This window comes from Humulus lupulus, chromosome 2, assembly GCF_963169125.1.
Source record: "Humulus lupulus chromosome 2, drHumLupu1.1, whole genome shotgun sequence".
NCBI classification, from domain to species: Eukaryota; Viridiplantae; Streptophyta; class Magnoliopsida; order Rosales; family Cannabaceae; genus Humulus; species Humulus lupulus.
In genome coordinates, this window is record NC_084794.1 from 71761560 (window position 1) to 71833648 (window position 72089).

At 36.9% G+C, this 72089-nt stretch overlaps 4 protein-coding genes and 1 pseudogene across 6 annotated transcripts; 3 read left to right on the top strand and 2 right to left on the bottom strand.

Annotated features, from left to right (window-relative positions):
• Nucleotides 1–16577: 16577 nt before the first annotated feature.
• On the top strand, nucleotides 16578–19052 carry LOC133818013 (homeobox-leucine zipper protein ATHB-20-like). 2 transcript variants are annotated; one of them, XM_062250692.1, is made up of 4 exons: nucleotides 16578–16937; nucleotides 17048–17472; nucleotides 17964–17990; nucleotides 18310–19052. In XM_062250692.1, exons 1-4 carry the CDS (start codon nucleotides 16820–16822, stop codon nucleotides 18799–18801), a joined length of 1062 nt encoding a protein of 353 aa, XP_062106676.1. In that variant the 5' UTR covers nucleotides 16578–16819; the 3' UTR covers nucleotides 18802–19052. The 2 variants fall into 2 exon arrangements, with proteins under 2 accessions (XP_062106676.1, XP_062106677.1); XM_062250693.1 differs by lacking the exon at nucleotides 17964–17990 and having other exon boundaries at nucleotides 16582–16937.
• Nucleotides 19053–22386: 3334 nt separating this feature from the next.
• Nucleotides 22387–27914, top strand: LOC133818011 (serine/threonine-protein kinase PBL34-like). Its single transcript, XM_062250691.1, has 6 exons — nucleotides 22387–23308; nucleotides 24928–25268; nucleotides 25385–25520; nucleotides 26358–26494; nucleotides 26580–26703; nucleotides 27115–27914. Exons 1-6 carry the CDS (start codon nucleotides 23098–23100, stop codon nucleotides 27630–27632), a joined length of 1467 nt encoding a protein of 488 aa, XP_062106675.1. The 5' UTR covers nucleotides 22387–23097; the 3' UTR covers nucleotides 27633–27914.
• A 14764-nt stretch (nucleotides 27915–42678) lies between these two features.
• LOC133814393 (MDIS1-interacting receptor like kinase 2-like) lies at nucleotides 42679–45761 on the bottom strand (annotated as a pseudogene).
• On the top strand, nucleotides 45760–47955 carry LOC133814394 (uncharacterized). Its single transcript, XM_062247359.1, has one exon. The coding sequence runs from the start codon at nucleotides 45760–45762 to the stop codon at nucleotides 47953–47955; it is 2196 nt and encodes a 731-aa protein (XP_062103343.1).
• A 2270-nt stretch (nucleotides 47956–50225) lies between these two features.
• LOC133818014 (probable leucine-rich repeat receptor-like protein kinase At1g35710) lies at nucleotides 50226–52917 on the bottom strand. 2 transcript variants are annotated; one of them, XM_062250694.1, is made up of 2 exons: nucleotides 50802–52909; nucleotides 50226–50723 (listed from the first exon to the last, which is right to left on the bottom strand). In XM_062250694.1, exons 1-2 carry the CDS (start codon nucleotides 52771–52773, stop codon nucleotides 50332–50334), a joined length of 2364 nt encoding a protein of 787 aa, XP_062106678.1. In that variant the 5' UTR covers nucleotides 52774–52909; the 3' UTR covers nucleotides 50226–50331. The 2 variants fall into 2 exon arrangements, with proteins under 2 accessions (XP_062106678.1, XP_062106679.1); XM_062250695.1 differs by having other exon boundaries at nucleotides 50506–50723; nucleotides 50836–52917.
• Between the last annotated feature and the right edge of the window lie 19172 nt (nucleotides 52918–72089).

Here is a 72089-nt window from a genome sequence, read left to right on the forward strand (position 1 = left end):
AAGGAAGGACACCCCCCAGGAGACGAGGACAGCTGGTGAGGTCCCCCACGTCCAAGGGAGACTTCCTCCGGCACATCCTCAGCCTCACCTTCATCCGAGCAAGGCTCAGTCGATGCAGCCTTCGTCTTCTTTGACCTAGGAATCGTCCACAGCAACTTGGGGTCTGAAACCGGGGACAGCCTGTGAAGGTTAAGATTTTCCACAGTGAATAAGTACGCCACCTTTTTCATGGCGGGGTCAGCATTGATACGACCCTTCACGACGTTCGTCTCTGACCCAACAACTTCGGGTACGGAAAATTGCTCTCCATGATCCACACCATTGTCAACACAAACATAAGTTATAAAACAATAAGTTCCAACAAAAAGAAAAAAAGAGAAGAAAAGGTGGCTCGGGGTACTTACTGGGAGCGGCACGGAAGTGCTTGCGAACAGAGAGAGGGCCTTTCACGAAGAAAAAGTCCTGCTTCCAGGACCCCGAATTGGACACTGAGCCCTCTATCAAAGGGACCTCGTTATTGGCTTTTTGCAAGTAACAGAAGCCCTTGGACTTGGGAGAGGGCATGAGATTATACAAGAAGTACACCTCTAGCGCCGTAGGAGCACGTTGGACAAGTTCCACGAATGCGATAAAAAGGCAGCTCAAGGTCAGCAAACTGTTGGGTGCCAGCTGAAGTGGGGCAAGGTCGAAGTAGTTGAGGACTGCAACGAAGAACGAGTGTAATGGGATGGTACCACCCACCTTCAGGATGTGCTCACTAAGGGCCACGAAGCTGGGACTAAGGCAATCAGCCCGGCAGTTGTCTGAAGGGGTATATAAGGCGTACTCCGGAGGAACGCGGTAGTGCGTCACAATTTCCCTCAGTTTATTTTCTGACACGTGGGACACCAGGGAGGATGCCAATAAAGGGGCATCGTCCTGTTCATTGATGGATACCTGTCTTCGTCCCTTTGGCATATCTGCAAAAACAAAAGAAAAAGGTGAGGAAGAAACAGAACACTTGACCCTCCATTTTCTCTTCCTAGCAAGGGTCTTCCACCGGGGCACCGGCTGCGGAAGATCAAAAATAAGGGCTGAAGAGAAGCAGAAGCGGCCCCATGACAGTCATTAGGTGAGGATGGGCTAGGGGGCTCAGGCGGAAGATGTCCCTTAATAAACTCCAACTCCCCCTGCAAGTCTAAAAGGGTCACCCTAAGGCTCGCTACGTGGTCACTAAGGTCAGGGGGGAAAGGTGCTCCGTCTCCTCTCAACACCGAGTCAATCTCACTCTCCACCGTCCAAATTTTACGCCTAAGTTCAGCCATGTGCTCAAGATGATGAATACGGGCCTGCCTTAAGGAGTCATAGTCTTGGTAAGGGTTTTCCTCAGAGGACTCTGAATCTGAAGACAAGTCAACAAACTCAACCCCCGGAGGTATGCTGAACGGACCGTCACTTGCCATGAGACCTCGTCCCGAAAGCAAAAAGGGGTTCACGTATAAATGAGAGGATTGCTACAAAACACAAAGGAATGGGCTCAAAACCTCTAGGCATAAACACTCTAAATGACTCGCCATGGGGTGTGAATAAAGGGGAATGTCTTAAAACTAACTCACGATAGGCTCAGGCCAAAATACCCCATCCCGAGTGGTGCTAATATTGACCCAATGAAAATAAGGGAAAAAGAGAATATACTTCAAGCAGGAAAAATGAGACGATGTCGTGGTAAAAAGGAGGTTGTGGGCCAAAAGTACCGTCGCGGTCAAAAAGAGCCAAATGGTCGAAAGCACGCGTCTGCAAAAATAAACAAAAAAAAATATGTGTTAGCCTCGGAATATATGAAGGGACATAGACATATCAAAAATTAGCTCAAATATATAGGAAAAAAAGGAGAAAACAATAGCAAAAGTGAGGTTGTGGAGGATTGAACCCCTTACCTCTTGAAATGAACAAGGATCTAAATGCCACTAAGCTAAGGAAATGAAGTGTAAATAATAAGCCTAGCATGGGGGCCTATTTATAAGAATCAAAGAAAAGAGTCTACCAGAGCACCTAAAGGTCCTCTCCTAGACTGGGGGGCAAGTGTGAATGCTCAATATTCCATGCTTGTAAAAGATCTAAAGCAACAATGTCTGAAACCCTTTTTATCCCTCGAAAGGATGCCCGAACCAACCTTGCTCAAAATGACCACCTCGCCTTGGGCACCCTTGAGTGCCCCAGGCATCTTGCGAGATTTGTCGCCTCGCACCAGCCAAGGCGACGCGCACCTCACGGGTGCATACAACATCTCGCGGACCCATATGGTGCCTCGTGCCCACGCGGCCTCACAGGTGCATAAAGGTCTCGCATGCGCCCCTAATGTCGCACAAATGCCTTGCGCGCCCCAGGCGTCTCGTGGGCCAACTTGCCCCTTGCCTCGCCCGCGCATCAGCCGCGCCAGGGGACTCGCGAGACCATTGCCTCGCCCATGCACCAGCCCCACCAGGGGACTCGCGAGACCATCACCTTGCCCTTGCCTCGCCCGCGCACCAACTGCACCAGGGGACTCGCGAGACCATCGCCTCGCCCTTGCCTCGCTCGCGCACCAGCCGCACCAGGGGCCTCGCGAGACCATCTCCTCGCCCCTCGCCTTGCCCGTGCATCAGCAACACCAGGGGCCTCACGAGACCATCGCCTCGCCCGCGCATCAGCCGCGCCAGGGGCCTTGCAAGACCATCGTCTCGCCCTCGCCTCGCCCGCGCACCAGCCGTGCCAGGGGCCTCACGAGACCATCTCCTTGCCCCTCGCCTTGCCCGTGCATCCTCAACACCAGGGGCCTTGCGAGACCATCGCCTCGCCAGTATCTCACCCTCGCCTTGCGCCGCACATCAGCCGCGCCATGGGCCTCGCGAGAGATGCCCCCACCTCAGCTCGCCATATTCGTGCCACTAGGGGTCACCTACATAGTGGGCCTCATTAAAGGGGTTTAATCTCTCCCCTTGAGATAGGTGCTGGTGACGAGACACCACTCTTACTGTGGGTCTAACAAGAGGTAAGATCAAGGACCTCTTTAACGCACGCTTAAGAACGAAGTGGGGAAGCCTCATAGCGATTCATGCAAAGTGAGAAGGAGTCAGAGTATGGACATAATATTCATGCCAGACAAGTAGTGGTCGTACGAATGAGGTACTTGTTGTGATCCTCACCAGCCCATCTCTGACACCCGTACAAGGTGAGTAGTGGAGGCATAATCGAGTACAAAAGTTGAGGTGCTCCCACAAACTCTGACCATGTACTAGAGCCAACGCCACTACGTCTGATACCACTCTCCTGATAATGTACTTGTGTACAATCTAGTCCCCTGGACCACAATGTATCAGGGGCCATTAGAGCCCCCTATAAAGGGAACCCCTCTTCAACATTGAGGGGGGTTGGAAAAATTACTGTAGCATTGCACCATAATCAATACAAACTGAGTTCACCATTTTTCTTCTGCAATTATTCTTGGAGCTTCTACTTAGATTTCTAAAGCTTTTCTTTTGATAATCTCTACATTTCTGTTTTGCTAATTTAACTTGGTTGACGAGTTCTCACCATCAACACCAACTATTGCCAAGTAGTCACAAAAGCTTACGGTAAAATTTTCAACCAATCTCGTGCTCTATCTCTCAAGGAGTATGGAAATAAATTTAACCTCAAAGAATCCTTTGTAACCCTGGAAAATTTGAAAGAATCACTCACCTCCATGAATAGATGAAGATGAAGGTGAGGATCTTCGGTAGGCATCCCACTTAATTGTCCCATAGTATTAAGCATTTGGAACATGACTGGCTTTAATTCAAACTACGCTGCTTGTATTACTGGTCTCATAATACCCGGGTTAAGCTCATTAAAAAGGGGGACAACGTACTGTCTAATGGCTTGGTCCCTATCATCAGCCATAATCACTGCATTTTGACCATTGTTAGTTGTAGCTACCCCTTGAGCTTGTGGTTCACCATCTGGATCATCAACCAATATTACTCCCTCTTGAGCTAATCGTTGTGCTCTTCTTCTTTCTCTAAATGTACGCTCAATTTCAGGATCTATAGGAAGTAGTGCGGGATCAATGGGTTTTTTATTCTCATTCATAAAGAGATAGCATTCGTCAATGCACAAGAATCACCTAAGTTAGCAAAAAAAAAAAAAAAAAACAAATTGCAAGATAATTAATTTTCACAATAAATGACTTTAAACAGTCTTCAACAACGACGCCAAAAACTTATTGCGTAAAATAAGCTAAGTGCAAGTGTACATCGCCAACAACAAGTAATATAGTAGCAAGTACCAGATATCATCTCACAATGACTGTTTTTACGTTTTTTATTGTGAAAATAAATTCTAACAAAATGGTTCAAGAGCACGAAAAATTAATTAAACATATTGTAATCTAAGAAGCTATTAAGAACTGTTTAAATGCAGAAAAATAAGAGATACAATGTGGAAAAGTAGTGGAAGAGTTAACAATAATAAGAGGATGAGCTGGAATAATTATCCCCCTAATATACAAAGATCTAGAGGCAATGCTAGATTGATGCTACTGCAACAGGTTGTCTATTAGTCAAGAATTCCAATTAATTTCATAGGCTTCCGTTGAAGTTACTATGGTCTTAATCCTTTAATTAAATCACACATGTGTATACCAATTTAACTTCAAGGATACAATTCAAGCATTAATTCCATAAGACTATGCATGGTAATAATATATGTCAATATCAGCACAATATTGAAATCAAAGAATTCAAGCATACACCATTCAAATTGTGTGTCAATTAATTCCAACCTTTTTCAGAATTGAAAATTAACCCAATTACTTACTAAGGGTGATAAATCATTAGCAAGTATTAGTCATGAGAAATATTTGAATGAATAAACATCAATTGCATTTAGCATCAATATCAAAATACCATAAGTCACATATTAGGGTTCAAATTATCATAGCTCTTTAGAGTTTAGCTCATGGCTAATATCTCAAAAATACCCAAATAATCAAAAAAATTGACAAGAAAAATTAAAGAAAAACTAAGAGTAAAGTGAGAATGGCATGCAAATCAGATGTCTCCAAGTGGTTTTGGCTTCTAGCTTCACTCATTTTTCTTTCCTCTCCTTCTTCACATTTAAAACTTCTCCAAAATGGGTAATATTGAACGAAGCAAGCATCCCCTCTCTTTCTCTCTTACTCTGTACGTGAATATGCTTTCAAGGGAAAGATGATGATCATCTAATTAGGTCATTATCCTATATTGACCCACGCAGGCCTCTTTTCATTCCTTTTCTTTTGTTAGCAAATGGGCCCAGGAAATTAATGGTTGTAACACCCTGCTAATTAGGGTCCTTTACCTCGTGTGTTTAAAATTAGTGTTGGACTCGCTAAACAAGTCATTTGGACTAAAACACGTGATTAAGCCACTAAGGGTTCAGGCATTTGAAATTTTGGTCAAGACATAAACATTTTCATTAAACAAAACTTTAGTCTTTACATGGGATCCCAAAATACAAGTTTAAAAGTTGGTTACAACCCAAAGATTTCAAAATAAGCCGGCCTAAACGGCAAAACAGGGTCCAACTCTAGCTCCCATGTGATATCTCGGCCGTGGCAGTTGAGCGGACTGTATATGTATACATCACTGCTATCACTCTCCAACTCATGGCTGGCCAAGCTTCTCCTTACATTTACATGCACCACAAAGCACCCGCGAGCCAAAAGACTCAGCAAGACAACATATTCAGACAATTTGTAGAGTATAACAACATGCTAAGCAATAATAACTGAAACTAAGCATAAACACTGTACAAACAAGCACCCATAGGGTCACACAAGTGCATGTTGCACTCCCATTTATTCATATGGCATTCGAGCCAGTCAAGTGCTTAGTGCACTCCCAGGGTGGCCCAGCCATGGCGGCCTGTGCTCGACGCGCATAATACCGGTCACGGCTCATAAGCCGAGTCTTACAGATCCTCGACTTATAAGTCAAGCCTCACAGACCCTTGAATTATAAGTCGAGCCTTGGAGACCCTCGACTTATAAGTTGAGTCGTGGAGACCCACAACTTTAAATGTCAAGCCCCTTTAAAACAAGTATGCCCTCGACTAGTGGGTTGAGCATAACCAGATACAACAAGCAAATTCTCGACTTATAAACTGAGCTTCCTAGCCATAACAAACAATCACATAATAGATTCATCATACATATAGATCCAATGCATTACAAATACATTAAAATAGACATACACAGACATAATCATAATCATGCGCATTTACAGGGCCAATTCCCAATCAAGACTATATCCAGCATTCGAGCCAAGCCCTAATCATGTACATCACATACTAGGTGCAGTTTTCTTACATTTGGTCAAAGTACATGCTACCAATGAACGATCCTCGAGTATGATCCCTGTTTCGAGCCCCTAGCGATGACCTAGTCACAACCACAATATAGGATCTCATCAATAACGAGTGAATAAAGGCTTCTGAACCGAGTCCTAGCCTCCGAGATATCGAATTGCACTAAATCGGGTAGTAGGCTCGATCCCAAGCCCTTAGGGTTGAGTTCTCGCACTCAAAAACCCTCTCTGGGCTCAAAACCCCTTAAGCGTTGCGGCCCCAAGCCCCTGTGCCGTGGCCCACCCCAAGTCAGAGGCTCCAGCCTCCCCTTTTACTAAACACGTGCCGTGGCGCTGCCTAACAGTTGTCGCAGTGTGCCCTCACGTCAAAGCCCTTCCTTGGCCCCTAGGTTCAAGATGGTCGTGACACCCCAAGAACAGGGCCGCGGCCCGACTCCTTCGAACCCAGAATTCTTGGGTTTTCCTTCAGCCAAACCCAATCAAAATCACCCCAAATCAAACCTAAAACCTCAATTCAATTCCCATAACAGATTCAACATTTTCCCAGCAACAAAACCCAACTTAAAACTTGATGGAAAACTCATCAAAACTCAAAATAAATATTTGAACCCTCTCACATGCAAGCTCTAAACTTCCAATATAATTCAACAGAATTGATATATAAAGATTAATTTCAGGCCCTTACCTCTGAGATATGCTCATCCCTGAGCTAATTCCCAAGCTCAGCCAATATAATCTGTCAAGTCCTTAGTTTAGAATCCTCAAAATTTCTTCAAACCTCCAAGCACCACAAGAGGGAGAGAGAACCGAGAGATAGAGAGAGAGATAGTTGAAACCTTCTATTTCTTTCTAAGTATCTCTAGAGTCTCAGCTGCCTAAGACCAAGCTTATCCCTTTGCCAAAAAGTCCAAAATGCCCTCAGGACTATCTTAAATCCTCTAGTGTCATCAAGGCAATCTTGTCTATTTCCACTTCCCGTCAAGTCCTCGAATGTTCCTATAAATCCCCAACTATCTCCAAATAATAACCATTTAATCTCCCATTACCCGATAAACCCCGGTAATGTGCTAAATTACCAAAATATCCCTAGGCTCACCCCGAGCCGGGTATTTGACCTCGTTGTGATTTTTCCGCTAACTTGCTCACTAGGATCGCCTCATGCTGAATAACCCAAATATATCCACATAATAATGTAGTCTCAATCATACACACACATATTTATAATTATACCCTCAACAGGTCAAAATTACGAAAATGACATTCTTATAAGAAACATACCCATATGCATATTTAATACTTCTAAACATGCAAGCATAATTATATTATAATATAATCACATAATGACATGCTCATAACACATAAGCACACAATTAATACAGTTATTGCCTCCCAGCCCCCTAATCTAGACACTAAACCACATTAGGGAATTTGGAGCGTTACAATGACCCAATAGCCTTCTAATTAACATTCAGCCCATATTAAAGTGAGTCCAAGAATTAATGGATAAAACTAATGAATTAGCTTTCCATGTGGGCCTTCCAAATAGATATCTGGCATAATGTGATCCTGCTACGATGATGCGACATCTCAAAATCCGGATTCCACTTCAAGCTTCAAATCATTCTCAAAATGTATACAACTCTACCAACCATCTATCAAGACAAAATTCAACATTTTCAGATATATTTTTTAAGCATTAATATAATATTTAATATTATCTCATTATAATTAGTATTTGACAAAACAATAATAAAAGTACTACTAACCACCCTAAACCACTATTTTCTTTGTTGAAGCATAAGTTTAAAAGCATAAAAATAACTTTAATTCCTAGCGTTATCACAGCCTAATGCCAGCATGTGGAGCCTGACTTGGGGGGAAAATGTTATACCCAAAATTCGGTACTTCCACGTGGCAGCCCGCGAAGCACTGACGTGTCAAGACAAAGTGTCGGGACACAAGATTCACCATCAGCCACTGTGAGGAGTGGCCTTCGCTACTTCCCCCAGCACACAAGAAGAGGCAAGATTCGCTAGAACCAGCCTACTTCTCCCATCACATGAAGCCAAATGATTCCTAGATGGCCACGCTGACACCAATCGTAAGAAGAAAAGAGCCCTAGCCAATTGCCCTTGTCAGACGCACAAGTCAAGCCAACACATATCACAAGGATCATCTAAATTCGTCACTAGTCGTAGTTGGTCCCCAAGGCCCTCGCTAGTCGTCGATCACCGAGGGCCTCTCGCTGCTCGTCGGTGGCCCTCGCCACCCGAGCCTCATTCCGCACCAGAGTGCACCTTCAACCATTAAATGAACATGACACGTTGGATTACCATTTTTGGTGAGACATAAACTTGTTTCCAGCCGAGTGTACTAAAATTTAGCCTGATCGGGAAACAAGTTGTCACCGTCAGCCCTTCCCATCTTCGCGGCTATAAATAGTGCAAACTGAAATGTAACAAAGGGATAACAATCAAGAGAAAGACAAATCAGTAACTGTTCATTTTCGGAGGGTGCTCTCACTTTCCATTATTGTAACTTCCCCAAGAACAAGATCAAACTCAACTTGTTCTTGAGGGTTCAAAGTTCATAAATAATACTAACTAAAGTAGACGTAGGTCATCTTTTTTGGGCCGAATCACTATAAATCTTCGTCTCATTCATTTATTTCTTTTTTTTTAGCTCACTGTTCATCATTAAGATCTGCTATGAGGTATTACACGCAAAATAACTCTTCATTTATTACCCAGTGCAAGTTGTCGAAAAAACGAGTCAACAATTTTTTTTATGAAAAAGTTGAATAAAAGAATGAGAAAAACTAAGAAAATTGACAAATTTATTTAGAGCAATTTTAGAGTGTCACATTATTTCTTTGTAACTCTCTTTTATATAAATATATAAATATAAATTAGATGTAAAAATGCTACATTTTAAAAATATTTTTCACAAAATAAAGTATAAAAATACAATATTTTAAAAACACTAGGGATATTTACTACGGAAAACAATTGAGTATAAAAATATAACATTTTAGAAGCATTAATTATTTTCGAGGCTATTATATCTGTTAATGATAGAACATACATCATTTCTACTTCTACACACTGCGTCGACGAACTCTTCATATATATTATTAGTATGAAAACAATTTGAAAGTTTGTATATGTAAACAATTTATTTATTTTTTTATAATCATATTTTTCATTATCCAATTTAATACTGTCTTATCACAACCACCAAACTACGAGTCCTTAGTGAATTCAATCTTCCAAGAACATAACTTGAACCTGTTCCATCAAACTCACAACTAGCTAGCAACTTTTTATAAGTATCTTTTCCAGTCAATAAAATCCTGACCTATTTTATTTTTATTATTATTTTTAAATAAAGATAAATATCATAATGGCTTGTAGTACACACTTCCAATATCAATCATAAACATATCAAAAGTATTATATATACCGTAATCTTTGAAATTTTTAATAAATTATAGAGAGGCCATTTTAAGCATATGCTAATTTGGATCACCCCATTTTCGAAACCTTAAAAGTTGTATCGTTATCATGTAAAACGTTTTATTTAACTCATCATTGCTTTCACATTCAATTGGGTCCTAACTCTAGCTTGGTCCATATATTTCAACTACCATTCAGTACATCATGACTTGGTTTATTATTTGACTAGTAGTACTATATATATTTATATAGATATATAGTGAAATAATATCTTTGTGATCCACCAGTATTCTTTCTGTGTAGACCCTTTTGCAACCAACTTATCCTTTGAACTTCAAAGCCAAAAAAATCCCAATATGATTTTTCTTATATATCTCCACTTGTAGTACCAAATAAGCTTATATTTTAATGAAAATTAATTCAAGTGTAATTTTCATTACTATTTATGGCCTCCATATTACTAGTGGTTCAAATCAAGCACCTGATCTTGTCAGCTTTTAAAATTTTCTATTGTACGTCATGATTGATCATTCTTAACAGAACTTGACTCTTATGCCAATTATATGAATTTGATTGTCTAATCACCCCAATAACATAACTTTAGACTCATTGGTTTACTTGGTTCGACCTAATGAGCAACCTTGCTATATATTTTAATAATAATGAGCCAATTTTATGTCAAATCTACACGGAACTGTCTTCTACTAGAAAAATCCATTAATTTCTAGGGAAAAACAAGTTAGAAGTATGTGCAGCACTAAAATCCCTTTCTAAAAATTTTCATTCTCTTTTTATTGTACATGGCAATTGATATATACAACCATCATATATATCTAGCATTCTTATTATATAATGGTATTCAGAATAGCATAAAGATATATATATATATAAAATAAATAGAGGCCATATAAACTATCTAGTAATTAACTAATAAAACTGTCTCTCTGTCCACTTCTGAAACCTGATATCAACCATTATTAAAGTACTACTGGCGCATGTATAAACCAATTTCTAACAATATATTTATTATATATTATTTTCATTCGATTAAAAAAAGCTAAATAATTAATATATAATAAAAATAAATAAATCAATAGTAAGAGCATGAATGACGAAGAGATAGAGTGATTAATGAGAAGTCTGATCTCTTGTTTAAACGCCGTAGAAAATTAATGGTTCCTAGCTTTACCACTAAGAATTTCAATCCCTACTACCCACCTCTTGTTTGTCGTCTATGTAAGCTACATTTTCATATTCTCTTCTATGATGTCATCCTTTTTGTCAAGAAATTCTGAATCAGTACGGTAAAATCTCCTTAGAGCGGTAGTAATATTTTTTTATATTAGAATAGAATAATAACCTTGCCATACAAAATTCTACTACTATTTTGGACTAATTATAATAAATATGAATCAACTAATTATATTGTAATAATTTGTAATTTTTGTATAAGTTCGGTGATAAATAAATTTGCTTCGACCTAGTAATATTATTTATCTAATATTACAAATATATTTTACTTTATTTTATTTTAAACATCTCTTCTACTTAAAAAAATGTTTAGATAGAGTAAATTTTTGGTTTTAACAATTTTTTTTGTCAATTTTAACTGAATATTCTAAATGTTTAATTGAATATATTTTTAAAACCAACTAAAAATAAATATTTATTAACTATATTAATATAAATTCAAATATTATAAAATATTATTTGATAAATTTAAATGTTATAAAATATCATTATTATAATAATATTTAATACTAGACTAGATATATATTAATTATATCCATATAAATTTAAATGTTATAAATTATTATTATTACAATAATATAGAATACATAATAAATACAATATATATAAGTATGGTTTGTGTACAAAAAGTATGACTCTGTAACTAAATAAGAAATTAGAATAATATTTATCTTTTATCAAGAATAAAAAATTTTATTCTCCAATTATTGATGTGTGATTTGAATAGTATTATGAATGTTTTATACCAAATATGATAATTTATGATAAAAATATTATAGTATTATTTAAAAAAAAAACATAAATAATGTTTTGATTTAACTTTTCTTTTAATATGTTTATGTCATTCTTTTATATATAATATTGTTTATTTATTTAAAATTTATATCCTAATTATAAAAACTTAATAAAAATAATTAATAAATTTTCTAAATAAAACGTTAATTTGCATATAGTATTAATTTAAAATAAAATAAAAAAATATTTAACACAATGATTTATTTTTAGAACTATAATTAAATCATTGAACTATATGGGTATGTAATAACCTCGCTATATATATTATTACTTCTTTATTGAAATTCACATTATTACTATATGATTAGATAAGTTTTCTCTTTATTAATAAATAAATTTATATATGTATGACATATGCAACCAAGTGAAAATTTTATAAGGGAGAATAGTTGCCAAGATAGAAAGTCAAAAGCCCAAATAATTGTCTGTCAGATTAAATTTCCTAGCAGTATTTTTAAATGGCTGATCTTGATGTTTGAAAGTGTTTTCGAATCTAATCATCTCGCTAGGACTGTAATTATTTCATGATTATTATAGATATATATATAGTTACTATATAAATGGTTAATTTAGAGAGAGGATCTAGCTTGGTTGCTATTTCTTAATAACGTTATTCGTTGATGATCGATCAGGAGGGTGAGAATCAAAATGTAATTGTCACCAGTACAGTCGCTTTCTAAAATTTCCTGATCTCTTTCGTCTTATCCTTAGACTTGAAATATATAGTTAGGTGTTCTATCAATTAAATAATATTAACGATATATAGTTCCTCAAAACAGTCACGTCATTAGTATAGTACACGTATTGGTACATATTACTATTATTAGTTTATCAGTGCATATATAAATAAGTCTAATCCAAAAAAATAATTATACATATGTATTGTTAGAAAGAGATGAGGCTAATTGTTTGTGTGTGTGTGTGGAGAGAATGCATGGCTTGATCGACCATCTTTATTCACAGTGCATACTATTACATATCATCATGTATGTATGTCCCCAAATCAAATTGATGTGTTTCCTAACCTTAATTCAAAGGGAAAAAAAACAAAATATGTTAGCTAGTTACATTTGCTAAAACTTGAAACCCTTTTATGGGAGAGCGTCACAGACTCGGCCAAAAAAGAAAAAAGGTAAAGAAGGGCCAATCCAATGGAGTAAAAGGGAGACTAGTTGCTAGCTATAAATATATATATGTTATATAAATATATAAATCTCGCTTTTCTCTTCTATTTTTGAAAAGAGACCTTTCTAGCTATATAGTTTCTATTGATGATTAAAGTTGGAACAAATTTTGTCTCGTACACAAGCCCCTCCTGGCCTTGACTGTCCTTTTCCTGGCCTTATAAGCAAGTTGAATAATTAGAAGCCAAAAATCCAAGCATATACCTACGTACAAACACCCCATCTCTAACCCAACTAAGCGATACTAAACTGGCTCCTACTAGTAGCTAGTGGAACAAATTATATAATATAAATATATATATTTATGTGTACTGTTGGATTTTTAATTAGAGCCGCCGGATGCTGTGGTTAAAGGCTATAGCTATAGATTGACAATTAATAAAATGGAACATATATAGGTGGAGTTATGTATAATTAAACAAGTGTAGTAGTACTTTAGCACCATATACATAAAAAAGAGATTTTTAATTAAAGAGAAACTTTTGTGGTTGAAGAATCTCTATCAGAGAGAGAGAGAGAGGAATTAGTAGAAGCAAGGCACATGGGAGCAGGAGGCCATGTGGGAGAAGATTCAGACCACTTTCTTTTTTATTATTTTTTTTTTAAATTTTTGATCAGCAACAAGGAATATAACATGGATCCACCCCCTATTTTGTAGGGGTACCCTCTTTTACGAGCTCTAATCTTCTAATAAAGCATGTGAGGAGCTTTGTTGTAGGGCAGGCCAAAGGAGTCAGAACCAAACTTGTAGGACCCTCTTCCTTTGATCCCTCTCCTCATCTATTTCCACCACATATATATATATATAAACATATACATATTTATATAAATATATGTTAGTGGGTCTCTCAGTTCCCTTGGATACACTTGCTCTAGAAAAGTGAAAGCAACTAATGATTTCTCCATCAATGGATAAATGACAACACATATACCATCGATCCAAATACTTTTCCTTTTCAAGCCCCGGCCTCTCTCTGCTACTATTCTTAGAGAGAAGTACTCCTTAAAAAAGGAGAGAGAGAGAGAGAGAGAGAGAGAGATTGGTGAGAGGACTTTAGTTTAGGGTAAGGAGGGAACGATGCCCTAGTTCGAAGAAAAAATGTTCTTTTAGACTGTTGTCAGTACGTGATCCTAACCATAATGTTTTTTACCCACCAATGAGTAAAAAATTAATAATGTAGATATAATATATATACTCCAATTTTACAGCCTATATTGATCGAAATAAAGTGTGTTACTACATTTCTCAAGTAAAAATATGTTAAAATACATGTAACGACTTTTGTTTTTCGATTCTAATCAATAATTAGATTCCTTCATTTTCAATTTCTCAAATGCAATACATAAATATATATATATATATATATATACACACATATAACCCGGTGTTGAAAAACATTTTGAAGGAATTTGACTTTAGCTATTCTTTTCATCCACATATTCAACAGTATTATTTATGCTTATACACAATATAGATAGAGAGATGTTGCTTGTTCATATGTAAACCAATCATGAATGACTATATTAAAAAAATGTCAAGTAAATAAGAAGTTAGTAATTAATAAAGGCAGTTAAGCGAATAAACTATACATATATTTGTGTGTGTGTCAAGTCAATTAATGTATAATTGTATGTTATAAAGATTCGATTTTGTTGCAATGTTATTATTTATAAGATTCAAATAGTAATATAATTATTTAAGTTTCATTTTGGGAAACAGATAAACCATCTGTCAAGTAGAGAGATGGAGATTTGATCCACATAATTTGAATAATTGTGATGATTAAACAAAAAAGTTAGTGGCACAATCATATCTATCTCTGATAAATTCATTAAATAAGAAGAATATTCACTAGCTAGCTAGCTAGTCTTATAATTATGAAAAGTGAGATTAGATACAATTTCTTGGCCCTAATTAAGGATATATGCTCAATATTTACACCTAATGGTTAATATGGTTATAACTATTTCCCAGGCCCAACAAGGTGACATACACCCTTACACACATCTATATATAAAAAAAATTAAGTTTTGATACAAAAATAACCAAAATTCTCCAGCAAATGCCAGACAAACATTAATAAATTAATAGATTTATGGAAGGTCCACCCAATATAAATATAAATGAATATTTTGATTTAATTAATTAATAGTTGATTTAATTAATTAATAATGAGTGAGAGAGGGAGACATCTTGAGCTAATTGTGTATTGTTTTTATCTCCTTGGATTCTGGATTTTCCATGTTGCCAAGTTTCCTCGTCACACATGGATGTGTGCATTGGAATTTGGAAATGACACTTTGATGGCAAATTGAGGTCTGTTTGGAAATGAATGTATTGTTTTTGCTCCATTAATTGGGTCGACTCCATTGATGGGTCGAAACATCCTCTCAACATACATGGGTGTGTATACAATAAATTCATTTCCCTTGCACAAAAAACAATATCAGTCATGAATTAACCATTAATACCATACATATATACGTTCTTGAAAAATGTAATACGTAATGCGTACGTATTGCTAAATATAATAATAGTATTGTTTGTTATTTGAAAAGGTGTCCAACACTACATGAGGTGACAACTCATGATTAATTAACGATATTCTATAATATTTATTAAATTCAAATGTGTGGGACCCGATATTGGATTGCACTAATAACAATATGCTATCTCTTTGTGGTGTTGGGCACTAGTGGTGCCCTTTAGCAATTCTCATAATAATAGAGTGTTGCTATTTGATACCTTAAAGTGTCCAACACCACATAAGGTGTCACCTCATGATTGGTTAGCGATACCCCATAATCCTTATTAAATTAAAATAAGTAGGACCCGATATTGAATTGTACCAATAACGCTATACCACCAACTTATGTGTTGGACACCAGTGATGCCCCTTAGCAATTCTCATAATAATAAGTTAATTAATTTTATTATCTCAACAATCTCTTTCCAAAAAAGAAGTGCTAAGCCCAACACTACAAAGAAATGACGTATTACTATTGGTGGTGTTATTTAGTATGGGTCGAATCAAATAGCAACTCATTGGTAAAGGACATCACTTACCTTATAGCACTATTAATGCAATCTAATATGAAGACCCACGTATCATATAATATCACCTATGTATAGTGTTTTACAAATTAAGATGAGAAATAATAACAATTCAATTACTTACTCGACTTATATTGTAGCACTATTTAAAAACAGAAAACGCCAATATAAGTTAATAATATAAATGAACATGGTTTTCAGTGCTGGAAATTGGGTTTCTATTATTTAAAACCATAGTTAACCTGAGCTCAGCTGATTCGCAAATCCCATATTTAGTTATAGTTTATTATATGCATGTTAGAGTTAGAAAGAGAGAGGGAGGAGTATATGCATAATTTCTATATAAGCACGTATTATTATATATAATATATACTAATTATATTGTATATTTATATATAAATCAAAGAAAGAGGAGCTTTCGTGGACCCATCCTATGATATGGATCTTTCTCTCTCTCTCACCTAAAGTTCGCTGTCTTTCAGTAGACGTCTCTGCACCCATATTTACCCATCCTGATCTTTCTCTCTTTCTGAAAATCCTGTCACACACACCATGAAAGTGAGAGCCAGACCATCATCCACAGCTTCTTAAATTGGTATAAACAACACTCACAAAAAAGCTATAACTGTACTTATAATCATATATAAGCTCCCCATATATATATGTATATCATCTTATTAGCTATAAAAAGCTAATCTATATAGCTATATAGTACTAGTATGCGCCATTGACGACATGGCTTTCCCACCTCACAGTTTCATCTTCCAATCTCACCAAGAAGATCATCACCATCACCAAGACCATCATCACCACTTAGCTCCTTCCACCTCATCTCATCACCACCCCTTCCATGGTAATTTGTTAATTGATTGTTTGTCTTCTCTCTTCTTCTTTACATGTATTTGTTTACATGAGATTTATGAATATGTGAGTGGGTTTTCTTGGTTGAATATTAATTTGCAGGTGGTCACCACCACGCGCCATTCATGATGAAGAGATCACTGTCGTTTTCAGGTGCTGATGAGAACAACCACAATCATAGCAATATTATTAATAAATGCACGGAAGAAATGTTGCATGGAGAGGATGAGTTGTCTGATGATGGATCCCAGCTAGGGGAGAAGAAAAAGAGGCTGAATCTCGAACAGGTGAAGACTCTTGAGAAGAGCTTTGAGATGGGGAATAAGCTTGAGCCCGAGAGAAAAATGCAGCTGGCTAAGGCTTTGGGGCTGCAGCCCAGGCAGGTCGCTATTTGGTTTCAGAACAGGAGAGCCAGGTGGAAGACAAAGCAACTTGAGAGGGACTATGATGTTTTGAAGAAGCAGTTCGATGTTCTTAAGGCTGATAATGATTCTCTCCAGGATCAGAATAAGAAGCTTCACGCAGAGGTAATATATAGTCTCTTCAATCAAACTTATATCTATACATGGAGATTTTTCTGAAAGGGTACTTATGGCTAGGCTTATGATCTTATAGGATTACTACCATTTTGAAAGCCTGTTTGCAATATTTCAAGAAAAGAATTAATTCAAACTGGGTGGCTTTCCTCTTGATGTTCTAACTACTTATTGGCTATCTTTTTTCTTATTTTTATGATTTTAATTTTCAACCTATATCCTCACTGGTTGCTTTTACAGTATGTATTCTTCTTTAGACCTCTTTTTTCTACTCTCTTATTATTATTTTTGATTGATCCAGAGTTACACTGATCTTGGAATTTCGATACATATATATATATTTAGTATTGATTAGGCCCCAATATATACCCCAACCTTGTGAATTTAACTTCATTGCACATGTATATGAGATTCAATAAATATTTTTTATATGGGAAATTTCAGTGTAATTAAACATATCTAACATGTTAATTCTCTAATAGCTGCACCATGGAGTCCGTGAATCTAATGTATGTATTTTTTTCCCTTTCTCTTATATATTTAGAATTATTGTCAGTTATTTGCATCTGAGGAACAAATATGTTATTTAATCTATCTAGTTGCCCACAACTAGAGCTACTTAATTGGTGCTATATATAAAAATATATAATAAAATTTATTTATATTTTGCTATTATTATCAGTCCATTTGAAATTAAAAACTTACAACTACACACAAATATATTATAAATATATAGTATATATGATATAGTTACAAACTGGCTAGCTACTAGTACTATAAATATTTATAATTAATATATCATAATAATTTTGGATTGAAATGTCACAGTTATCGTCATTGAAAGGTAGAGACATCTCAAATGACTCCGGGCGTGATCATCATCACCATCATCATCATCATCATCATCAAAACTTTAAGAAAGAAGCAGCTGATCAAGGGTCATGGAGTAATGGAAGTGATGAAAACAGTTCAGATGTCAACTTAGATATTTCAAGGCCACCACTAATAAACACCACTACTACTACAACTACTACTTCATCAGCTTCTTCTCAACTAGTACAAAACCTCTTCCCTTCAACCCTTAGACCATCTTCCATAACCCAACTTCTCCAAGGCTCATCATCATCAAGGTCAGACTTCCAATGCCTCAAGCAGGCTGACCCTCATCACCATCATCAATTGGTGCAATCAGAAGAAAGCTTTTGCAACTTGTTCGTCAATGGCACTACTGCTGCCACTGCCACCGCCGCCACCGCCGGCGTTGAGGATCAACAACCTAGCTTCTGGCCGTGGCCCGAGCAGCATAATTATTTTCACTGACCGAACAAGAAAAGACCAAGAAGAAAGAAAATCCCAATATATTTTGATTAATATTTTTCTTGTAGTAAGTTAAGACACTGATCATCTTTCTTTCTTTTCCTTCTTTTGGGTATAATGCGGTAAAATATTTTCATTATAATGCATGATCAATTTGAATTTTTCATGTTTTTGGCTGTAGAGATATTTGATGTATAGAGCTTTCATCAGATCAAGTCATATTATTTCCTTTTAATTTATGTTTAATTTGATCAGTTGGGCTGTAAATGGTCATATCAGTATATGGGAATTGATATTGTCTCTCAGAAATAACACAATTATATTTTGGTGAAAAATAGCAATTCCCAGTTAAGATACCATGTGCCTCTGATCAGTGAAATCATTAGTGGTCTTCTAGCGCTGGCATATATATAGATGGCTAGCTAGCATGCATGCATATGGCCAGGAATATATATATATATATTTATAAGGATTAATAATTCTCTTTTTGTATTAAGTTTGATAAATTTAAGGTCTAGTATACTATAGATCAAGTGAGATGATGATGGTGATGATATATATAGGTGCAAAATTCTTGATTGGGGTTGTAGAAATATTGAAAGAATTACCATATATATGGTCTCTATATATTTGTATGTATATAAACATAAACTATAGTATATATGTAGTATGTGAAAATGATGGGTCTGAGAGTGAAAGAGAGAGATTCTGAGCACACATTCCAAGGAGAAAGAAGCCAAAGAGATGGGAGGAGTGTGGAGAAGAATACAAAAGCAGTGTTAGGAAATGGTCATAGTTTTGAGTTTTGAAGGTGACGTATCCTAATTATGTTCATCTTTATCTAACTGCCTACTCCTCTCTCTCTCTCTCTCTCTCTCTCTTCCACTTCCATGTGATTTACTGCCAAACTTATTCTACTATGCCATATTTTTACAAGAGAGAAAGTACCGACTTCATCATCATCATCATCAGCTATAATTTCATATTCACATATATAGAATATATAGATGCCTTTTTCTCTCACTTTCTTTTGGCTCAGGAAAGTAACAATGTCGTTTATTATGAAAAGACTATATAGCTACTAGTACGTACGTTGTTTGCACACTAACAATAATGGTAATCAATTTTGAGGACGTAACACGGAACTGAGAAAACATATACTTATGTATAGATAATGATATAAATATATCTGTATAGTGTATATGTCGGCTGTATAGTTAGGATTAATGTTGCCTATGTTGATTTTATACGAATGTTATATATGATGATGTTTGGTATTTAATTATTAAATCATGTTCATGAGTACATGTCATTATAATTAACTCATAACTATGTGTCACAAAATGACGAGTGTATAATAGACTTACGTTACCTCTGACGAAAAGCGAAAAAATCGTACACATAATTATTTAAAGAACTCTCTTGAAGCATAGATGCATGTTTCACATGTGGACAGCCAAAGTTTGAGTGCATTTCCAGGGGCCAAAAATCCTATCTTGGATGATAATAAATTATATATTCATAATCAAATGATATCCTGAACTTTATGATTTTACAGAGTCACCAAAAGAAGAAAATAAAGAATAAGAAATCCACTTTTTTGCTTAGTGCTCTCAAACACAATCTGAGCTAATTCATTGATTTGCTTTTAGAACAAAATGGTATCCATGTATTCATGACATTACCAAAACTGATACATTACATATCTAGGCATTTATTATTTTCTATGATTGAGGATACTAATAGTGGATTTTATTTTCCAAATAAATGAAAGTCAAAAAAAAAAAAAAAAAAATGTAGACTAATTTATTGAAACAGAATCTGATAAAATTTATTAATAGTTAATTTATGGGATATTAATGTATTGATAAATTTGATATTAAGATCTAAACAACCGTAGGGTCCCCACCTTGCTACGATAGTGAATAGGGTTACGCAACATTACTTATCCAGCAGGCAAGGGAAGCTACGTCTGGACTATCATGATTAATATACTAAATCTACATTATGAATTGTTAATCAGAGATTTAAGTGCATTGCACATGATTTATCAGATTTGGTCAACAATTAATCCTTTTTAAAATTAGTCTAACTTAATCAATTCATATTAGAAGGATAGATTCCCTTGCTTTTTCTTATTCAAATTTTACCTTTATATATTCACGCTTTCCAATGGTATAAATGTTTTTTTTACACTATCAATGACAATTACATTATTAAATAGCAGTTTCTAATATTTTTTAATAAAAAAATGGTGTTTTTTTTATTGGTATTACCAAACAACTAAAGTTTACGAGTGCTTGATTAAGAAACAAAACAAAACTTGAATTTAATTATTAAATATCTAAAAATGTTGATAGAGAAAGGTAAAATTTATATTTGATCGTTTAAAAAGTCATAGGATTGTGTATACATTTTATGTGTTTATATTTACAATTTAATATGATTTTTTTAAGAAAAGTGGGACACACTACGCCATGTATAGATGATTGAGTTAAAAAAAAAACAATCACAAAACATTACTTGTAAATTTACTTTAAAATCGATAAGTCATTCAAAATATTAGCAATATAAGTGTATAGTATTTTTTGATAAAATTCGGATTTTTCTATGAGATAATAATAATAATAATAATAATAATAATAATAATAATAGTAGCCAAGCACTTTGTAACATAGTCTAATTAATTTGTTGTGTCTAACAAAAAAGAAATCAACAGATGAATAAATAATCAATAAACAAAGCAATGATCATCATTATTTGATGCTATTAATTAAAAAAAATGAACCTTCAAGATCAGGACACGTATATAATAGGATTGTAATATGTGTACATTACTATGTTTACGTTGCATCCTTAATGAGGGAAAGGTTCCCTATTAATGAAACAAACTATAATAATAATATTTATTTATATGTTTAACTTTAGGCCTAAAGGCCTAGCCACGTGATAGAATAATCTGGCAATTAATGATTGGATTAGTATTTTTTTTATAGGACCATTACTACCATTATTATTATTATTTTGAAAACGACTATCATTATTAATTCAATAATTATGTAGTTATTTGAAAAACTTGTTATAATACCAATTGTTTATCAATATGTTTTTATTTAGCAAGAATCATGATTATAAAGCAATTGTGTAGAGATGTTTTTAGCAAAGAAAAAGAAAGTTACTTTGGGTTGTAATATAAAATAAAAAAGATAAGAAAAAAATAAACTGGAAAAATGAACAGAGTGAAGTTTGGGCCGAGTGGAAAGGCACAAGGGCTTTATAGGGTCTTTAAATGTAGCTATTCAGCTATTGGGCCTGATGAATCTGGTCCAAATCAAAAAAGTTAAAACAGCCCGACAAAAAAGCAGAAAAGTTCCTGACCGAAGACCGAAAAAAAAGCAACAATTTTTATAAAAAAAAAAATTATTTATTATTAATTTTTTTAATTTAAAAAAAAAATAACTTTTTTGACGAAGTTACTGTTGAACACCGGACAAGTAGGCAATCAGATATGGAAGCCAAGCTACTGCTTTGCCTCTCTACCTGCTATTTTTGTTCTCGCTTTCCTTTCTCTTCAAAAAATTCTTCTCTCTTCTTAACGCTCAAATTAATGCTCTTTTGATTCTCTCACTCTCTCTCCTCCTCTCTTTATCGTTCTCTCCGAACCACATTGCCCGTTTGGATTTTTTTGGTTTGTTTAACTCGCTCTGTCTTTCTCAAATGTGTGTTTTAGCGAGTGATGAGTGAGTGTCTTTTTTGGTACTATATAAGAGAACTGACAATTCATTATCAATGATACATTTTGTCTCTTCAAAATGCTCAGTCTCTGGTTTTCATGAATGGGGTCTTTTTTTGTTTGGGGATGAACATTAAACATCAAACCTTTGAGTGTTCTTTCTGTGATAGCTACAGATTACTTTAGTGGGGTTGTTGGTCTTGTTCTGTATTTTTTGTCTTGCATGTCTTCTTTGTCATCTAATCCAGTCGTTTTGAACGATTCAAACCTTTTAAAAGCCAGTTCTTTCATATGGGTTTGATGATTTTTTTGGGTTATTTTATCTCCTCTCATCATTTTGTTTTGAATTGAGCACTCTCAGTTTTTGAAAGGGTCTAGCGGGTTTGGTAGAATTTTGACTATTTTGACGATTCTTTTTGTGGGTTTGGTTTTGCATTGGGTAAATTTTGAATTTATAGTACTATTTGATGAGCTTTGATATTGGTAGATTTGAGAATTTTTTTGTAAGTGGGGATGGGAGTGTTTTGGTTTTTGTAGAATGGCATATTTATCAGTGATGGGTTGTTATGTTTGAGGATTTTGAGAAGATGGGATTAGGTCCTGATGCTATTCAAGTTGGTGCGTGGAGTGTGGGAAAATCAAATGGAAAGAAAAAGAAAGACGAGGATGATGAAGGGACAGGGTGTTGGATTAAATTTAGGTTCATGGGGGGCTGCTTGTCTTCGAAGGCCAAAGTGGATGGCTCCATAAGTGGCAGTGGTACTAGCACACAATATGGTAAAATTTTATTCAACGATTAAGAATTGTTATATTTTTCAATGTATCTTTATCTCCTTGCTCATTTTATGAATTTAATTGTTATGGGCATTTATTGATTCATCGCAATGTCATATGGTGTATATAGTATGTAGTTTGTTTTTGGCTCCCAAGTAATGCAGGATCATTCATGCTATATTTTTATTTCATTCTCATATCTTGACTGCCATTTCATATCATGGCATGCTCATAGCTGAAATTGATTCTATATTGTTCTTTATGTAATTCTTTTGCTGCAGAGGTTCTCTATGCTGTAATTATGCTTTATTACATTACTTTGTCCTTGGTAGTGAATTTTTATTTAGTGTTTAGGTGTTTTGACCAATATGGCATGATTTGTTAATGGTTGTTTGTTTTTTAATTCTTATCCTAACAAGTAATGCTAAGTAAGGTTTGGGAATCACAAATTATAATTTTTGATCATGTTGTGCCTTCTCATCTCTAACCCTCTAATGATTTTATAATGGAAAGGTAAATACTTGGATATTAGATAAGGACTTAGCAATTCTGGTCCATTACACTGGAGTATGTAGTGGTGATAAACTTAAAATTTATAAGCTGGATTCTAATCCAAAAGACTTAGTGCACAAGTTGCATAAAAAATGAGAAGTATGAAAGTACCTGTCCATAATAATTGGCTAGAAGCTGCATAAAGAATCAGTTGCAGGGGCTTGTAGTTGCTCTCCAATTATAAGTACTTACATAGATGTGTACTTGTTCCAGTTTGCTTGGAACAGTAGCGGTCACAAGCGTTTAAAGAATTGTTTTTCAGATTTGGTGTTTTAGTCAATTCCAAAAGTTTAACACCTTTGCTGTTTTAGTAATTTGGTAAATACTTTGTTGTACACTTGCCATAGTTAGATACGTGGCGACGTCGATCTTGATGGAAACACCAAGGTTTAATTCTTCTTCAAACGTGCAAACAACTTGTGGGATACACTTTTTCGATATTTCAAAGAAATAGAATTTATTGTTATTTCCAAATGTTTTTATGATTTGCTATTAAAAAACCTTTGATACAAACAAGTATATTCTGTTTTCATGAAAAATTGCTAATCATTGATCCATTATTTTAGAAAATTTGTATGCTACAGGTTGTTTTCCACATTTGCAAAGACAATAAAAGCTCTGACTTTTTTACTGGACTGATGCCTCCATGTATGTAATGTTGACGAGTGTATGACGAAGTTACCAAATGAGGAATGCTCTAATCACATGCATACTTAGGCTTTAGTGCATTGAAGTCTAACTCTTGTGTTCATTACTCGGAAATAAACCTACCAAAGGGATATTTTGCATGGCTTTCCATGCACTTACCTTAGATGACAACGACGTATTGTTGGCTTTTTTATTTGATCCTTTGATGATTAAATAGAACTGTTCTTAATACTGGATAACGGATCTACAAGTACAACTATTAATTATGGACATGTGTCCTGTCATGTTCATAGCAGTAAATAGTTTGATTCTTTATACGTTACATGCTATACGTTATGTGTAAATGTAGGAGCCATAATTCATTTAGGGCTTAGGTGTTTGTTTATGGTTGATGATGTTAATTGTTCTCATATCTATATCAGCGGAAAGTAAATCTACAAATGACACCAGCAAAGACCAACCAGTTGTTCCAGTAGTTTCATCGTCGACAACTACTAGCTTTGCTGAAAGTACTCCATCAACTCCCAATGTAGCTGAGGAATTGAAAATTTCTTCTCAGCTTCGAAAATTCAACTTTAATGAGCTGAAGTCTGCTACAAGAGGTTTTAGATCTGAGAGTCTTCTGGGTGAGGGTGGATTTGGCTGTGTATACAAAGGTTGGATCAGCGAAGGTGGAACTGCTCCAGTGAAAGCAGGCATGGGGATTCCAGTTGCAGTAAAGACTCTGAATCATGATGGACTCCAGGGTCACAGAGAATGGCTGGTCTGGCACCTTACTATAACTTAATTTTAGCTATCTTTACTATAGACTAGAACAGTTTATTTACTTTTTCTTTAATACAAGAATTTAAGCATACCTGTGTGTTTCCTTTGTTGCAGGCTGAAGTTAATTATCTTGGTGACCTTCTGCACCAGAATTTAGTTAAGTTGATTGGTTGCTGCATCGAGGATGATCAAAGGTTACTTGTTTATGAGTTTATGCCCCGTGGAAGCTTGGAGAATCACCTTTTTAGGAGTATGTGACAGTAAATAAACTTTAGGGAAGTTGGTTTATTTTCCATTGCATCACTTTCATGTTTGCTTATCAGCTCGTCATATTTGTTCTTCTCCCCTTTCTTTTAATACTGTGGTTTTGTTATGTCTGAATTTCTTTTCTTTCTTTCTGCTTTTGTTGGTTGGAGTTGTTCTGCTAATGGCATATCATGTTTGGAGAAGATTGAACTATTTTTTTTTACAATGCTTAATATAACTTATGACAAGCTTTTTAGTATGATAACATAGACTAAGACAGGTTTGTGATTATATATTATTGTGGCTTTCAAGAGGTGTTGTGCTTAGCTCGAAGTAAATTTGCCACATAAGTTTTTCTTAGTTTCAAGGTATCAAAACTTCAGAAGGTGAAAAAAATTATTTTGACAATGATTGGTATACAAAAGTGATAAAACGTGATTAGGATACACACACTTACTGGTTATATTTCTATCATTTTGTGTTTATTACTGTTCATGTAATGATTGCATAGGGATAACTGTCTTCTTTTCTTTTAAGTTGGGATAGTAATGAATGAGAGTGCATAGATTAACACTTGGATAGTTTCAAGGTAATGATTGACATTGTTGTTTTTGATTGAATGAACATTTAAAGTAATAATACTTGTAAAATTTCCAATTTAAGGAAGTTTGTGTACTATAATAGCAATTTTGAAGGCCTAGTTAATAATTTGATTTTCTATATGCAGGGAATTCATTAAAGGATTTGCTTCTCTTCTTTCTTCATTTTCTTTCTTTCCTTTTATTTTTGGTCAAAGAATGTGGCAGAATTTTAACCATAACTATTTTGGTATGTCTCACAGGGTCTCTGCCTCTTCCTTGGTCAATCAGAATGAAAATAGCACTTGGTGCTGCAAAAGGTCTTGCCTTTCTTCACGAGGAAGCTGAAAAGCCAGTGATATACCGAGATTTTAAAACATCTAATATCTTATTGGATGCGGTGCGTTGCTGATTTTGGTTTACAATATATTTAATTGTACTTTAAAACCTTTTTTTTTTTTTTAACTGGAGACTTAAAATTCCAGGACTACAATGCAAAGCTTTCTGATTTTGGGCTAGCTAAAGATGGTCCAGAGGGTGATAAAACTCATGTATCTACCCGGGTGATGGGCACTTATGGTTATGCAGCTCCTGAGTATGTGATGACAGGTTAGTGTGTATAGCCCATCTTTATAAATGAAGAAATAAAGTAGTAGCTAGGGGTTTCTCATTTTATGTTACTTCATCCATTGTTTGTTGTATATGTAATGATTATTCTATATTGATTTACATTGGGCGTTTTCATCTTTATTAAAATCCATCAAAGATCATTTTTCTGTTTTTGTTTTTTAACTAGGTTAAAAAAAGACATCTCAAAGAGATGATGCTATTATAATTTTTTTTTATTTTAACTTTGATGGTAAAAGTAATTGTTTCTTATTTCATTTTAAATTATTCCAGAATAATGTCTTAGGCTCAATTTATGGCTTTGGCTTAAACCATTAATTATGGAATATGTGTTTTTTTTTTAAAAAAAAAGCTGTAACCCAATTAACTATAATATTTTTTATCTTCGATTAGGACATCTTACTTCAAAGAGCGATGTCTATAGCTTTGGAGTGGTTCTGCTTGAAATGTTGACTGGCCGAAGATCTATGGACAAAAATCGACCGAATGGAGAGCAGAACTTGGTGGAGTGGGCGCGGCCACATCTTGGAGAAAGGCGAAGGTTCTATCGACTATTAGATCCTCGACTTGAAGGTCGTTTCTCAATCAAAGGTGCTCAGAAAGCACTTCAATTGGCTGCTCACTGCCTTACCCGTGACCAGAAAGCTAGGCCATTGATGAGTGAAGTTGTTGAAGTGCTAAAGCCTCTGCCTGAGATGAAGGATATGGCGTCTTCCTCATCATACTTTCAAGCTCTTCAGGTAGAGCGATCTGGGTCTGCTGCTAGAAATAACAGTAGAATGCAGACAGGGCTCGTTAGGAATGGACAACCAATAAGAAGCCTCTCTGCATCAAATGCTCAGCATGCTTCTCCGTATCACCTCAATCAGCGAAACTGGTCACCAAAACCTAGAGAACAATCTTCGAAGTGAGTGCAGTTTGAACTCTGACCCTTGTTTTGCTTGTTCTTATTTTTATGGGGTATGAAAATATGTTAGAGATCAACTGATGAACTAAGTTGTGGTGGGCTTGGAATGGTGCCAATTTAACTTTTTGAAATGTTGAGAGGCTGAGTAACTAAGGTACTCCAGTCTTGATGACCCTGCTCAAAGGCTAGGAAATTGTATTGAAAGGTTAAACTTAACAGGAAAGAATGATCCAGCCTTGTTTTTCATTTCATTTAAAAATGGTATAGAAAACATAATTTAACCTTTTTGGCTGCGTGTTTATGGTTATGGTTGAAGAAACTTCTGGTAAATATGATATATGCCAGTTATATTGCTTCACAAGATTGGTGAGTTCGGCCAGATAATTAGTCCTTTATCCGTGGTTCCTTCAGCGATTATTTTATGATGATAAGACAATGCATATAATGTGTTTTTCATCATATTTTACTCTCTTCATCTAATCCAATTGCTCAATCTCGTCATTGTTGCTTAGAATAGAAAACAAGCTTCCTGTTTTCATGTACTCAAACCAAGAACATGCTCCTCCATTGCAAGTTCATGTCAAATTTTGGAAAATATATTTTCAACTTTAATTTGCAAAAATCTTCCTCAAAGATTGTTCATTAGCCGCTTCTGCAGTGCAACGACTTTAGCATCAGGTGGTTGTAGCAATAGTGATAAGTCTGAATTTAGATATAGAAGAAGGCCAGAAAAAAAAATCCACGTTCATCACATATTAAATTATAAATACATATGTTAACTAGATAGCAAAAAGACTTTCTTTCTAATATTATGAAGTCAATTGGTCAAGGTCCATCGCATAATCCGTCAATTGTATGTTTAATTCAAGAGATGGTTTTTTTTTTTTTTTTCAGCCCAGTTTCTTATTTTTTATACTTTGTAATATTTAGGTCTCAAGAGTTGATTTTGTTTCAGTTATGTCCTTAACTTTTTCAAATCTTATCATTTAGGTTCCTAAATATTATTTTTCTTTATTTTTTCTTTGAAATATATATAAAAAATACAAAATAAATAGTGAATCATTCTTAAAATAATTGAATATTTAATTTATAAAAATAACAAACATGATATGAGAAAAAAAAATTCATGACATTTTTTAAAATATTTAATATATTTATAAATTAAAATAATGTTTTATTAAAAAAATATTCTTACGTGCATTGTTGTTTTATAATTAATATCAATAACTATATTATCTTGATTATCTTGATATTATCAATTTTTATTATGTTTATGCTTTTTAATTTCATATATTTTTTTAAAACTTAATAACAGTGTATATAAAGTTATTTATGTGCATATATATATATATATATGGAAGATTTTTTAATAGTTACTACCCATAGATGGGTACTAACAATTATGATGATGTGGTAACATAGTGACTTGATATAGCAAGTCACTAACAGGTAAATATTTTTTTTCTACATTAATTTTGAATTTAGTTATTTTTTTGCCATAATTAATGTTATTTCTATCTAATGAGAGACACTAGCTATATTTAGAAAGTGACATGCATTTGAAAAATAAAAAGTTTACAATATTATATTTTTCATAATAAATACATGTTTTTCATCAGGTAACACTTCCAAACATTTGAAAAAATTAAAATTTATTTTTAGAAATATTAATTAACAACTATAAATATAGACCATTAATCTTAATTCAATGGTTAATATTAAAGTAACCATCCATGGATAGTAACCATTATGAGTGCACACACACACACACATATATATATATGATTAGTTATAAGTTACATTATAGAAAAAATTTACAAAATAAAAAATAAATATGTAAATTATAAATATTTATAATTTCATGATAGTTCAGTTATTAATATTAAAAATTTATAGGTAAGATTTTTTTTAATGAAAAATTAATTTAATTTATAAAACCATTAAATATTTTTTAAAATGTCATGAAAATATTTGTTTCAATGTCATGTTTGGTATTGTCATAAATTAAGTGGTCCAATTTTGTAAAGATTGATTCACCATTTTTTATATTTTATTTATGTATTTTGAAAGAAAAAAGAAATAAAAATAACATTTAGGGACCTAAATGATACGATTTAAAAAAATTGAGGACTTAACTGATACAAAATCAATTTTCGAAACTTAAGTGTTACAAAGGGTAAAGAATGAAGACTACAGCTGAAAAAACCTTAAGAGATTGATAGACAAACAAGAGGACAAAAAGAGTTGAATTTATTGTTCCTTATAATAATAATAATAATAATAATAAGAAGAAGAAGAAGAAGAATGGTTTATAAGAGAAATTATAGTAAATGACCCAAAACAATAACATTAAGAAACTAATGTCATTATTTTAAAAATTGTAGAAATGATCATTTTACATTATTGATTACCGAAATTGTCATTTTTTTTTTTATCATTTATTTATTTAGGAGTGTATGACTTTAATATAGTAGTTTATTAGTTTTATTTAATTAGTTTTTATTTTAAAGTTATATTGATTTTTTAAGTTTTTTATGGATTGTTGGTATATTATTTTCCAACTAGTGTATATGTTTTTTGTGGTATGATATATCATTTCTTTTTATAATATTTAGTTTCTATCTTACTATATATAGTGGTAGTATATAATTTTGTATCATGCTTTAATAGTAGTATATAATTTTTTAAGCATTGTATATACATATTTTAGTAATAATTTTTTAAGTTTTGTTGGTATATTATTTTTCAACTCAGTATATGTATTTTGTGGTATGATATATCATTCAACAACTCATAAAAAAAATGAAAAAAAGTCAAAATAACTTTAAAATAAAAACTAATAAAATAGTTTTTTGCTAAATGACATATTTGGTAATATGTAATATTAAAAAGGTTGTTAGGCTATTTTACTACAAAATTAAAAACATGGACATTTTACTTACTTTCACACACTATTAATGGTCATTTTCACCAAACCCCTTATACCCTTTTAGATTTTGTGTTTTGGTCCCTTATTAGTTTGGACTCTACATTTTTATAAATTTTATTTTGGACATTGTGTTTTGTAAAATGCTACAATTAGGACCCTCCGGTCAAAATATGATCATAATAACCTTAGTTATAATAAGGATTATACCTTGCATTTTAGTCCATTACATGTTTGGACCTTATATTTTTAGAAATTTGATTGAGGACTCTTAAATTGATTTCGGTCAAAATATTTTTAAATATGATCAAAATAGTCGTGCATTTCTAAGTTAATTAATTAAAAACAAAAATAATTTCATACCCAAATAAAACATAAATAAATATTTCTAATTATTTTAAATATATTTTTAACATAAAAAATTAATCAAAACATATAATTAAATTAATAAAATTATAAAAAAATATTTTAAAATAAAATAAAATACAAATTAAATCTGATCTAAATAAATTTTAGTTTAAAATCTTCAAATTAAAAATTGTTGACGCCGTTTTTTGTCAACAGTGAAATAAGAGCACGAAAACAATAATTGGTTATGACCAAGAAAAATATGATAACACAAATGAGATTTTTTACATGGTTCAGCAGTTAACTCTGCCTAGTCTACGAGTCTTTATTATTAGAACTTAAGATGATTTCTGGAAATTCTTTAAGAATGAATTCTCCAGAGTTTCTCCCAAGATTACAAAAATTCGGTCCCTTTTCATGGTGCATGACCTCTCTATTTATAGAGGAAATTTCAGAATACTATCCCACATATTTCGGGAAGTTATTCTGCATATGTAAATAAATTTAATGGCATTAAAAGCCTGTAATCCTATATACAAGGAAACGTCCCCTGAAGATCAGGGGGCGTATAACTGAATAATAAATATCCCTTTTATTATAGGGGATTTACAACAATCAATGTAGACCGCGTCTCTCCAAAATGACTCACTAGGATATTCAGAGTTATCAATCTACATTGTTAGTGCTGTTCCCACCCAGGTTTCTTACTGACTTTCGAGCTATGACATTTCCCGGAGATCATGCGACTTCGAGCTCATACTTATGTCAGGCTCGGAGCCCCTGATCTGAGGCCATCTAAGAACAGACGTGTTTTGATGTCTGTCTTTCGAGCTTGTAATGGTTTCGAGGCTACCATCTTCGAGGCTGCCCGCTGCTTGTAGGTCCGGTGCCTAGGTTGCGGACACGTGTTCCAGACATTACGAGCCCATTCCTAACGAATCCACCTTTCGAGATCACAATTCTTAGTGCTCGAAATCTGGGTGTAACATTTTTCCCCCTCAAAAGTATTTGTTCGAATCCTATGAGAAGGAAACTTTTGAACTACTTTCTTCGGGGACCGCACCGTCACACACTTGAGAATGGACACGTGTCAATTGGGTATTGCCCATCCAAGGTACTCGAGTACCTTGGAAATCCATCCACCATCGTTCGCCTGCCACCTTTTCGGTGCCATCATGTCATTAGTCCCTGACCGTCAGATTTTATAAGGATTCTAGCCAATGGCTCAGATTAATCCCTTTTTTACCATCTATATATAAGGCCCTAGTCATCGTCTTCTTCTTATTTTACACTCATCAGAAAAAAGAAAAGAGGCAAAACCAGAAGCCATCTCAGAGAGCTTTTTGCTTGTGCATGTTCTCCTTGCCAAAGAAACAAAGGACCGCCAGTCTGTTCGAGACCGTAAGGTTAAACCTGCAGCCTCTTCTTCAATCAATGATTTCTCTGCAATCGCCATCATTGTGTAAGTATATGATGATCTTTTCATTTTCCTTTATGCCGGTTCCTGTCTGTATTGTTCTTTTATTTCTGGGAATGCACTAGTTTATTTTCTAAGTTTGACACGCTATGAAGTTTTGACCGATAGGCTTTCACGTTTAAGTCTCCATGCTAGGTTTAAGTCACTGGTTCCAAATCTGGTTTTGATGTAGAACAAGGCCTCTTTTCTCTGGGTTTTCAAAATTTAAGAGACATATCTTTCCCACCAAGATATCGGGTACAAAATCTTGGTTATAAAGAACGCACGATACCCAAGATTACCATTTCTGAATAACCGTCACCCTTTTTCCCTGATATTTCGGGATTTTCAAAAAATTTATCCACTCTCCTCCTTTTTCTCGTAGAATACACGCTCCGGCTCTTAATTGGGTTTTTAGTATCGAGCTCGTTTCGCTCCCAAGCACCCGAGTTTGTCTTGTCAAGCTTGCAATTCTTGAATCCTTGCATGCATGGCCCTCACCATTTTTTCTTTCTCGCTAGATGTCACAGAATCTGGAAAGACGGTGGGGGTCGTTTATGGAAATTCCTTACTTGCCAAAAACCCCGAGCCCAGAGTCATTGTTTGCTCGGAATCAACGTCTGATCCGTGAATATGATCTCGCGCACGAACAAGAGGAAACCCGAGCTCACTATCACCGCCAAATCGTCGAGGTCATAGAAAAGAAGAGGAGAACCCTTCGAGAGGCCCTTTATCCGGAATCTAATTCAAGACCCAGGCCAATCCCCCTCGACCCTAAGTTAAGAGTGACCATCGCGTACAGTCCGGGAGAGCTCCAATTTTCACTGATGGGGGAGCCTTCTACCTCGCAGCCGAGGAGGGATTTCTTCGAGGCCGAGCACTACTGGAGCTCGGTTACCTCACTAGGTCAGATAAATGATATCCTGGCCTTCCATGGTCTCAGACTGTTCGGTTCCTTGAGGTGTCGAGCTCCTACCTCACAAGAGCGAAGCTGTCGCGCCCTAGGAGATGGAAATCTTGATAACAAGCTGAGGTACGCAGCTTGGAGCCAGGAACTATGAAGGCAGGAGCGTTACTGCCTTTGAAGTCTTTCTTCAAGGACTTCACAAAATTTGTTGGGTTGGCTCCATTCCAGCTCAATACTAATTCTTACAGGGTTCTGTCTGCCCTGAAGTCGTTGTACCACGAGTTGAAGTGGGAAGGACCCACGCCAGAAGAGATCTTGTATCTCTTTTGTTTGAAAAGCAATCCCTCCCGAGCTCGGGGAGGGGACGACTTCTACTATCTTTCGAGCTACCCCAAGGAGAAAAAGGTGTTCGAGGATCTTCCCAACCATCCTCCTGACTTTAAGAAGGCCTTCTTCTGGACAGATGGCCTATCCCCGTCTCGAAACTATTCATTCAGACGGATTCGTAAGTACCCCAACCCTCTTTATCTCTGTGCTCGGACTTTTGTCTGTAGGCTCGTACTTAGTTGAAATGTGTTTTATTTTTCAGCCAACTATCATCGTCTTACTCCCACTGACGTGATGAAGGAGCATAGAGAGGCTCTGCTCCAACTCCCTTATGGCAGGAGGTCTCTCTCATATCTTTTGCATGAGAGTAAGCTCCGAGCTTGCGGGCTTTTGGGAGATGGCCAGTCCACCTCTGATTGGTCCAACAAAAAGTACGACCTCTGGGAGCTCGTGCCTTTGCCAACAGGCATCCTCCCTCCAAGGAGAGAGGTGAGGCCCCCGCCTCTGGTTTGCCGACGGAGCCCGCAGTCGGGGAACGAGGCCAACGACGAAGCCTCAAGCTCGGGCTCGGATGATCAAGGTATAGTCATCCTAAGCTCGAAAATGTGGTCCCCCACCCTATTAAAACACAAACCCGATAGGTTAGTATTATGCAAGGACGATAGGGACCATTTCTATATATGGACTTGGGTAGATGATCGGGTTCATAGGTTTGATAGTTGGCTCGGGAAGTATGACACTATGTACAGTCTGAACGAGGTGTGGGACGGAATAGCCGTCCAATATGGGACCAATGACTATAGGGACCTTTCGAGGTTGACGTCCACCTATAGGGAAGGTACTCCCCCCTCCTCTTCTGAAGATGGGGAAATTTCATGGTCTCCGAGTTCAAGCTCGGAGGAGAGTTCCAGTTAGGTTTCTCTCCACTCGCCCTTTCATTACTTTGTATATCTACGCGATGTTGAGTCACTTTATATACTTTTTCTCTTTTGTTATAACTCACATTGTGGCGTGACTGTGTAGGTGAGATGGATTCCGACCTTGACAATATCCTCAAGAGTGGCGGTGCCAAGAGGAGCAAGCGCCCCAGGGGGTCGCAAAAGGTTGATCGGCCTACCAAGGTCCTCAAGAGGACCAAAAAAACACCTCCTCCCCCGGCTCCGCCTGCCACGAGCTCCACTGTGGTGTCAACTTCACAGGTCTGTGCCTCCGTTATGGCCGAGCCTCAACCTCCTGTATTGGTTCGCCCGACACTCGGTCCACCTCCCAAAAAGCCTTCTGCTTCTCTAACTCACAAGCTGTCAGTTTCTACTCACGTTGAGGAGTATGTAATTGGCAATGCTGCTGGATCCCATGGGGCTACACTGGGCTCGGACGTCTTGTCCCGAATCGGCCAAAGCTTTAGCAGTTTTGACGCTCCCCAATGGCAATTTTTGAACAACGCCCGAGACTACACCGCCCTCTACGAGAAGAGTATCGAGCTTGCCGTCATGGTAACTTTTCTTCCCCCCTTTTCTTTTTCTTAGTTATATTTATAGACGGTCCGAGTGTTAATGATGATTTTTTTTTTTGTCAGACTCTTGTTGTTTCTGCCCAGCTCAACTATAAGTTGAACAACGAGATCCATTCGAGCAAGTCCTATGCTCAGGAGGCGAAGGATCTTCAACTCAAAGTGAGTGATGATCTGAAGGCAGCAAATGCAAAGCTTGAGGCAGGAGCCGAGGAGCTTAAGGCCAAGGCATCCGAGCTTGAGAAGCTGAATGCTAGGCTCGCGGAGCTTGAGAAGGAGAATGCCAGGCTCGCGGAGCTTGAGAAGGAGAACACTCGGCTCCAAGAGGCTAACAAAAAGCTCGAAGAAGACCAGGCCGCCACTTTTGATATAATTGAGGGTGAAAAGGCTCGCCTCCTTGCCGAGTATAAAGAGAAGAAGGACCAGGCGGTTGATTTGGCCATGTACAGAATGTGGGCCAATAATGAAGACCTCAATACCAGCTTCCTAGGTCCTCTTGAGGCAAAGCTCCTTGATAAGTGGAATGCTCGGCTTGAGGCGGAGGAGGCTGCTCGGGAGGCCGCCACCGAGGTTGCTCAAAAGGATAGTCATGCTATTCGTCCTGAGGGGTCCAATGGTACTGATGCTGAGAAGGCCAAGGAGACTGCTCCTTCTTGAATCTCATCTTGGGGCTGTGTCCCCTTATTTTTGTAATTGTTTTATTTTATGCCCGTAGGGCTGATACAATTTATTTTTCTTTTAATACTCATGCTTTTTATTTCTTGGTTTGAAATATTTTGCACATTTTATATTAAGGAATCGTATATGTTTATTTATTCGTACAAACATAGTTTGGATTTAGGCTCGAGACTCAATGCATTCATGCATCGTTTGCTCAAATTATCCGCTTCCGATCTCGTTATTTATCAAGGTCGGATATTACTTTAACCATGAACCCGAAAGTACTTGTATGGTGTGTAATGCAAACGGTTTAGTTATATCTTATTGCTTAGTTACTTTTTCTCATCCTCGGTTATTTCTCCAAGGTTATGAGTTCGAAACTAATTTTCCATAAGATATTCCAGCCTCGATCTCGACTTATCTCGAAGTAGGTTTAGGTTCCAACTTATCGTTGATTAGTTCTAGCTGGTTTGTTCCAAACCTTTTAAGGTCGTGTTTGGTTTGTAATCCATACACTCATATTTTTAACTTAGTTCGCATATTTGGTTACATCCAAACGTATTTATATTTTGATAATTTGGTTACATCCAAACTATGTAAGCTCGCGCGTCTGGTTACATCCAAACACTTGTACGTTTCTGATAATCGGTTATATCTGAATTACCTTAGCTCACGCATTTGTTTATATCCAAACACTTGCATGTATTTCGTATATGTTATTTTATTTTTCAAGCTGATGGTATATATACCAATGATACCCCCTTAATATCCTATGAGTGTGACCATAGGTTATTAAATTAAGAGAGATTGCAAAAATAAAGAGAAATATAACATATTGAACGAAATAGATCTTTATTTGATGGAATTCGAAAATAGTACAGATAAACAATCATTGTTACAGGCAACATCCTTCCTATACTATTGGTAGTAAGGTCTTAGGTGTTCGCCATTCCATGCTCGCGGTACCAGGCTCCCATCCAATCTCGCTAGCTTGTAAACACTGGGCCGGATGACTGATTCTATCTGGTATGGTCCTTCCCAATTTGGCCCGAGCACACCAGCTGCTGGATCTCGTGTTGCCAAAAATACGCGTCTTAACACCAGATCTCCCACACCGAACTTTTGATCTCGAACCCTCTTGTTGAAGTACCTGGTAGCTCGTTGCTGGTAGGCAGCGTTCCTCAACTGAGCTTCGTTTCTTCTTTCTTCAATCAAGTCTAAGGTTTCTTCGAGCTAAGTGTGGTTCGAGTTTTGGTCATAAATGTGAGTTCGGATTGTAGGAATTTCGACCTCGATAGGCAACATAGCTTCGCAACCGTATGCTAGAGAAAATGGGGTATGTCCCGTTGACGTTCTAGTTGTAGTCCTATATCCCCATAGGACTTGGGGCAATTCTTCGGGCCATCGTCCCTTTGCTTTCTCCAACTTTTTCTTTAGCGAACTCTTGAGAATTTTGTTTACAGCTTCGACTTGGCCATTCGCCTGAGGATGAGCTACTGACGAAAAACTCTTTATTATTCCATTCTTCTCGCAAAAGTTGGTAAACAAGTCGCTATCGAACTGGGTTCCGTTGTCGGATACAATTTTCCTCGGCATCCCATATCGACATACGATGTTTTTTACCACGAAGTCAATGACCTTTTTGGAAGTTATTGTTGCTAACGGTTCAGCCTCTGTCCACTTTGTGAAGTAATCTATGGCAACTACAACATACTTCACACCGCCCTTGCCAGTTGGGAGAGAGCCTATGAGGTCGATTCCCCATACCGCGAATGGCCATGGGGAAGTCAACATGGTCAGCTCGGATGGTGGGGCTCGAGGAATCGTGGCGAATCTCTGGCATTTATCGCATTTCTTTACGTACTCAAAAGAATCCGATTTAATGGTAGGCCAGAAATATCCTTGGCGTATGATTTTCTTGGACAGGCTATGCCCCTCAGTATGGTCTCCACAGAACCCTTCATGAATTTCTTCGATGATTTTCTTGGCTTCGGGTGGAGTTACGCATCGAAGTAATGGCATGGAATACCCCCTTCTATACAGCTTTCCGTCCAAAATGGTGTAACGAGGAAGCTGATACATTAACTTTCGAGCCTGGTTACGATCTTTTGGAAGGACTCCGGTCTCGAGATATTCGACTATCGGGGTCATCCAGGTAGGCTCAGACTCAATCATACACATGTCTTCCTCCTCCGGCTCGTTAATGCTAGGTGCCGAGAGGTGTTCTATGGGCACAACGTTTAGCTCATCATTCTCGGTAGAAGTAGCGAGCCGAGCTAAGGCATCTGCATTTGAGTTTTTCTCTCGGGGAACCTGTTCGATTGCATAAAACTCGAAATGTTCCAATGCGGATTTTTTCTTCTCCAAGTAAGCTGCCATTTTCGTGCCACGAGCCTGGTATTCTCCCAGGATTTGATTAACCACAAGCTGAGGGTCGCTGTAGCAATGTATTGCTTTATCTTTGAGCTCTTTGGCTATATGAAGTCCCGCCAGTAAAGCCTCGTATTCGGCCTCATTATTCGACGCCTTGAAGTCAAATCTTAAGGCAGAATGAAATCTGCTCCCTGCGGGGGTAATCAAAATGACCCCTGCCCCCGATCCATTTTCATTAGATGAACCATCGACGTAAAGTTTCCACAGCTCGTGGGCCGGGGTTATAACTTCATCGTTGGTCATGCCAGTACATTCCACTATAAAGTCTGCCAATGTCTGTGCCCTAATGGTCGTCCTTGGGTGGTAGGTGATCTCGAATTGTCCAAGTTCAACCGCCCATTTAAGAAGTTGACCTGAAGCCTCCGGTTTAGACAAGACTTGCCTGAAATAACCTCTCGAGATCAACCCTTCGATCTCGTCTTTCAGCTGTCGACATTCATCAGTAGTATGCCCGGTGTCTCTATGAAACCGGAAATATTTGCTGGAGTCCCTCTTGGACTTCTGATTTCTCATTGGGTCTGGACGCCTGAAGGGGACCTGGTTTTCATTAGCCAGGTATATGTTCTCCCGAGACTCGTTGAGCTCGGTGTACACTCTGTACACAGAGAAATATCTCTCCCCCTTCTTTTTCTTTCCTCCTTCGGCCTCGGGGTTACTCCCTTCGTTCTTTTTTCTCTTGGAAGGGTTTTCCGCAGCAGGCTTTGAAGCTGGTGGGTCTGCCGAGGTTGAGGCAGAGTTCACGTTTATTGTTGTAGTTACGGGCTGGGAAGCCACATTAAGTGTCGACCTCGCTTCCTCTACATTGACAAACCTCTATGCCCGTTTGTTAAAATCGGTTAGGGACCTCATCGGTTTCCTCTGCATGTCATCCCAGAGAGCACTTCCTGGCATAACTCCAACTTGGACAGCCATTAAGTGACCGCTGTCATCCACATTCCGAGCTCGGGCAACTTCCAAGTTAAACCTTGTAAGTTAACTTTTCAATGTCTCTCCTGGCTGCTGCCGAACGTTAGTCAGGGTTGACACCTCAGGTCTAACCCCCATCATGGCTCTGAACTACTTCTTGAAGTCTTTAGACAGCTAATCCCAAGAAGTTATTGAGTGTCTTTTATATTTTTCGAACCAGCTTTTGGATGGTCCTGTCAGTGATGCTGGAAATAACATGCATCTGAGCTCGTAACCCACGTTACTTGCTCTCATTATGGTATTGAATGTACTCAAATGGCTGTATGGGTTGGACTTTCCTTCAAGCGTTGGGACGTGAGGGATCTGAAATCCTTGGGGAAATGGAGTGTTGGAAATATGGGGAGCAAACGGTTCAAGCTCCTCATCAGAATCTTCATATCGATCCTGACCTTGCTCATTTTTCAAAAGCCTGAAGGCCTTTTCTAACTGATCAATTCTTTCCTGGAGTGGGTCCGCGAGGGGTCTTGTCTGGAATCGGTTGTCGTCGATCACAATTCCAGGTTCGCGCCTCCGCAGGGGGTCTTTACGCCTATTTAAGCGATCCCTCAGGTCCGAGTTTATCGGGTTAACATTACCCTGACTTTGATCCAAGTGTTCCAGTAGGTCGGAGCGATTCCTGCGGCTCCCAGTATTCTTTCGACCTCGATCATGCATGCTGACCGATCTGGTATCTCCAGAGTCATCACTAGTAAAACTTGTCACATGATTATTTCAAGATGGGTCTTTTTCGTGCCGCCTCGTTTCTGCCGTGCGAGACCTAGACGTTTGACTTTTTTCAGATAGGGTGCCTCTCCGCTCCTGGAAAGCTTCCCTGTTTCCCTGTCTCCTCCCCGCATGCCTTTCATCCTGATCTCGAACTGGTTGAGCATTCCTGCGAGGAGGTGAAGGATATCTTATAGGCGATGGAGGGAACCGTATGGGTGACGGTGGCTGCCACCCATTTCGTGGTCTGGACGGTCCAGAGTTTGCCCGAGATGGGTTGGTTGCATTTTGCGCGTTCCCAGGGACTTGAGTCCGAGCCTCTGCAGGGGCTCGGTTGTTCTCAGTTCCCGCAAGTACCTCCGCAGGTGGATTAATCGAGGCCCTAGCTCGGGTACTTCTCTGGGGTCTCGAGGGAGCGGACGGCTCTGCTGGTGCCGGAGGTTGTTCCAGCCTTCTTGTGGCAACATTATTTCGTGGATGCCCACAAGGCCTGCGGGGAGGAACATGCACGTCCCTAGGAGGGGGAGCTTGGTTTTCACGCGGAGGCGGGGGCTGAGCCGCCTGGGCCTCTGCGGCTATCCTTGATAACTTCTCATTCCGCTTTTTGGCTTCTGCCAACTGCTGTTTCAGCTGCCGGTTTTCAAGTTCCACAATGGGAACGTACCGCTCAGGATTGTAATACATATCCTCATCCCCTTGGTGGTGCGGGTGGTCCCCGAGAATCGGAGGATCCGCTTCTCTCTTCGACATCTGGGTTTACCATCGGCTATTTCCCAGGGCGTCTCGGATAATTTTCTTCAGGAACGTTCTGATCATTTGCGGCCATAACTTGTTCAAGGGCTGAATGCTTAAGGCTCTCAATGAAAACACCAAACTGTTGACGCCGTTTTTCGTCAACAGTGAAATAAGAGCACAAAAACAATAATTGGTTATGGCCAAGAAAAATATGATAACACAAATGAGATTTTTTACGTGGTTCAGCAGTTAACTCTGCCTAGTCCACGAGTCTTTGTTATTAGAACTTAAGATGATTTCTGGAAATTCTTTAAGAATGAATTCTCCAGAGTTTCTCCCAAGATTACAAAAATTCGGTCCATTTTCATGGTGCATGACCTCTCTATTTCTAGAGGAAATTTCAGAATACTATCCCACATATTTTGGGAAGTTATTCTGTATATGTAAATAAATTTAATGGCATTAAAAGCCTGTAATCCTATATACAAGGAAACGTCCCCTGAAGATCAGGGGGCGTATAACTGAATAATAAATATCCCTTTATTATAGGGGATTTACAACAATCAATGTAGACCGCGTCTCTCCAAAATGACTCGCTAGGATATTCAGAGTTATCAATCTACATTGTCAGTGCTGTTCCCACCCAGGTTTCTTACTGACTTTCGAGCTATGACATTTTCCGGAGATCATGCGACTTCGAGCTCATACTTATGTCAGGCTCAGAACCCCTGATCCGAGGCCATCTGAGAACAGACGTGTTTTGATGTCTGTCTTTCGAGCTTGTAATGGTTTCGAGGTTACCATCTTCGAGGTTGCCCGCTGCTTGTAGGTCCGGTGCCTAGGTTGCGGACATGTGTTCCAGACATTACGAGCCCATTCCTAACGAATCCAGCTTTCGAGATCACAATTCTTAGTGCTCGAAATCTGGGTGTAACAAAAACTACATGACATTTAGGATTTTTTATGATTTTAGTTTAGTTTTATTTATTATTAAAATTTATTTTTAATTTTAAAATTAACTTTTGATTTATTTTAGTATAATTTTTTATTTAGTTTTTTAATTAGTGAAGATTTTAAGGTAAAATTTAATTAGAACAAATTTAATTTGTATTTTATTTTAAAATACTTTTTTTAGAATTTTAGTAATTTAAATGCATGTTTAATTAATTTTTGTATTTTAAAACAATATTTTTAATAATTAGAACCAATTATGTTTGTTTTAATTTGAGAAATAATTTTTTTTGTTTTTTTTTTGATAAATCAGGAAAATTTCATTACTTCTAACAATTTCATAATTTTTTTTAATTAATAAAATAATTCATAAATACAAGAGTATTTCAGTCATATTTTAATATTTTACAAAAAAAATGAGGTCTAAAATAGAATGTTTAAAAATGCAAAGTCCAAACAAGTAATAGACCAAAACAAAGAGTACAAATGGTATAACTCTTATTATAGCTAAAACTATTTTGGTCATATTTGAGTTTTTTTTAACTTAGGGTCCTAATTGAAATCTTTTACAAAACACGTTGTGCAAATAGAATTTCCAAAAATGTAGAGCCCAAACGAATAATAGACAAGTTATTGGTGCAACCCGGTCAGCTTAAATTTGACTTAAAAGACTTGTAGTTCCGGAATAAAAGAAAACATAACTTTCGGTATTTTTGTGGAAAAAAAATTTGAGTATATATGTATAAAATTAAAAATATTAGTTGTATATGCTGGAAATATCTCTAATAATAATAAAAGAAAAACTAATAAAGCTTCTCATTTGGAGTAGAAAAAGGTTTAAATGACGAGCTTTGAGTTTAGACTAACTTTTAAGAAAATTTAACTTTAGCTAGTGACATTATTATTAATTTTTTAATATTTAGAATTTGATATTTTATCTACATATGCATATGGATTGATAAATATTAGGTGCGTGTTCTACCAAAAATGTTAAACACTGCAATATAAATATATGGTAGTTTGTCATAAAAATATGCCGAATCTAAACGGAAAAGAAATTTTTGTTTATTTATTTTGAAATTCTTAAAAATTGAAAAAGTGCAGATGTTATTATAAATTTCAAAGTAGAGCATGGTGATAAGTTGCAAGAAACATCTTTGAATTTAATGAATTCAACTAATTTTATTTTCAATTTCTAGTAAAGTTTCAGCTGGGAACATTAGCTGTCCAAGTGAAATATCACTAAAACGCTTGGCCAACAATCGTTTGCGAGCAAGAAGTTGTTGAGAAACTAGCTTCATTGTTGGTCGATACATTGGTTTGGCATTTAGGCATGCAAATCCCAGCGTCGTAATAAGAACAATATCACTCTCAACAATCCGATTTCTTGGCGGTGATGGGCGATGGTCTATTATTTCAGTCAGCAACATATTTTGAATTGACGATGATGAAGATGACAATGACGACAAAAATTCTCCAGGGTGCTTACCCATCAACTTTTCTAGTACCACTACACCAAAGCTATAAACGTCACATTTTTCCGTTGTGGCCATGGTGTAGGCAAATTCTACATGTCATTCACAACAAGATGATGTATCCTTGAGTTAAAGATTCGAATTTCTTTCCAAATCAATGATTTAATTTCACTTCAATACATGCAAGTGTAAAGAATATTAATTTGGCAAGGGAATGTAAACATAAGTTACCTGGAGCAATATAGCCGTATGTACCAGCAATCATGGTTCGATTGGAAGTATCGGGATCAAGTAATCTAGCGGTTCCATAATCAGACACAAAAGCCTCAAATTCTGAGTTCAATAAGATGTTGGTGCTCTTTACATCACGATGAACAAATGGAGGAGTGCAATCATGATGCATGTAAGACAATGCATAAGCTATGCCTTTGATGACGTTAATTCTCTTACTCCAATCTAATTCCACAGCTTCTAAATCATCGCTTAGAACACAAAACAAGCTTCCTCTTTCCATATACTCGTAAATAAAAAACATGCTTCTTTTGTTCAAACAGAATCCATAGAGTCTTATGATATTTTTGTGACGAATTTTAGTCAACGTTTCTACCTCATTCTCAAAACTCTTTCTGAATGATACTTCTTCTGCCTCTGAACTGTGAAGCTTCTTCAAGGCGACTACTTTGCCACTAGGTAGTTGTGCTCTATACACACTACTGTAACCACCTGTTCCAATGCAATATCGAATGTCAAAATCTTCCGTTGCTTTTAGGATATCTTCAAATGCAATTTTCCCATCATAATTCCATACAGACAATATATCACCATTTTTTGAAGCTCGTTTAGTAGGTTGGACTTGTCTAGTTTTGAAATGACACTTATCGTCCAACAAGAATAAAATGATCAAATAAAAGGCAAAGAAGGCCAAGACGACGCAAATAATGATCGCAACTTGAGGGGTAGACTTGCGGGTAGACTTGGGGGTAGACTCGGGGCAATGAATGGGAGGGTTGAAAGAAATGATGTCACCTTCATCTCCACATAATATATGCTTTGTAGATTCAGTGACATACTCTTCGCCGGTTGGACCCTTTAAAGAGCTGTAAGAAAGATCCGAAGACTCTAATATTGTCAAGCAGGCAAATTCAAAAGGTATGATCCCAGATATGTTGTTATGTGATATGTCCAAGGAAGTTAGTTTTCTGAGCATTACAATATTTGAATCCATGGAACCATATATTCTATTTGAACCTAGTGAAAGAACTTCAATTTGATTGTAAAGCCGTAAGAATTGGCATAATTAGACAACTGAGGTTGTTGGAACTAACATCCAGAAATATTAAGTTCTTCAAATTTGCAATTTCTAATGGAATGCAACCAATCAATTGATTTTGGTTAAGGACTAACGACTCTAGGTTTCTTAGTTTTATAATTTCTAGAGGGAGTGGACCATCGAAGTCGTTTGAACTAAGGTCCAACTTCACCAAATTGGTTAGATCACCCAAAGCCGGAGGTATGGAACCATTGATTTTGTTGTAGGAAAATGATAGGGAAGTCAATCTGTTCAACTGGATTATACTGGACGGGAGGTGTCCTTGGAGCCTGTTTTTAGACAGGTCAAGAGAAACCATGTTCTTCAGCTTTCCTAAATCAATTGGAATAGACCCACTAATTTGATTAGATGACATATGTAGATAAGTGAGGTTGGAAAAAAGAGCAACAGTTGAAGGAATTGGACCGCTAAAATGGTTATGGCTCAAATTTAATGCAATAAGATTCTTTAAACTACCCAATTCTCTTGGAATAGAACCATTTAGGTTATTCTTAGAAAGATCAAACACCATCAACCTGGAGAGGTTTGCAATTGAAAGAGGTAATTGGCCTGTTAGATAATTTTTGGAAAGGTGAAGGTGGGTGAGCTTTGAAAGAGTACCTATGTGGGATGGAATAACTCCATAAAGCCCGGCATAGGAAAGATTCAAAAGGACTAAGTTTGGAAAGCAATACCAGTTGAATTTCTCCAATAACCAGAGTTCACAATATTCACAATAATAATAATCAGAAAGAGTAATTTGAGTAATTTGTTCAGCGGGGTCGCAAGTGATACCAGACCAAGTGCAATATTGGGTTGCATTGTAGACAGAGTCGTGGCTGCACCACCCACTTTGGAGCAATGAAAGCACTTCTTGTTGTTCTTTGTAGTACGGTGAAGCTTGAACTAGGACATTGGCTGCATAGACTAGTTGTTAGCCCAAACCCAAACCAAAAGAGTGGCCCAATAACTCTTGACCCAAATCAGATACAAGACAAAATGGAAGGCTGGTTTGATGAGTCGACAGCAGGAGTAGAACCCAGCCCTCTGCGTGAAACCAAAGAAGGCAGCAAGAAGGAGTGGAAGTCTCATACCAGCAAGGGTGGGAGAGTGAGAACGCGTGCGACTCGAGTGCGCGTGAGACCCCGCTGGCTCCAAGAGTTTGTTAGAAGGGAAAGACGCTGAAGAAGAGTTTGTTACGCTGGAGAAGGAGCAGAGGAGTAAACTGATTTTCTGTTATTGTAATTTCCTAATTACTTTGTTTAAATAGCAAGATTGTATTCAATGAAAGGGTTGTTGATTGTTAAGCTTAATTGCTTTTGGAGTTTTGTATTGACTCGAAGAATACATTTCCCTGATACTGAGCTATCACTGGTGCTTTCACTGACTCTTCATCTTCAGCATGAAGAACGAGGAACTCGCCGCCATGATTCAAGCTCTGGAAACTAATTTCCAGAAACACTCAGAGGAGCAATTCGCTCGATTCATGGCACGATTGGATGAGCAGGTGGCTCGTTTAGATGACCGTGTAAACCAGCTACAATCATCCTCGTCAAAACCGCAAGTGGTTAACGGAACTGCGAGCAGTGGCATGGTTTCACCGCCTGGGCAACGACCGGAAGCTACAATTGACTCTCGGGATGTGAATTCAATTCTCAAAATTATGAGAGTGAAGGTCCATCGTTTTGACGGAACGAATGTAGAAGACTGGGTTTACAAAATAAATAAATTCTTTGATCTGCACGGTGTCTTACCCGATATTAGATTGGCTATGGTAGCATTTCATCTTGAGGGAGCTCCTTCAACTTGGTTTCAATGGATGGAAAAGGGGGGAGGGTTTTCGGATTGGGAGTCCTTTTTGCGGGCATTACGGTTACGTTTCGGAGTATCGATTTATGATGATCCATTGGGCAGGATTGCTAAGCTTGTCCGGACGGGGCGTGTGTCGACTTTTAGAGCGGAATTTGAAGCTTTAATGACACAGATTTCAGGGGTTTCGGAACAATACTTTCTGAATTTTTTTGTGTGGGGCTTGAAGAATGAGATACGCAGAGAGTTGCTAATGGCTAAACCCGTTGATTTGGTGGATGCCATGGCCAAGGCTCAATTATTTGAAGACCGCCATGACGATTTGTTGGGCCGTGCTCATGGCGAAAGTGGACGTTCTGGCTGGTCACCTAAGTTTCCGAAGTCATCAGCTCCAGCGGCTCAAAATGAGGCAGGTTCCGCCTCCGTTGGGTCCACTTCCAATGTCACAGCAGCTTCAAAGTTTCAAACACTCAACAACACTTCCTTACCGGTTAAACGGTTGTCACCTGCTGAGATTAAAGAGAAGCGTGAAAAGGGTTTGTGCTTCACGTGTGATGAGAAATATAGCTTCGGTCATAAATGCAAAAACAGAGTACTCATTTTATGTGCCCAGGGAGAGGAAGAAGAGGAAGAGGATACACCTGCGGGCGTAGAGGAATTGGCAGAACTTGATGACTCCCAAGCAGATGAGGTTAGTTTGAATTCATTATCTAATTCAACTAATCCGAGAATATTTCGCATTATGGCACACCACGGCAAGGAGCCTCTAGAGGTTCTAATTGATACAGGAAGCAACAATAATTTCATCCAAGAGGCCTTAGCAGCTCGATTGGGTCTGAATTGTGAGGTCACTAAACGATTTAAAGTATACATGGGCAATGGGAATTCTCTCTGGTGTTCACAGCTTTGCAAAGGAGTGGAATTAGTGTTACAGGGCCATAAATTTCTTGTGGATCTTTATATTCTGCCTATTTGGGGTCTCAACGTGGTGTTGGGAATGCAATGGCTTCAAACCTTGGGGCCTTGCATCCATGATCACAAAGCCTTAACGATGGAATTTCAGTGGCAAGGGGCGGTTGTTAAATTAGCAGGATCATCGAATTTGGCAAATCATCAGTTATCATTCACGCAACTTCGCTCTTTGGTTCGAGAGGGTGATGTACGTGAGCTGTTTAAGCTGGCCGCGGGATGTGAACAGCAGGATAACTCTGTTTTGGAGATGGCAGAAATAGAAGCTACTCTACCTATGGCTGCCAAGGGCATACTTACAGAATTCTCAGATGTCTTTGCTGAACCGACCCATTTACCGCCTCACCGTGGCACGGATCACCGCATTTGCTTGCAACCAGGTACTTCACCTCCCACTTGCTATTCACTGCCTGAACTAAGTATCAACAACAAACCAGTTATGGTTCCCCAGGCCATTTTGGCTACGAGACTCGTTGGCAACAACGACCACAAGAAGCCCCAAGTACTCGTGCAGTGGTCTTTAAGTGCACCGGAAGACGCCACTTGGGAAGATTTTCAGGAGTTTTGTCAACTATACGACCTTACCAACCTTGAGGACAAGGTCGTTTTCGAGGAGGGGAGTAGTGTTAGCCCAAACCCAAACCAAAAGAGTGGCCCAATAACTCTTGACCCAAATCAGATACAAGACAAAATGGAAGGCTGGTTTGATGAGTCGACAGCAGGAGTAGAACCCAGCCCTCTGCGTGAAACCAAAGAAGGCAGCAAGAAGGAGTGGAAGTCTCATACCAGCAAGGGTGGGAGAGTGAGAACGCGTGCGACTCGAGTGCGCGTGAGACCCCGCTGACTCCAAGAGTTTGTTAGAAGGGAGAGACGCTGAAGAAGAGTTTGTTACGCTGGAGAAGGAGCAGAGGAGTAAACTGATTTTCTGTTATTGTAATTTCCTAATTACTTTGTTTAAATAGCAAGATTGTATTCAATCAAAGGGTTGTTGATTGTTAAGCTTAATTGCTTTTGGAGTTTTGTATTGACTCGAAGAATACATTTCCCTGATACTGAGCTATCACTAGTCCTACAATAATGAGTATTAAAGTGGAGGATTTCATGGTTTACAGAGATGAATGAGTGACTGCTTCTACGGTCAACTTGAAGACGTTATTATATAGTACTTTGCGACAGTGACACAACAATAATTGAAATCTTATTATGACTGTTAATTTATATGTTCAACTTTATCTCATATGATTTGATGAGTTTTTTAATCAACGTCATAATAAAAATATTGACTGGACATGGGGCATGCAATCAATATCAACAGCGAGCCTAAAGTTCATTTCATTACAAGCTTAAAGTACTGAAGCCAATTTTTCCATTTTCAAAATTAACTTTGCATTGAATGATGATGATTTTAATTTGATAATCAATTGACAGAAAAGTGTGCAAGCTAATAAATAGAGAGAAAATGTTATTTGACACGGCAGGGGCTACTTCCACACGGTATCACTGGAATTTCTACATTAATTCTACGTTGTCACGTGAAAGATAAGATTCTCTTCAATGACTCCAACGTGATTGAAGGGCTCGGGCAATACTACTTTTCAATCTTCATCAACCATTACTGCAACTAACTAAATTGAAATATAGCAAACTAAATAACTACTTGGCCCCAATGAAGCTGTCGAGTTGACTGGCTTTAAATTCCATGCTATCACGTTTCTGATGAAGTTCCAGGATCTTTACATGTTCTTTCTTCGTAGATGCAAAACGACATACATACATACATATATGTGTGCTTTGGCTACCCCTCTCCTCTATAATTAAAATTGGCATTTTTTTTACAGCATCTTTTGATATCACTTATTCATTTCAATTGAGATAATAATATGGTAGTTTATGAAATGGCTATCGCATTATTAAAATAAATATTTTTTTTCAAAAGTTCTTTCACGACAGCTTACGCATAACATCTAATTACTTTCACACAGTATCACTATCAGTGGAAATTTCCACATTTTAAAGGAGTTTTAATTACTTTGTCATGTGGAAGTTTCCACACGGTATTACTTTGTCATGTCCACTTCATATATAGTCTTGGTACAGTTCTACTACTAACTTATATCTGTCTCACTTCAAATGTATAGTAATAGTATAACTAAACAACTACTTGGCCCCATAGAAATTTTCGAGTTGACTGACGTTAAATTCCATATATACTACCTATTCTCCTGTGATGTTCGTGGAAGGATCTTTAAATACATGACCTCTTTTCGTGTGAAGTACATAAATCTTGTCCTAAAATTCTTTAATTTTCAAATATATAAAAAAATTAGCTACCACTAGCAGAGCAAATGAGGAAATTAAATGGATTCATTTCTTAACATATAGATTACTTATAATCTCTCACGAGTTATTATCAATTTTGATAGATTATAAACACATTGAGGGTTGAGATTTGACTAACTATGATTTTAAAAAATGTATATAATATTTTTTATTACTATTTCTTTTACTACTATTAATATATGTTACATAACCATTTCATTTTTACGATTAAAGGTATTTCTTAAAATTTTATCTTTATTAATATAGATGATGTGTCTAATTAATGTTGTCAATGTATATCAAAAATATATAAATTAAATAAAGCATGAAATAATTTTTAAACTTTTAGATTGATTTTACTTTCTCAATAAAAAGAATGATTTGACAAAAAAATGTTAAATAAATAAATGTAGAACATCATGTGATTTGACAATAAATATATTTATATATATGTATAAAATGTTGATATGACTAAAGCAAAATGTTACTCAAAGTTACAGATTCACTACACAAAAAAATATAAACTAAAGAGAACAAAAATTTACGTGCACGAAGAAGGACCATAATTTTGTAATTTATATAATTTGTCGTATAAAATGATTTTTTTAAAAATTTGTGGTGTAAAATGTAATTTTCTCTTCTCCAATTACCACTAAATAGACTATATGTATGATGCCCACTTAACCTAAGGGGTATTGATGGGCTAATTGTAATCATTATAATATGAGGTGGTAGATTATAGTTTAATGGACCAACACATAGTCATTAAGATACCACTATTTGCCTCTAATGTAATTAGAAAGTGCAAACCATCACATTATCGTTATTGTCAATTGATAGACACTTTAAATAAAGATTGTGATTATGGAATAATATTTGTGATTATATTAGTCATATAATTCTAACAAATTTTATATATGTCTTGCTCAATGAGCTGCTTTATTGAAATTGACTGAAAAGAGTGTCGCAGTAGTGGTGTTCTTGGGAGAAGAAGCCATCGACAAACATTCACCATCGTTGGCCGAGATTTTGGCTCGGAACGCAGGCATGCTAAGGCTATTGTTACTACCAGAACTATGTCTGAGGCAAGAATATGATTACCATGTGGAGCTGAGAGACGTGAGTCTAAGACATCTTTCAACATAATCATCGGTCCATTAGAAGACGATGATGACCTTGACAATATCAAAGAAATAATCTCTGGCGGATGTCTTCCCATGATTGTCTCTAGTGCCACCACTCCAAAACTATAAACATCACCCTTTTCACTCAGAACCGTGGTGTAGGCATATTCTGAACAAGAAAACAAAATATTACAATCTTATTACGTAAAATATAATAAAACCAATGTATATCGAGCTAAATATTTACCTGGTGCAACATAGCCAAAGGTGCCAGCAAGTACCGTTCGATTAGAGGAATTAGTATATAAGAGTCTAGCAATGCCAAAGTCAGAGACTAAAGCCTTCATTTCGTGGTCCAATAGAATGTTGCTGCTGGTTACATCCCTATGAACAATTGGTGGACTACAATCGTGGTGGATGTATGATAAGGCATGTGCTATGCCTGCAATTATGCTTATCCTTTTGCTCCAATCCAATTGGGTAGCTTTGGTATCATTTCTTAGAAGATTAAACAAACTCCCTCTCTTCACATATTCATAAACCAGAAACATGCATTGTTTGTGTAAACAAAAACCATGAAGCTTCACTATGTTTCGATGTCGTATTTTGGATAATAGTTTCACTTCATTCTTAAAACTCTTAAGAAAATCAGGTTCCTCTGCTTCTAAACTGTGAAGTTTCTTTAAGGCCACTACTCTGCCATTAGGTAGCCGAGCTCTGTAAACACTCCCAAATTTACCACTTCCAATGCAGTATTTGATGTCAAAATCCTCTGTTACCTTGATGATATCCTTGAAAGCAATTTTTCCATCATAATTCCATATATTGAATAAATCTCCATGCTTTTCTTTTCTTGCATCACTATCTTTGTCAGCCTCCCAAATTTTGAAAACTAGATATCTAATAAAAAGTACTCCAAAGAAAATGATGATTGGAACAAAAATTCCTGCTAAAAAAATCTCCTTGTTCTGTATAATAATCTTGCTATTGCTATTGGAAGAGGTAGAGAGAGATGGATCACTGACTCTGTCACTGAGTAAATTTCTGTTTCTCATAAATTCATGAGGTGGAGAAGAAACAAGAAAGTTATTTGGAATTTGATAGGCTATATTATTGTGTGACAAATCAGGTAGTATAGGCAAGAAAATGAAGGAATTAGGAATTGTTCCTGACAGTTCATTGTGGCTGAGATTTAACAGCCTTAAGTTTGACATACTCCAAAGTTGAGAAGGTATTTTGCCATAGAATAAATTACCACTCATGTCCAAAACCTTAAGTCTTGAAAGTGTTCCAAATTCAATAGGCAGCTCACCAGAAATCTGGTTTGAGGACAAGTTAAGATACTCAAGTTGGGTCAGCTGAGTTAGCTCACTAAATAAGCAACCAGAAATCTTGTTATTTGACAAGTCTAGAGATTTCAAATTGATAAGATGGCTCATGAATAAAGGAATTGCCCCAGTGATATTATTATCTCCAAGGAACAAATGTTCTAGTTTGCTCAAATTTCTCAGTTCCAAAGGAATAGAGCCACTTATTTGGTTCCATTTAAGAGACAGGGATTTCAAATTGGTTAAAAGGCCTATGTATGAAGGAATTGGCCCCTTAAGTTTGTTGTCACTAAGATTTAAATGGACCAAATTATTCAAATATCCTATTTCTACAGGTATAGAGCCACTAATAAGGTTAGAATCAAGTGAAAGAGAGACCAAATTGGTCAAATGACCAAGGCTAGAAGGAATTGAACCAACAATCTTGTTTCTAGCCAGGTTTAGGGTCTCTAAGTTTTTCAAGTTCCAAATTTCCTCAGGAATTGAACCGTTAATCTTATTGAAAGAAAGGTCAAGATAAGTTAGTTTATGAAGAGTACCTATTTCAGATGGTATATTACCAATGAGTCCGTGTCCAACGAGTCGAAGACGAACAAGTTTTGGGACAGCAAAGAAGTTGAACTTCACAAACTTGTCCCTCAACTGAAACTGAGAAGGCGTTGATATTTCTATGATGCTGCCAAAACCATTGCAAGCTATCCCAGGCCACTCGCAGTGGTCCGGCATGTAGTCAGTATATCCACTCCACCATCCACTCTGAAGTAAAGCATGAGCTTCTCTGTCAAGTAACAACATGAATTGGGATGACGCCATTGATACCGTTGCTGAAGTATTTCGGAAAGACATGAACATGAACATGAACAAGAAAAGAATTGAAACAAAGGGTGTCATCTTCGGTTGCCAGCTGCAGTACAGGATACAAATTAAACAAGTTTTATGTCTCAAAGTTTAGTTAAGACGTCGAAATAAGGAAACAGATATTGGAATTTTCCACATTGACCCATCTCTTCCGTTTAAGTCGTTCGTTTGACTTTGAGCTGGAGCAATACTAGTTACCATCTACGCTATTTCCGTGTTATAGTGAAGATAAAACATATAAAAGTCAACGACTGACTTAAACTTTCTTTTTTCTTTTCCTAAAATAAATATAAACAAATGAAAAACCATACTATAGCTAAAGTTACACTTCAAGCAATATTTTATAACGTACTTACACTCTATTAAGAAGTGAAAATATTAGAAAATTTGCGTCATATGGAAAAGTAAAATATATGTACTCGGAGTTTTTTAAGTAGGGACGTCTAAGAGTATTTATTTTTGACACTGTTAGATAGACTATGTTAGTTAGATCTATTCTGTTAAGATAGTTATTATACAGCTGTACTTGTAACTAATTATGTTAGTGCTCGGCTCTAAATCTTTATCACTGCTTGTATATATTGAGTTTTTCAGCTCATTCAACCAATGAAGTGAATGATTCTGTTTCTTCATTTGGTTATTTTCTCACACACTTAACATGGTATCATAGTCAGCATTTTTTTTTCTCTCTGCTTCCGCCATTGTTGTTGTGCTTCTTCGTTGCCTTTTTCTGGTTCTTGCTGTTCTTCATGACTGCTCAAGCTGCATCTCCGGTGTTTACTCCAGTTGTGTTTTCTCACAAGGTATCTGTCAAACTCGATGATAACAATTTTCTCTTATGGAGGCCCCAAATTCTTTCTGCAATACGAGGTCATCGTCTTCACGATTACATCTCGGATTCTGTTACACCTCCTCTAAAGTACGTCACTGAGTACGATCAGCTTCATGATATTATCAATCCACGATTTCAAGAATGGGAGGTTCAGGACCAACTACTGTATTCTTGGCTTCTTTCCTCGATGTCTGATGGTATTCTCACTCGGATTGTCGGTGCCGAAACCTCTGCTCAAGTATGGAAGACTCTTGAGGTCTATTTCGTTACTCAAACATCTACTAAGATTGATCAGTACACCACTCAACTTCAAAGTTGCAAGAAGGATTCTCTTTCCATAAATGAGTATCTACTTCGAATCAAAATGCTTGTGGATCGTCTAGGCTCTGTCGGTCATAAAATCACGGTTAAAGAACATATTGCTGCCATTTTTAAGGGTCTACCTGCCGATTATGATACGTTTATTATCTCTGTGAATTCAAGAAACGATGCATATTCTGTTGCTGAGATAGAAACACTTCTTTTGTCCCAAGAGCATCGCATGGACACTCATTCAAGAGACCTTGATTCTGTTAATATGGCCAGTACTCGAAGTTTTCGTGGTAAAGGTCACAGTTCTTTCAATTTTTCTCCTCCTATTGACTCTCGTGACGCCTCTGATCTGAACTCTAAACATGTTGGCCGTGGTCGTGGTTCATGGAACCCCTACGCAGTCTCTCCAAGAGGCACTCAATCCACCATGTCCTCTTTGCCGTTTGGTTTTGGTAGAAGGAGTTCTTCCACTCCCTTTTCTTCTATTGAGAGCCAGCCAATGACGTCTACCTCTCGGGTTGTTTGTCAACTTTGTACTCGTGCTGGTCACATAGCCTCTCGATGCTATCAGAGGTTTAATTTTGAATTTCCAGGAGATGGTGCTGCAAATGTCCCCAGACAATCAGTCCATATTGCCACTGCCGATTCTGTATTGGATGAAGCCTAGTATCCTGACTCAGGTGCCACATCGCATTGTACTGCTGATCCAACAAAATTCACCCACAAACAGCCTTATCCTGGCCTTGACCAAGTGCATCTGGGGGATGGTGCTGGCATTCCTTTCCAAAATATTAGTAATTCTCAGTTTCATACTCCTTATGTTTCCAAACCCCTTGTTTTAAATAGAATGTTACATGTTCCTCAAATTTCAAAAAATCTTCTTAGTGTCTCTAAGTTTGCCTTGGATAATAATGCATTTTTTGAGTTTTATCCTAACTATTGCTATGTCAAAGACCAGGATTCGAAGGCAATTTTAATGGCAGGGCAACTTCATAATGGGCTCTATGTCATACAGCCAACTCAAATGACCTTCTCCCATGATGTTTCTACTTTCAGTCCTACTGTCATGTATTCTGTCAATACAACTAGTATGCCATCTGAGTCTGTTTACAATTGTAGTCCTTTTTCTTTGTGGCATAAACGTTTAGCTCATTCTTCTGCCCAAACTGTACAAACTATTATGAAATCTTGTAATATTCCTCATCATAATAAAACTGTTCTTGATTTTTGTGAAGCTTGTTGCAAAGGCAAAATCCATAAATTTCCTTTTCCATCTTCTGATACTACATTTACTAAACCTCTACAGTTAATTCATACAGATATATGGGGCCCTTCTCCAATGTTGTCCTCAAGTGGTTATAAGTATTATATCCACTTCATTGATGCTTACTCCAGGTACACATGGGTCTTTCTCCTAAAAGCCAAGTCCGAAGCACTCCAAACCTTTATTAATTTTAGAACTCAGATTGAAAAAGAGTTAGACTGTCCTATTGTTTCGGTTCAATCCGATTGGGGTGGTGAGTATAGGTCTCTAGCTCCTTATCTTACAGACCATGGCATTAGTCACAGACTCTCTTGCCCTACTATACACCAACAAAATGGGGTTGCCTTTCTTGCTCAACCATCAATGCCTTTGGCCTATTGGGATGAAGCTGTTAGAACAGCTTGTTATGTTATCAACAGATTGCCCACCCCAGTCTTGCAAAATGACACACCACTACACAAATTATTTCACAAGAGTCCTGATTATTCAACTCTCAAAGTCTTTGGTTGTGCTTGTTACCCCAATACTAGACCGTTTAACAAACACAAGCTTGAATTCAGGTATGAAAAGTGTACATTTATTGGTTACAGCTTGAAACATAAGGATTATAAATGTTTAGCTGCCTCTGGCAGAATTTATGTTTCCAGAGATGTCATATTTGATGAATACAATTTTCCTTTTTCTCATACTCACACTAATGCTTCTTTTTCTTCTGAACATGTTGGTGTTGGTCCCTCTGGTGTGATCCCTCTCGCCTCTGTGCAAGCACCATCCTCTCGGCATCAACACTCAGCAACATCCAACACCTCTCCCTCCTCTACTACAGGTTCCTCAAATTCCTCTCCCTTTCCCACAACTTCCTCTCAGATATCATCTTCACCACTAGTTCAACCTCCAACACTAAACCCTACTCCCTCTTCTTCCTCAAATGACCACCCTCTACCCTCACAGCCCACTACTAATACCCATCCCATGATCACAAGAGCTAAAGTTGGCACCTATAAACCAAAAGTCCTTGTGGTCTCCAAAGAACCTCTCACCGTCACTGCTGCCTTGCAGTCACCTGAATGGACAGTGATAAGTCTACAAAATAGAGTTATTTTACCACTTTTTATGTGCTAAGTGTTGCTTAATTCTTGAGTTTTTTATTGATTTATTGAGTTTTTAAGTCATTTTGAATTTATTAGTCTTATTTTAATTTTATATATTTTTGTGTGTTTTTATAGTTATTTTGTTGTAATATATTGTAGTTTAATTATTTGAATTATTGTAGTTTAATTTGGAGTAAAAAATGTGTTTTATTGAAACTAAATGTTAAATTAAATTAAGTTATAATTAATATTTTCAAAGAATTAAATTGATTTATTTTATAGTTGAAAATATTTTATTATGATTTATTGTATATTTGTTTTGTAGGAAATTGGTCTATTGTTGGTGCTGGAAAATTAATAAAAGCAAAAAGAGAAATGTGTAATTTTGAAAGAAATAGCTAAAATATAGCATTTCAGCCTTAGTGGGCTTGCCAGAAAATTGCCCAGGCCCGAAGCCCACTTCACGTTCAGCCTCCAATCAGGCCCTTCATCCAGCTCCCTGCATCACGCCAGCCTCCAAAGCTCCACGCCAGCTTTTCTCTCGGCCAGCAACCAACTTCAGCATATATCATCACCAAGCTGCCTCCCAGCTCCTTCAGCAAGTCACGGCCCAAGATTCCTCACTAGCCCCCAATTCGCACAAGACCATCACACCCAAACGCCCAGCTGCTGCCATTTCCTCCTGGGCCGCCAGCCTTCACGCCTAACATTGGCTCCAATTGCTCCAAGCCCACCGTGGGCCCGCCAGCCACTCGGGCCTCTTCAACCAACAAGTCCCCAATCTCCCTGGCCCAATTTGCACCCCATGCCAGCCTTGACCAAGCTGCCAATAGCCACCAAAAGGCAAAAAAACCACATTTTTATTCCCAATATTTTTCACTCAAATATCAATTCACTCTTCCCTATTTTTCTTACCTAAATAAACATTCCTAATTCATTTTTTTTACCCTAGCTTTTCACTAATATTTTACCCAACCAAACATTTCATATTTCCAATACTCTTACACTTACTCTATTTATCCTATCACTTCCCAACACAATTAAATTAATCAATTTATTTATTTTAATTTGATTAATTTAATCTTCATATTTTGCCTATATATAGAGTCTTGTAAGACCATTTGGGGAGCTCTTCTTCTTCATCTTTTTTTCAACCTCTTCTACACTCCATATTTCTCTCTTCTTTTCACTATTTTCTATCTACCATTTTCATCTTTTGAAGAGCATGTCAAGTATGTTATTTTGTAATTTTTATTTCAATCTAGTTATGAGCTTCTAATCTTTTTCAAAGGTTATTAAGATGATGATGAAGCAAAATGTAACTAGAAAGTATTTTTTGTTGTATGTTGATTTCCCATTTGTACAACATTGTTTATGGATTTTTCTATCAAAGATATGCATTTTTCATCTATTATTGATTGTTAAAGTATATTACACTTAGTTCTTCATTATGCAAAAATATGATATTCTTTGATTAAATGTTTTTCATTAAATTGTTCACATCTAATTCTTAGAGCATAAGTATCATATTTTGCCTAAATATAATCTCTTTGATTTTTTGTAGTTTCATTAGGTTGTAACACAACTAATGCTTAGAAATTATATCTTATATAAGTGAAGAAAAATCCTACATTTTTTAAAGAGTAACTTGTGCTTGAATAGAAAATATATTTTGAAAAAATATATAGTGTGATTTATTTCAACTATATCAAAACTTGGGAATCAATATACTTATAAATACTATTGAACTTGCATTTTGTGGATTCTAAAATCTTAATAATCTTATTTTACATATCTCATTTGAAAACCATTTTTATCATTAATATTTTTATTACTTGTCTTTTATTTTTCTAAAACAAAATCTCATCAAATATTTGGAACTAGATTAGAATATTCTTGCTTTGTTTGAAATAGTTTCTTTTGATGTTAGTCAACTCCCATGGGTTCGACCTCGTACTTACATGAACATTATATTCCGAAACGATTCGTGCACTTGCGAGTTTAAAATATTAAAACACCCTCTTTTGGGATCAACAGACAACAGCTATGCAAACAGAATTGGATGCTCTCTTCAGACAGAAAACATGGACTCTTGTCCCTTTGCCTCCAGGAAAGAAACCCAGAGGCTGTAAATGGGTGTACAAACTTAAAGAAAACATAGATGGCTCTATTGCTAAGCACAAAGCAAGACTTGTGGCCAAAGGGTTCTTGCAAAGGTATGGTTTTGATTTTACTGAGACTTTTAGTCCCGTAGTTAAACCAACCACCATCAGAGTTATTCTTACCATTGCTCTCTCAAATGGCTGGAAAATTCGGCAACTCGATGTTAACAATGTCTTCCTTAATGGAGAGTTAAGTGAAGAAGTTTTTATGACTCAGCCTCCTGGATTTGTAGGCAAAAGCTCTCCTAATCTGGTTTGTAAACTGCACAAGGCTTTATATGGCTTGAGACAGGCCCCAAGAGCCTGGTTTGACAAACTCAGACAGTCCCTCAAATCATGTGGTTTTCATTCTGCTCGGTCTGATCACTCTTTGTTCATTAGAATTTTACCTGCTCACACTACCTTTGTCTTAGTTTATGTTGATGACATTCTTGTCACAGGGAGTTCTTCAAGTGCAATTACTGTCTTAGTTCGTGAGCTGAACAGTGCTTTTGCTCTTAAGGATCTTGGCTCTTTAGACTATTTTTTGGGAATTCAGGTTCAGCATGTTGGAAATGGTCTACACTTGTGCCAAACAAAGTACATCATGGATATCTTATGCCAAGCTAAAATGGACTGTGCCAATTCTCTCTCGACACCAATGACTGGAGGTGAAAAATTATCAGCTTATGGTAGTGACCCCATTCCTGATTCCCATTTTTATCGAAGTATTGTAGGTGCATTGCAGTATGCTGTGGTTACTCAACCTGAAATAGCCTATGCAGTGAACAAATTTGCACAGTATATGCATAATCCTTTAGAGTCTCACTGGAAAGTTGTTAAGAAGATTCTTAGATATCTCAAAGGCACCTTGGACTATGGTATTCACTTGCAGCCGTGCTCATCTCTCACTCTTACAGGATATTGTGATGCTGATTTGGCATCAGATCCGGATGACCGCAGATCAACAACTGGCTTTTGCATTTATCTTGGCTCAAATCTGGTGTCTTGGAGCTCAAAGAAGCAGAAAACTGTCTCTAGATCCAGCACTGAGGCTGAATATCGCAGTTTAGCACACGCCACTGCAGAACTGCTCTGGTTGCAATCTCTTCTTACTGAAGTTGGCCTATCCCAGATTCCTCTTCCCACGATTTGGTGTGACAATCAAAGTACAGTGCTTATGTCTGCCAACCCAGTTCTGCACAGTCGCACTAAGCATATTGAATTGGATTTGTATTTTGTCAGAGAAAGGATCCTCAACAACAAATTGCAGCTGTACTTGTAACTAATTCTGTTAAGATAGTTAGATAGACTATGTTAGTTAGATCTATTCTGTTAAGATAGTTATTATACAGCTGTACTTGTAACTAATTCTGTTAGTGCTCGGCTCTATATCCTTATCACTGCTTGTATATATTGAGTTTTTCAGCTCATTCAATCAATGAAGTGAATCATTCTGTTTCTTCATTTTGTTATTTTCTCACACACTTAACAAACACACGAAGAAATAATTACTCAAATTTTTTGATATGTCCGTATACATTATAAGATGTATACCATTAATTTTTTAGAAACTCGCAAAAATTTACGATATCAAAAACAAGACTTATATTGTCAGTTGCACTCGAGCTTATTTTTTTTCATATACGTGTAAAACAAATTTTTTGAACTTTGATTTCAGTACAATAAATTATTTAGAATTTCTCAAAAACTGGTGAGAAGCGTGTTGTAACTACAATATACACTACTACAAAACTAGGCTTTCCCGACACCCAACCACAATAGTCAACTCTGTCGACTGTAGTCGTAATTGCTTAGCGGGACTCTACGCCGACAGTTAAAAAATGTAGGCATAGAGACCAACGCCGACAGCTAATAATTGTCACCGTTTCTTTTGACTATCGCTATTGACCCCGACATCAACAATTACTTCGAGATCAATGCCAACAGTTAAAATGTGTCGTTATTGATCACAACACCGACAGTTAATTCAAGACCAATACTGACAATTAAAATGTGTCGCTATTGACCCCAATGTCGATAGTTAATTCAAGACCAAGCCGACAGCCGACAGCCGACAGTTAAATGTTGTCGCTATAAAAATTATGTATTTATTAAAAACTTTTAAAACTAGATTTTTTTTTCTAAATTTTTCATATTATTAACTTTTGTATTTATAATAACTTTTATATTAAAATTAAAATTTATTATTCTTTAACATAACTATATTATTCTTTAACATATTTATAAAATTTGTATTATTTAAAAAATAGTTGTTTTATTAATTGGAAAAATATTGTAAAGAAATTAATGAATAGTATAATTTTAAAAATAAACTAAATTATGTAAATATATATTTATAAAAATGATGTATTTATTAAAAAAAATTAAAACTATATTTTTTTTGTTTCTAAATTTTTCATATTATTAACTTTTGTATTTATAATAATTTTAATATCAAATTTTAAATTTATTATTCTTTAACATATTTATAAAATTAACTATATTATTCCTAACCTAATTATGTCCCAGGCATCTTAGAATTACCCACAAAAAACCTAATTATCTTAATCAACAATTTCAAAGAATGGTGACAGCAGAGAAACACATGATCTACACACACCAAGTAGGGGCACGAGAATAAAAAACCTATGTAAGTGATAGTAACCAAGTAAAACTGTAAAACTATGGGAAGGTATATTAACTTTCAAAACGATAGTTTCTTATACCTATGCCAGGAGTACACAACAAGCATGGTACCCATTCAACTTCCCAAATATTTAAACAAATTGCCAATAAACTTCACATTGCATAAACTTATCCATAAAGATTAATCTAGCATAGTAGAAAGTAGGACAAGTAATCCAAAAACATCAATTATAAAACCCAATAATTACCAAGAAACTCAATGCTTTAAACAGGACAATCACAAAAAAGAGATAATGAAAAGCATCGACAAAATTACCCATAAAAACGTAAACATTCTACTATCAACTTTTGATAATCAAAGATTCACTAATTTCTACAAATTTTCACTGATTTTATTGAAGTGTGAACCTTGCTGGGCATTTGAACTAACATATGCATGGAAGGTGTGTTTTAAAAGCAAAATATACACAGAATATACGTATAAAATAGAGTTTGTAGAAGCCATTAATCTACTCGGGGAAAAGCCATGATATATATTGAATTGCTATGTTTTTTCTATTTAATATGTTGTCAATATATATATATATATATATCTATATATTTATAAATCATTGATCAATGTATCCAAAAAATATATCTCATATCTCATATCTCATATCTCATACCTCAAACCCCAACTGTATGTACGTGTGAAACAGAGAAATCATATCTTTTTTTTTATTAACTCAACAAACAAAGTAAAACAAACTAGTTTTCTTTGTTTTTGTGGGGACACTACCTAGCTTTGAATATATATAGTTGCTTTTATTGGAATACTTTTCTTTCCTTGTTTAGGAAATATATACATATAGTAATTATGTAATATATATATAGCTCGTTGCTTGTAAATATACACAACATATATATAGCATGAAAAAATATATATAATATATAGTTTTTTGTCGGTGGATTAATAATTAGTTGTCTAATATTGACTATAGGATCTTCATTCTTTGACTATAGAGCGTCGAAAAAGCTTCCACATGTTTCTATACAAGTGTATGATTCATTACATCTCCTTTTTTTTTCACTGATAGATATAGTTGTCTTTTGGTAATATTTGACCCATTTACAAGCAAATATATATATATATTGTTTTCTTCCTTAATATTTGGCTTGTTGGCTACTATATATAGCTAGCTAATATATAATCGTTTTCAAAACACAATAAATATTAGCTAGTGTTCAAGTTTAGGGGGCAGCAGCCCTTATTTGTTTATTTTCTTCTTCTTATAATTTATAAGTTAAAATATAGCCCAAAATTTTGAAAAACTAAAAAGTAAAGCCTCCCCAACAAACTAAATTTAATGATACATAATTTCTGGCTCGATTTAATGATACTAAATTTAAGGATCCAAGAACAGGTTACAAATAGAATCCAAAAATAGTTGGTTCATCAAATTTGAGAGTAAACTTGAAAGCTTTTCAGCATATGCCTGATTTTATTCCCTGTTTTTCCAAAACATGTTCTGTTTTCTTGTCTATGGCAAGTTTGTTGTATATATTTCTAATATTGATATTAGATTTAGGATTTTGTGTGATGATATATTTGTTGTATTTAGATTTAGATAGCCCTGCTTGTATGCAGATAAACTGGAAATTCTTTCTACTAGTATTATAGACTTAGAAGAAGATAATATGATATTTGTTTTCATATTTAGATATTTGGTTTAGTTTGTACTGTTGGTGATGATTGTGAACTTGTGTTTGGGCTTTTGGGTTTGATATTGAGGGTAAAGACATAAGTTTAAAGAATACATTGAAAAGAAAATAACAAAAAGTGAACTTTGGTGTAGGGTGAACTTTGTTTTTGGAGAGATAACTAGTTTTTGAATTTAAGAGTTTTATGTGTTTGAATCACAATTGTTGCTGGTATTCTCAAGCCTTTTTTGAATTACTTCCCTGAGTTTTCACAAACCAACGTTCAATGACTGCCTGAATTTTTTTTTAAGTCTAATTTTTATTTAACCATATTTTTTACTCATGCAAATATTGTATTTTTGCATGCAATTTGGAACAATTTTGTGTTGTAACTGTTTAGATGAAGTTTGGAGTGATGTTTTGTAGTTTTTTCAAATGGTATTTGGCATTTTAATAGGACAAGCAAAATAGACAATGCTTCACTGAATATTTGCCAAGTTGTGAACCAAAATAGATAAAGTTTCTCTGATTAGTTACTATTTCATCTCTTGAAAAGTTGTGAACCAAAATAGACAATGCTTCACTATGTAGTTACCATTGCATCTCTTCAAGAGTGTTGTTAGTATTTGATAGGTTCTGTTAAAACTAACAGTTTGTTTTGAAAAAAATCACAGCAATTACTGTTAAATAGCCATTTATTATATAGGTAAGATAAAATACAATTCTGAAACATGTTTTTCTTAAACATGCTAAACGATATCTAAAAGCTACTGATGTTTGATATATGTTCTTACTCAATTTTAATTATAGTTGTTGGGTTAGTACCTCTTATTTGTTCGTTCATTTTTGTGTGCCCATGCCTTGAGTGGAAGCCACCGTCAAAAGAAATAAACTTAAAAAAAAAAAAAACAAGCCACAAACTAATAAAAATGGATTTGTACATATTATGTTTTAATGAAAAATTTTGATTAGTCTATTGTGTAAATGTAAAAAGAGTGGATAAATTTGTTTGTTTTATTTTTCAATTCCAAACTTGTTTTATGCTTTTGATGTGGATGTCTTTGTAAGCACTGGAGACTTGGGTCCTATAATATTTTGGTATATATTGACTTTTTTATTTTGTTTTAATATACCTTGACTTGAATGAAATAAAGTATTAGAGCGATAAAATTAGTTCATTGAAACTATTGAGTATGAAAAAATATTAAAAGAACAAGAGAGTAAACTTATTATGACTTGGACTGAGACATTGGTAGCAAGAGAATTGTGTAACAATTGTGAGTAAACTTATTTATTTACACTACAATAAAAATTTAGTTATAATTTTTCATGTTTGGTGTATTATAATGTGATTTTTCATGTTTCAGGATGATTTTTGAAAGAAATTCATGGCAGTCAATTCTTACTTTAGAAAGACTATTGGTGATAAATGTGAGTACAAGGACAAGAAGAAGAAATATATGTTGTTTAACAATGAATTTAGTGTTTTATTTTATTTGTAATTTTTATTAGAGTATATGATTCTTTTTTTAGTAGTTAATTATTTACATTGTAAATCTAGTTATATATCTTTTAAGGTCAATGCGATTATGTTTATAGACAAGTTTATATGATTTTTAAGTCAAGTAGTAGTGTTATATTTGTACAAATTTTTTTTTATTAGATTTGTAAATACTTGGTATAAGTTTTGTTATTTTAATCTATAAATTTTTAGATTTGTATATAAATGTTTAATTTGAATCATAATTTTTAATTTAAAATAAAAATAAATAATTTTTTTGCAAGCAACGACGACACCAAATAACTATCGGCATTGCTAGCAACGGCGACACCTAATAACTGTTGGCATTGCCAGCAACAACAACACCTAATAACTGTCGGCGTAGCCAGCAACGGTGACACTTAATAACTGTCGACGTTGCCAGCAACGACAATACCTAATAACTTTCGGCATAGCCAACAACGGCGACACCTAATAACTGCCGACGTAGCCAGCAACGACGACACCTAATAACTGTCGGCGTAGCTACCCCTACGCCGGCATAGACAAATACGACAGTTAGTCAAATGTTGTCGTTGCTCAACAGTGACAATTAAAAGCTGTCGGGAAATCCTATTTTTGTAGTAGTGATATAATGTAACGTCTCAAATTACCTAATAAGGCTTATGACCTTGACTATGGGGCCAAGATGACAAATTATGAAAATTATATGATTATGTGATATATATATATATGTGTGTGTATCATTATATGATTATGTGGGTTATATTATAATATGACTTAATATGTATCTTTAGGTGTATTAAATATGCATGTGGTTCTGATTAAAATGACAATTTTCGTAATTTGGCCCGTTAGAGGTATATTTGACATATACGTGATATATGTGTGGGACCACATTATTAGGTGGATATATTTGGGTTACTCGACACGAGACGATCCTAGGGAGCAAGCTAGTGGGAAAGTCACAACGGGACTCATATTTGACTCGGTGTGAATCAAGGGGTATATTGGGTATTTAATACATTACTGGGTTATTGAGTAATGAGAATGGTTATTTGATGATATATTAGGAGTTAGTGAGATCAGGAGGGAATTCTAGGATTTTTTACTATTTTACCCTCGGGGGCATTTGTGGGACTCCTAGCATTGGGATTTGTTTGAGGTTACTTAAGCTCGAAGTAACCTATTAGAAACATAAGAAGAACGTTCAGTACGTTCTCTCTCTCCTGTTATCCCTTTTTACCGTTCGTCGCATTTTTTAAGGAGACTTGAGTTTTAGGACTCTGATTAAAGCAAGGATCGAGTCATAACGATTCTAAGAAAGAATAGAAGCTTATTAGCCGGATGATTTAGTGAGAAACGACATAATCAGAGGTAATTTAAGCTTTGAATTTCTGAGTTTCCTTTTCCTAAAGTTTCTTAAGTTTTGAATTTGGATTTTATGTTTTGAAGAGTTTTGAATGGTTTGAAGCTTAGGTTTTGATGGTTTTGGGCCATTGAGATGATTGGAAACTTTGTTTTTGAGATTTGGATATGTTTGGATAGGATTTTGGAAGGATTTAAAATGGGGAAAACAAAGTTCTTGGTTGTGCTCGTGGTTGGATCGCGGCCCTTTTCTTGTGTGTCGCGGCCCAGGCATGAAAAAAAAAGAATTGGTTGTTGGGAGCACCTTGGGTCGTGGCCCCTTTTTGGCAGGCCACGGCCCACAACGCAGACAGTGAAGGGGATGAGCCCCTGTTCTTGAGCAAGCCGCAGCTCAAGTTTTTGGGGCCGCAGCTTAAAATGGCAATTTCGGCCAAAGTTGGTTTTTAGTCATGGGAACTTAAACAAAAGGGCTCGGGATCGATCTTACTACCCAATTTAGTAGGATTCGACGTCCTGGAGGCTAGGACTTGGTCTGGAAGCCTGTGTTTACTCGTGATTGATGGGATTCTATATTATGGTTGTGACTAGGTTATCGAAAGGGGCTCAGAACCGAGATCGTGCTCGAGGGTCGTATATTGGTAACCTGTGCTTGGACCGAATGTAAGAAAATTGCACCCAGTATGTGTAACGCCCTGGCTGCCCCAGAACAGTTACGGTGGACCGGAAATTTGACTCGCTACCCGAGTCCTTTGGTCAAAAACGTGCTCTAAGTGTAGTTAACAGGTTAAGGCATAAAACCAATAAAAAGGAAATTGAGATTTTCATTACAAACTGCTCTGCAGAGCTAAACAAAACGTTTACAAGTTGTTCTCAGTACAAAAGGGTCACTACTGTTTCAAATTTACAATCCCGCCGACCTAAGCGGCAAAAATAGGGTAAACCCCCTAGTTCCTCTGAGAACTCCTTAGCCGTGGTGGTCAAGCGACCGCATATGTACACATCACCACATCAGCTCTCCACTCAAGGCTAGGTGAGCTTTTCTTTCCCTTTACCTGCATCACATAGCACCCATGAGCCAAAGCCCAGCAAGAAAACATAACACTTTGCATAAAACATTATCAAATGATTATCATTATAATCACACTGAGCATAAAGCTTTCAAGCAAATGAGTGAACATCACATGAGGTCCTGATAAACCATACTGAGTGACTGACAAGCAAGTCACTAATTCACATGGAAGAGTGGCTGCTAAGTAAGCCACTAGCCTTCAACAGGTTCTGGTAAACCATACTGAGTGACTGACAAGCATGTCACTGTTTCAAGTGGGAGAGTGGCTGCTAGATAAGCCACTAGCCTCCAAGCGCTCATTTCACTCATCGACCCTCGGGGTCGGTCTGGCATTAATGCTCTTTGAGCCATTCAATGCTGATAGTTGATTAGATCTAATCTTTGTTGGCTTGCGTGATTCACGCTAAGGCCGTTCTGACTAATAAGTCAACGCGTGACCAGTGCCCAGTACCACTGCCGAACCTGACTAATAAGTCACAGCTTCACAGTTGATACTAGCACCTTTGCCAAATCTGACTAATAAGTCAGTACCATGCACAAGTGAGCAACATATGCTATGTATTCCACAATCAATTCATGTCCATATCTATACAACCAACATGCCTCATGAATATCTATGCATGTCACACTTGGGGTGCAGTTTTCTTACCTCTGGTTCGAGCTAGAATGATTAAAAGAACGACCCCTGAGAACGATCAACCTTTAGACTTCTTAGCGGTTACCTAATCATAACCAATTAGAAACCATTAATAAAATAAATCAATGAATGGTTCACAAACTAAACCACACTCCCGAGACCAATCCCCCACTCTCGGGACTCTCAAACTACTCAAAAGGGCCAAAGGAACCAACCCCCGAACCTTAAAAACCATCACACCCCTGTAATTAAAAATATGGACTCACATGCATGCATTTCACATCATATCATAATATAATCAACATATACATGCATTTTATCAATTAATAACACAATTAAGCAAGTATGGCCCTCCCGGCCTACTATTTACGCCGTTAAACACATCGGAGAATTCGGGGCATTATAACTATCCCCTCCTTACTGAAATTTCGTCCTCAAAATTACCTGAACAGCTCGGGATACTGACTCTACATATCTGACTCCAGCTCCCAGGTCGCCTCCTCGACCTTGTTGTTCCTCCACAACACCTTAACCAAAGGTATTGTCTTATTCCTGAGGACCTTGTCCTTTCTGTCAAGTATCTGAACTGGCTGCTCCTCAAAGGAGAGATCTGGCTCAAGCTCCAGATCCTCATAACTCAGAATATGGCCCACATCAGATACATACCTCCGGAGAGCTGATACATGGAACACATTATGCACGGCAGACAACGCCGGAGGCAAAGCCAATCTGTACGCCACCTGACCAATCCTCTCCAGGATCTCAAATGGACCTACAAATTTAGGACTCAGTTTGCCTTTCTTCCCAAATCTTCTCACCCCTTTCCATGGTGAGACTCTGAGGAAAACATAGTCTCCTACCTGGAATTCCACGTTCCTGCGCTTGGGATCCGCATAGCTCTTTTGTCTACTCTGAGAAGCAAGCATTCTAGCTCTAATCTTCTCAATAGCCTCACTAGTCCTCTGGACTGCATCAGGACCTAAGTATCTCCTTTCTCCTGTCTCATCCCAATGAATGGGAGATCTGCACTTCCTACCATACATCATCTCATAAGGTGCTACTCCAGTGGTAGATTGGTAACTGTTGTTGTAGGAGAATTCTATCAAAGGCAGATACTTACTCCAAGACCCACCGAAATCCAGCACACATGCTCTCAGCATGTCTTCTAAAATCTGGATCGTCCTCTCAGATTGCCCATCTGTCTGAGGATGATAAGCTGTACTGAATTTCAACTTTGTCCCCATAGCTTTCTGCAAACTTCCCCAGAACTTGGAAGTAAAAGTGGGGTCCCGATCTGACACGATCGACCTAGGTGCACCATGGAGCCTATGACAGTCAGAATCCCGTGATCCGTAAGGGGAAAGACCGGGTAAGCTGTGCAATCCCACACCGCCTGGGGAAGGTCAAGTGTAATGATTCTAAGACTGTGTAGGTATGAGACTACACAGTTGAAGAGGGTTTAAATGGATTGATGGGTACTACCTATATCAGGAAGGTGCATCTTCTTTTCGATAGCCCATCATTTGAGAACTCCATGGTTAAGCGTGCTTGGCCCAGAGTAATCTAGGGATGGGTGACCTCCTGGGAAGTTTTCCCAAGAAGTGTGCGAGTGAGGACAAAGCACGCTGGAAAGACTTGTCTTGGTTTGTAGGGCCAGTCGTCATTCCAGAAAGCAGCCATAGTGATTTGGGGCGTCACAGAGCCGCAGGATCTCTCTCACATAGAGATCTGCATACTGATCAACTGTATATGTAGTCCTCACTGGCAGAAAGTGAGCTGACTTGGTGTAGCGATCCACTATCACCCAAATGGAGTCATGCTGACCAGTAGTCCTGGGTAAGCCCACCACAAAATCCATTGTGATGTCTTCCCACTTCCACTCTGGAATATCCAGAGGCTGCAGTGTCCCTGCCGGCCTCTGATGCTCAGCCTTGACCTGTTGACATGTCAAGCACTTAGCCACATACTCTACTACATCTCTCTTCATTCCCGGCCACCAGTATAATGATCTCACATCCTGGTACATCTTCGTGGTGCCTGGATGCAAAGAGTAAGGTGTAGTATGAGATTCATCCAGAATCTCTCGCCTCAATGCAGTGCTAACAGAACACATATCCGCCCATTGTATCTCAACAAGCCTACCTCAGACACTGTATAATCTCTGGATGCTCCAGCCTGAACATCCTCTCTAATCTTGATCAGCTGTGGGTCACTCAACTGACTCTCTTTAATTCTCTCTAACAGCGTAGACTGTAGCGTGATGTTAGCCAGTTGGCCCACCAGCAGCTCTATACCAGCTCTGGTCATATCATCTGCTAACTCTCTGGCTATCAGCCTTATACCATGAATCTGCCCCGGACCCTTTCGACTCAAAGCATCAGCTACCACGTTGGCTTTCCCTGGATGATACAAAATCTCACAATCATAATCTTTTACCAATTCCAGCCAACGCCTTTGCCTCATGTTCAGATCTTTCTGGGTGAAGAAGTATTTCAGGCTCTTGTGGTCTGTATAGATCTCACACTTCTCTCCATAGAGATAGTGCCTCCATATCTTTAAAGCAAAAACCACCGCTGCCAACTCTAGATCATGAGTAGGATACCTCTTCTCATACTCCTTCAAATGACGAGAAGCATAAGCTATAAGCTTCTCTGATTGCATCAACACAACCCAAACCCTGATGAGAAGCATCGCAGTAAATCAAAAACTTCTCCTGGTCTGTCGGAAGACTCAGAATCGGAGCTGTAATCAATCTTTGCTTCAGTTCTTGGAAACTATTCTCACACTTATCTGACCACACAAATTTCTGGCTCTTGCGTGTCAGCTCAGTCAAAGCACTAGCAATCTTCGAGAACCCTTCCACGAACCGCCTGTAATAACCTGCCAATCCAAGGAAACTTCTAACCTCAGAAGCATTCTTTGGCCTTGGCCAATCTCTGACCGCTTCGATCTTTGCTGGATCTACTTTAATCCCCTCCTTATTGACAATGTGTCCAAGAAAGGATACCTGAGACAACCAGAACTCACACTTCTTAAACTTTGCAAACAGTCTGTGCTCTCTCAGTCTCTGTAGAACCAACCTCAGATGTTGCTCATGCTCTGACTCAGTCTGAGAATATACCAGAATATCATCGATGAAGACGATCACAAACTGGTCTAAGTAATCCTTGAACACTCTGTTCATCATATCCATAAAAGCAGCTGGGGCATTAGTCAATCCAAATGACATAACTAGAAACTCATAATGCCCATACCTGATACGAAAGGCAGTCTTCGGTATGTCTCCCTCCTTGACCCTCAACTGATGATAACCAGAACGAAGGTCGATCTTAGAGAATAGCTTCATACCTTGCATTTGATCGAACAGATAATATATCCTTGGCAAAGGATATCGGTTCTTAATTTTCAACTTATTCAGTTCCTTGTAATCTATACACATTCTCAGAGAACCATCTTTCTTCTTTACAAACAGAACTGGCGCACCCCAGGGTGAGAAACTAGGTCTAATGAAACCTATATCTAGAAGCTCTTGCAACTGCACTTTTAATTCTTTCAACTCAGCTGGGGCCATTCTGTATGGTGCTCTAGACACTGGCTCCATCCCTGGTGCCAGTTCTATGAGGAACTCAATCTCCCTGCGTGGTGGTAATCCTGGCAAATCTTCTGGAAACACATCCAGAAACTCACATACAAGTCTAGTATCCTCTGGTCTCACTGGCACGACCTGGGTAGTGTCAACCACACTGGCTAGGAATCCAATGCATCCTCTCTGCAAAAGATCCCTGGCCCTCAACACAGAAATCATAGGAATATGGGGTCCATGCACAGCACCAACGAATACAAAAGGATCCTCACCTTCAGGCTCAAAGGTGACCATCTTCCTTCTGCAGTCAATAGTTGCCCCATACTTTGCCAACCAATCCATACCCAGTATCATATCAAAGTTAGTCATAACTAACTCTATCAAATCCACTGACAACTCTCTGCCCTCTACTGTCACTGGCAAAGATCTGACCCATCTTCTGGATACCACTAACTCCCCAGTGGGTAACAAAGTACCAAACCCCACAGCATAAAAATCACAAGGTCTACACAACCTATCAATAATCCTACTAGCAACAAAGGAATGTGTAGCACCAGAATCAATTAACACATGATAAGGGGTTCCTGCACTAAGAAGCTGACCTGTAACAACTGAGGGGGAAGCCTCAGCTTCTGCTTGAGTCAACGTGAACACTCAAGCTGGGGCCAAGCTGTCCACCTTTCTGGGTTCTTCTTTCCCTATCTGAGGGCAATCTTTCTTAAGGTGACCCACTACTCCACACAAATAGCAGGCCTTTGCCCTACACTCTCCCAAATGGCGCCTCTTGCACCTAGGGCATTCAGGACGAGCATTCAGGACGAGCATTCAGGATTCAATGGGATATGATAGGTCGGATTGGGCATGACTTTGATTATGCATGTTGAATTCATGCCCTATTGGTGACTGGGTATGACTCCATGAAAAATTTGGATTATAGGTGGGGGCAAAAGGGATATCAAAAGATCCATGCATGTCATACATATTATTAGTTTCTCCATAATTTAAATTTGAATGCTCATAATAGTTGTACTCAGAATTCCAACTATAATTAAAATGATCCATATGGAAGAAACTAAATGACAAACTAATTTTTTTTTTTAAAGATGACAATTAAGGGGGAAAAAAACAAGAAAATAAAAATTAAGAGAACAAAAAAACAATGTTAAGAAATGAAAACAAGAGCTAGGACAAGATTTAAGTTCTTTTTTTTTTTTTTTCTTTT

Excerpts from the sequence above, each read along its gene's own strand:
- LOC133818013 (XM_062250692.1), top strand. The coding sequence starts at position 16,820 with ATGGCTTTCCCACCTCACAGTTTCATCTTCCAATCTCACCAAGAAGAT. Across the intron at positions 16,938-17,047 it reads TCATCACCACCCCTTCCATG|GTGGTCACCACCACGCGCCA; the intron begins GTAATTTGTTAA and ends ATTAATTTGCAG. Across the intron at positions 17,473-17,963 it reads ATAAGAAGCTTCACGCAGAG|CTGCACCATGGAGTCCGTGA; the intron begins GTAATATATAGT and ends ATTCTCTAATAG.
- LOC133818011 (XM_062250691.1), top strand. The coding sequence starts at position 23,098 with ATGTTTGAGGATTTTGAGAAGATGGGATTAGGTCCTGATGCTATTCAA. Across the intron at positions 26,495-26,579 it reads CTAATATCTTATTGGATGCG|GACTACAATGCAAAGCTTTC; the intron begins GTGCGTTGCTGA and ends TTAAAATTCCAG. Across the intron at positions 26,704-27,114 it reads TCCTGAGTATGTGATGACAG|GACATCTTACTTCAAAGAGC; the intron begins GTTAGTGTGTAT and ends ATCTTCGATTAG.
- LOC133814394 (XM_062247359.1), top strand. The coding sequence starts at position 45,760 with ATGATTCAAGCTCTGGAAACTAATTTCCAGAAACACTCAGAGGAGCAA.
- LOC133818014 (XM_062250694.1), bottom strand. The coding sequence starts at position 52,773 with ATGACACCCTTTGTTTCAATTCTTTTCTTGTTCATGTTCATGTTCATG. Across the intron at positions 50,724-50,801 it reads CTTTGGCTATGTTGCACCAG|AATATGCCTACACCACGGTT; the intron begins GTAAATATTTAG and ends TTTCTTGTTCAG.